The 72089-nt window shown below is 38.0% G+C and overlaps 4 protein-coding genes across 5 annotated transcripts in view; 2 read left to right on the top strand and 2 right to left on the bottom strand.

Annotated features, from left to right (window-relative positions):
• The window catches only part of LOC135712878 (integrator complex subunit 5-like protein), a 16274-nt gene extending 1144 nt beyond the window's left edge, over positions 1-15130 (top strand). Inside the window, exons 2-4 of one of the 2 annotated variants that reach the window (XR_010518684.1) lie at positions 1-215; positions 5954-6207; positions 15120-15130. The exon at positions 1-215 is cut by the window's left edge and continues 182 nt beyond it. Coding sequence is in view for 1 of the 2 variants with exons in the window: in XM_065235965.1 (XP_065092037.1) it covers positions 1-215; positions 5954-6004 (266 nt within the window). In the remaining variant the exon portion in view is untranslated. Of the gene's footprint in view, positions 216-5953; positions 10495-15119 lie in introns of those variants that run through there. The other variant, XM_065235965.1, reaches the window with a different exon arrangement.
• A 7583-nt stretch (positions 15131-22713) lies between these two features.
• On the top strand, positions 22714-31880 carry LOC135712876 (SPRY domain-containing protein 7). The gene is made up of 2 exons (XM_065235963.1): positions 22714-22955; positions 30346-31880. Exons 1-2 carry the CDS (start codon positions 22844-22846, stop codon positions 30915-30917), a joined length of 684 nt encoding a protein of 227 aa, XP_065092035.1. The 5' UTR covers positions 22714-22843; the 3' UTR covers positions 30918-31880.
• A 4376-nt stretch (positions 31881-36256) lies between these two features.
• LOC135712885 (uncharacterized) lies at positions 36257-36673 on the bottom strand. The gene has a single exon (XM_065235972.1). The coding sequence runs from the start codon at positions 36671-36673 to the stop codon at positions 36257-36259; it is 417 nt and encodes a 138-aa protein (XP_065092044.1).
• Positions 36674-59833: 23160 nt separating this feature from the next.
• Positions 59834-72089, bottom strand: part of Hs6st (heparan sulfate 6-O-sulfotransferase) — a 61754-nt gene continuing 49498 nt past the window's right edge. The window contains exons 4-5 of the mRNA XM_065235956.1: positions 63496-63895; positions 59834-60595 (exon numbers count right to left, since the gene is read on the bottom strand). Of these exons, the coding sequence (XP_065092028.1) occupies positions 60457-60595; positions 63496-63895 (539 nt within the window). The 3' untranslated portion in view covers positions 59834-60456. The remainder of the gene's footprint in view (positions 60596-63495; positions 63896-72089) is intronic.

Here is a 72089-nt window from a genome sequence, read left to right as displayed (position 1 = left end):
ACAACAACAACAGCGCCATCACCAATCCCAACGTTCCGGTTGCGTTCGTTGAGTTCAAGGATGTGGCCAGTGCTGCCGCCGCCATGTGCGCCCTGCAGGGCAAGTACCTCCTTTCGTCGGATCGCGGTGCCATGCGCATCGAGTTCGCCAAATCCAAGATGGCTGCCGACGTTCCATCGCACCACTTTTACCATCTGCACATGCAACAGCGAGAAGTATGTAGCACTTGTTTTTTGAATGACCTTCTTTTGTTTTCATTTTCGTTGTTGTGATTTTGCTTTGGCATGATTATTGAACCTTTAGACTGAATTTTAATATTGTTCTGATAGCATCCCGGAAAAAATAACCATACAATTACCATAAAATAAAATACAATCTATTGTCACCAATCAATCTTATCGTACGTATATTGTACAATAAAGTTTAACATGTTGGTATTACAATAGATATACAATACGTCCCAAATAGTAATAATTTTCAGCAATAGAACAACAATACAATTAATGGTAAGTGGCTCAATTTTGTTTGGGAAAACGTGTTTTTTCTATGGTTAAGATACATAACAACCCCTCTGTTCTATTGTAAATTTCCCCCTCTAACCATAGATTCTCTTGTGGATACCATAAATTCTATTGTTATTTTATCTTTGTGGACAATACGATTTATTGTTAATACAATCAACTCTATTTTATGGTTACAATTCATTTCATTGTACTTCTATGGTTCTTTTTTTACGGGATAGATGAAAACAATAATTTCTACTTTACTCAAATTAGCTGAAAATCAGGGAAACATCAAAAGATAAACCAACTATCATGAATTTGAATGTTGACCTGACATAGATCAAAGAACCCGCTGAGTTTTGAAATCAACATTTTAAGCTGAATATTGCATTAGGTCCTAAGTAACATTGACAGATTCTCTTCGTCGACTTTCTCTTTGTATCCCCACGGCCATGTAAAGACATTCCCAGGTATTTTCAGCAAACAGATCGATAAAAGAAGCTTTTATCTAGCATCAAATACGACAACCACGACAAGAAACGATTCTGTACCCAAGTTATTAACGAAAGAGAAAGTCGACGAAGAGAATCGATTAATGTTTTTAGGACCTAATGCAATACTCAGCTTGATTTCAATGGATTTGATAGTCTTTCGGTAATGGCGAATTATATGCTATATAATAGTTTCTTTCAACGAACTGTGTGTTTGAAATAGCTGGAAATGTCTTTACATGGCCGTGGAGATGTAAAGATAAAATCGATTCAGATGAGAGTCTGTCAATGTTACTTAGGACCTAATACAATGTTCGGCTTTATTTGTTTTTGTTCATCTGTATTGTTGTCAATATCAATATTCGGGTGGCGACCCCGGCGTAGTGGTTAACATCCATACCTCTCACGCCAATGCCACGAGTTCAAATCTCACCCCGGACAAGTCACGAATGACCCGAGAGTGTTAAAGTGACTATATAACACACACCTTGTTCCTCAATAGACCTTGATCCACTCGGTCACAAAACGACTAAAGGGTCTCAAACTTCAATAGTTTAAGTTCTCTGTAGATATTGTATTGGGGCCTATGCTTGTCACAAATTCTTATACACCCCCTCCCCCCCCCCCCCCCGCTAGAGCGTGACATAATATATGTATCAACCCTTGGTTGTATTTGAACCTTTCATCTGTTACGAAACACATTGAGCAATACAGTTTCTGAACCTAACCCATAAGGTCTCTATGGTTTATCCATGAAGCCTCCATCATTACACCACAGACAAACAGACGTAACTCTTTGAAAAACTTGTTCTTGAAAACATAGTATCTTAAAACATATAACCTCAGTAGCGACATCTATCTGGCTTCTCGCGGAAAACAAGCTTGATCGCTAACTCGTAAACAATATTGCATACAAGTTCTATAGAATATATAGAAACGTCAAAGTGATCCGATGCCAGCGCTGCGGCGAGTAGTTCGCGGAACTGATAATATTCAAATCAACCGTTAAATGCATGAACGAAGATACACAATGAAGAGTTACGTCTGTTTGTCTGTGATTACACCGTTTAAATAATGCATGGGTTACTGGTTTGATCGCAGCTGATATCATAATTCAATGATTTTAAATTTTGGAAGGATAATCAAGATTAGATTGATTTGGATCCATTTAAATGAAACCTGTCACGTAGGAAAATTATTACATCGCTGGAACTACTCGTTTGTTGCAATGCAGCATACAGAGAGTTTCAATTTCATAAGCAATTTTGCTACCGATTCTGAAAGTTGTGCTCTAGAAAACTATAGGGCACATCCGCCATCATAGCTGCCATTTTTTAACTGTTTAAGGAATCACCTAATGTCAAGGTTGTCAAGGTACCCCTGAAATACTTCGCAGCTGTAGTGACATCTTGACAAATCTAGCCAAACCATCACCATCATATTCAGGCTAAGGACAGGGTGCCGTGTGCTCCACGCCATCTCCATCCTTCCACCTAGTCGATCCATCTTCCCGGCGCGTGTCTCATCGTCTTGTTCCAGCCGGGTCGCTATCAAGATTTTTTCAACATTCCCAGCCCACCATAGTCGCCCGAGTTTTGCAATATGGACGATGGGTAGTTCGTCTCGTAAACTGGTCGAGGTTTCAAGCCACTTCCATTGTTCGCGGGTCAAAGGCGACGCCAGCCAAACTTTTCCGCGATCCACACCAGCGACTGTCCACTTTAAAAATCGTTAACAGAATCGCGAGCTAGTCTGAACGGGCTCGATTGCCTAATCGTGTCGCACTCTTCCAACCCAAAGGCTTATTTTAATTCTTTATTTCATCTCCCTCACTTCGCATCTTATGCATTCGTCGTTTCGAAGCCGATCTTCGATTGTCACTACACAGGCACGGATCATATTCGTGTATTCGGAGCTTTCCGAAGCTCAAGTTAAATCCAATCTCAGTGCGTATCTGTCAATAAGCTATTCGTGTACGTCGACGCTCAGTGCTGCCAAATGCAATTAGCTGACTTCACACCAAATGAAGGTTAATTGATTTTTCTTTAATTACTACCATGTCACATATACTACAGTTCGCACAGCAGCTAATGCAATTCGTGGTTTATTCGCCTCCTCCACGTTCCGGCTTCCATCTGCCTTTTACCATGGGTAGTACACAACAGCTTCCTTTCGAAAACATCAATGCACCTTAAATTTGGTCTTTCATCAGCAAATTCCAGAGGTCTCATTGAGGAAGTCGAAACGAAGCTTTTTTTTCGTATGAACGCTGCTATGAAAACAATAGTATCGACTTGGTTCCATAATGTGGCCCTAGGAAAGAGTTGGTTGAATGACGACTTCATCAAAAGGGATACCCTATTTTAAGCAGGGAATTATTTATATAATTCATCATTCAGCCTTTACAACAATAGACACCACTTATAGCAAGTGAGTGGAAGTAACCCTGCCTGGCAACACTCAGCCATTAGATGTACAGGAAATCGTTAGAATTTTATTTGCGATCCACAGTATTTCCTGCCCAGTCTTTATCTGCAAAACCAATCAGCTCTTCGTTGTATCCTTCCAAATACAGCTTCAGGTCACTGATACTGCAAAGATAGCGTAAGGTCCTTTTCGCCTCTGTCCAATCACTTGCAGTGGGATGACTAACTTTTCTGCAAAGAATGGAAGCTCAGATTGGAATGTCCGGTCGAGTGTTGACTGCGAGATACTGTAGATCTCCAACCAGACTTTGGAAGTTTTCCTTGGATGGCAGTTCTTCACTCTCCTCCTTCTGATGTAGAAATCCAGGCACTTTTGATGGTCGGACATCCTCCATTTTGAAACGAATTGCAAGTTTTTTGATGTTCGTCCGCTGATTCAATGTGTAGCCGTGTCTGGTTGCATACCAAGAAAATGCTTCACATCACCCAGGATTGTTAACGTGAAATTATTCTCAAGATGCGAACAAATGTTCTCATATTCCTTCTGACTTGACGCAGAAACGAGCATGTCTTTGACATAAATGAGGAAGAAACAGGATTCTCCCTTCTCGTAACGCATATAGAGGCAGGGGTGAGCGTCTGAGGACTTAAATCCGGTCTATTTGAAAAATGAATCAATCTTCCAGTTCCACATCCTGGTCGAGCTTGAGTCCGTAAAGAATTTTCTTAAAGCAACACACTTTTTCATAGTTGGTCTCAAAACCAGGAGGCTCTTTCATAAAAAATTGTCGCCGTAAAGGTAGACTGTCTTCACTTATTCACGAAAAAGGGGTTAAACGGTCAGATTTCGCATCCCAGCAACCGTTAAGAGAGTTTTTAGTGTCGCTTGCTTGGTCACTGAAGTGAATACCTCGTCACAATCACTTCCATACTTCTGTGTAAAACCTTGTGCGGGACTTGAAACGCACAACTTCACATCTTTCATTATCCATCCGACAGCGCGTTCGTCGGCAAGCAGACTCATCAGCACTCATGGTCTCGCAGTGACTTCATATCCTCCTCCATTGCAGCTTTCCATTCGTTTCAGTACGGGCTCTTGATTACATCCGCAACCAGAGGTTGAAACTGTTGACGTTTTTTACGACACTCGCTTCGTTGTCATGCGCGACAGTCTGTTTTTATTCGTACTCTCATGCTCTACCGTCGTCTCTCTCACACAACACAACCGGTAGAATAACATTCGAGCAAAAAGAAAATGATCAAATAACTATCATATGATATGAGTGATTTTGTTCTAATTCCTCAGTTTGGTGTAAATTAAACCATTTCTGATCAGAAATGTTATTCCTAGGACATCATTGCTTGATTTTTTCAGAATTCACACAAGCACAACATCAGCAGCTCTTATAATGAGAGAAACTAAAATACATACATTCGTGACGGTCTTCGGCGACAGTGTCGTATGACAGAGCCTGTCAAATGACATTTGAGTTTGGTACTGTACTATGATAGCTTGTTTTGCAAGTGTCGGAGGCAAAGGCAGTCGATTATCACAGAAAATGTGTCGACTACCGTGACCGCTTACAAGACTGTCCGCAACACTCCGTGGATCACTCTTCAGCGTAGCTACGGCAGCATTCACTCCATAACGCAAAGGTAGAAAACCTTTATTCTCGCGCACCAACTGATACGGTCTCCTTCAACTGCAACCACCTCCTCCTCCTGGACATTGTATTATTCGGCGATAATAGTGTCATCAACATCCGACATCAAGCTGCTACTTGTAGCATCGAAAAAAAAATCATCATCCATCTCGTTGACTTTGTCCTTGTTTGTCGGCACACTTTTCTCCTGGATCGTAACTAGGATCTTTCGCAAAGGGTATTCGATCAAGTTTTTGTCTTTTTTGGCACAGATGATGTTGACCAGGAACGAACCTCACGTCTCGGCTCAGCACCAGTTTGTGCGTCATCGGGTCAATCATTCGATAATCTTTACGATTTGCAGAACAGTCAACGAACAACATCTTCACGACCTTGGGCTTCATCTTTGTCCGTTTCTCCTTTGGAACGTACACAATCGCAGGCTTCCAAAATATGTACTCGTCGTTCGAAAAAAAAAAAACTAAAGAAAGGAGGGCGGGAGGGATGTTTGAATTACCCTAAATTTCGCATGACCTATTTAATGTATGCTCCCTAAACTTATTGATGCTCAAAATCAGTTAATTTTTACAAAAGTGACTAACCATCTTCAAGCAAATTAATCACATTCAAAATGTTTTATAACTGCATGACTAAAATCGACACTTCAATAGCACCCGATCAAGCCTCTAAAACGCTTTTATCGAGCATCCATTGTATTTAGATGTATACTAAAGTTAGTTTTTGTAAATAAAACCAGTGACGTCCTGATTCAATCAACTATTCCGAAGTATGTAGAAGAGTAGTTCATGGAATCCGGTCAATTTTTTCAGACCCTGTATAAACGAGCTTTAGAATGACACTGACCGTCAAATCTTACCTCTGTCTTTTAGGGGAGCGGGTATGGAGCCAAGAATGGAACACCATTTGGGGAAGAAGAGTGAACGAACCGATCTCAATACTTACTTGATGGCAACAACTTGACCCCATCAACAACCGCAACAGCAACCGTATCAACAGCAAAATCATCATCAGCAACAGCAAACAGCTGTCATCAACAACTCCTACATCAACGGAACTAGCGGAAACGGACTCGGATACGACATAGGTAACGGCATCGCGGCTGGGCGTTACAACACCAGCAACAGTTTCAACTATATCAATAACAACAACAACAACAACAACAACAACAATGGACTCTACGCGATAGCCGTTCCGCAGCCTAGGGCGTGAACTGATGTACCGTCTCAATGTAACCGAAGCTGTGAACAATTTCACACCGTTTGTTTCAACCATTCACCCTAGTAGAAAATGAAATCCAAAATCGTTAAGTTGATATGTGTAAATGTGATAAACCAGAGCCCATGTTTGGCCCCCCAATTGAACCGTAATGTGCCCTAGAACGATTTTTATACGAAAACTATGTTGACATTTCAATTTCTCTTTCGTTACCTGTTATCAGCTATTGCTTTTTCGTTGAACCGTACTAATATACCATTCGAGTAGGAAACGATGATGAATCTCCCTTTGGACAAGCGTGCACATGCACAATGGTGCAAAAAAACATGTGATTAGGGTTTCAAAACGTTACAGTTATTTTTACACGAACGAGTAAATACACAATGAAAGGGAAAACAAACAAACGGTAGTTTATAGGAAACGGTAAACAAGCAATAACAAACTAAAGTGTAAATGAAAATATCCATGCATATCAAAGATTTTTAAATCAACCAAGATGGGAACGATAGTTTGTAAAACTACACATAGTTGCATAAGAACACACTTTATGTAGATGGTAACTGTAGGGGCAATGTTCAGGGCATGCTAACCCAAGATCCGTTTCCGACAGACCACGATGGGTAGGAGTTTTGGTTTTTAGTTGGTTAACATTTTAATCAATAACAACAAAGCGGCATTATCATCAGATCAGCTATCATCACAATTAGTACGTAAAGTGTACTCTAAGCAAGCATCAGTAGCTTGCAAATAGCGAACATAAGAAATATGTTTTAGACAAAACTATTTCTCTTCATCAAAAGTAAACTTTATCCAAAAAAAAAACAAAAATGATTGAAACATAAATTTCAAATTATCATCAATTTAAGCTAGGGTTAAACAAGCATAGTTAAATAACAAAATCATTACAAATCTAAGATGCAGGCTCGGTGGATGGAGATAGACAGAACTGGAGGGGTCCATAGTGAGCAAAAAATGCAAAGTTACCGTCAATTAAATAAAATAGGACACCAAAGAGATGCATCAGTTCCCATCGGAAGAAACGAGCGGAAAGTCAATCAAATTAAAACATGAAATTTCGTGACACAGAAGCTATAAGTACCAAAGTAAACCTACTGGAAAACTGAACCAAACATAAAAATGTGGACCTCTGGCAGGATAATGAGTTGCCTATCTCCGTCCGCTGAATTTTGCTTCCAGGCAGGAAGAGAAACATCATCTGCAAAACGATATCTCGTAAGTGTAAAAATTGAACCGAAAAAAGCGGTCAAAACATAGCAATAAGTAGTGGAACTATTTTCGGTGTTTGATTTAGTGAGTGAATTAGCTTCTGACAAAAAAAAGAAAAACTATCCAAGCAAACACGTAACAAAGTGTGCGGTGCGTTTTCGCCACGAGTATTTCCGAATCACCACGGAAACGCTCGATGAGCATCAGGAAAGCAACAAGATAGGCAGAGAATAGGTTAGCGAAAAGGGAGTGAACAATTCCAGCAAGAAAAGCAAGAAAATGAAGGAAAGGTTAAGGCGTAAGAAGTGAATAATCATTCCGTCCAATACAGTGTGTAGTTAAATCGGATGAGTATGGATCTGTTTTCAAGACGACAATCTGTATCTTGATCCGGCCCCGCGAAGGTCAAGTGCTGCGGAGTGTCCACGGGATGTTTGATGCCTGGCGGTTTACGACCGGGCGGACCCCTGCGAGGCTGTCTCCAAGGCCTGCTTTTGCGTGGGAGCTAAATGAATACATATCAGCTTTTGGGTTAAATCTTTAAATCGTAAGGAAAGTGACATGGTTTAGAAGGTAAACTTTAGTGAGTAAGTAACTTTTATCGTCTAACCGCTCTAAAGACATCCCGCATGTCATGTTTTAACAGCTCTGGCAAACATAAAAGCATAAACTAAAATATTACAAATGGATTAAGAAACAAATACCGAAAAAGGAAGCTTACGTTGACGCTCGATAATTTCTCATTATTTACCTTGAACAAAAGGGTTATACACTGTCCTGGAATAGACGATAGGGTATGTAGCTTGAATGAATGTAATTGTAATAAAAATATGTGATAAATGATTTAGCGAAACAATGTTGGGCAGTGAAATGCCACCAGGAGAAAATTAAACTTGACTAACCTTGCAGCACATTTGCAAGGATTCATGTTTGAAAAAAAAAAGAATGATCACGAGTTTTATCAGCTAGTAAGTGAGGTCGATTTTATCAACATATGCAAAAATGGACATATTTTTTTCACTTGTTTATATGTACACGGCGCCGTAAGTGTAGTTGTAACATTGAGTAACCAAAAGATATCGTTTCATAAGACCTAGGAGCGTGAACCAAGCATAACAAGAATGGATTAATTTTAAGAATCACCCATACAGGAGAGTTTTTTCGAGCGATCTTTTTAAGAATTTAGTAAATACCGTATTACTAATCAAACTTCAAATGCCTTCTAGCTTTATTTTTAATACTTGTTGACTGTATGCCGACCTTCGTAAGGCTAAGTTGTATCTGTCCGGTTCTTGGGTTTGATTTATCAGTTCTGAAAAAATGAATGAGACGAGGAATGATTCACAAAATGCATGCAAGTTAGACTAATTAACGATATAAAAGATTATTCAATGGAAGAAAAAAAAGTGTTACGATAAATCAACAATTCAAACATATCAATTTCGTGCCCGATCATATTGAAGATAAATTTATTGATGAAATGTAAGCATATATTAAACAGTAGCTGACGAGAAATATAATATATTAACTATACATTTATTACTAAAATGAACAAAATGAAAGTATCGCTAAACAATTAAAAATACGCTGAAAATGTCAACATGTGAAGCAAAACAACTAATATTGATGTATCTGTTCAAAAACAATATGATAGGATCTACCAAAAACAAAAGGTTTTTCGAAAACAAAAACTCGTACTACTTTTTTTCGGCTGTCACTTCTTTTATTTTATCATCCCAGGATCGCTGGCTGAAGCCACATTAATCACTCGAAGCACGGTTTTTGGCTCTCACTCTCTTTCTCTCACCTACACCTATACTACATTAAACAACAAACGTCACATTGAAATTCAAAACAATGAGCTTCTCTAGATTGATACTGAAATTCGTGATTTTGACAATCAAAGCAACCATCTTTTACTCTCTCTCTAACCCAAACGACACGGTGCTGTCAACGGAACTGTTCGACACCGAGTGAAAACGTGATTTTTAACGGAATTTTACTAAGAAAAGATGGAGAGAGCGAGGGGAGCATTCGTTTAATCGATTTGCGCTTTGTGATCCGATCCTGGGTCGGTTTGTTGTTCTTTATCGTTTTTTCTTTATTTGTATTCTATCGAATTTGACGATGAAAAAAAAATTAACCAAAGACGAATATTGTTTTATTATTTAAATTATTTATTTATTCTAAAGCAAATGCTTATTTATTTTTATGCTTTACCTTTGATGAACCATTGTCTTTAACAGCAACGCATGATAAGTATAAATATATACAATTTTTTTTTCAAGTAAACAACTAAAATATATTACAATTAATATGCATAACAGTGAGTATATTTAGATATAGCATATGTAGTACAATGGGATGTAAAACTCTAGACAAAATCATAGAACGATGTTAATTGAACAAATTTAACTAATATCAAGCTATTTGGACAACTTTCAATAACCATATGAGTTGAGGTAATGAGAATAAAACATTCTGCGTTGAAATCAGTTCATATAAAATCCAGAATGCAGTGTAGACACCGGAAATCGAAATGAAGAAAACTTACATCAACTTGCCACACCCTTCTGAATACCCATTCCTATACCGACTCGTCGAATTCACGAGATCATTGATACTGAAAGCCTGCGCGGAAATAAGCTAACTACCAACAAATACAAGCAATTAAACTACGCTATCTCACTTGTTTTGTTTGTACACATAACAGATTCGATATAACTTACAAGAAAACATAAAGAAAAGTAGTGCAACATCGCAAACAAAAAACATTGAACAAAATACCTTAGTATGAGAAACTGTTATCGATTTATAAGAGAACAAAGAAAGAAAGAAATAAAGAAAAAAAAACATGAAAACAAAACAAAAGAAGACAATTCTACCAAAAACGCCTTCAGCGACATCTACAAACTCGTAGCTGAGACTTTTACCTAGTCAAAATATTATTTTTTATAAACTTAACAAAGAAAAGAAGAAAAAACAATAAGAATCCAACTACTACTACGACTATGGTCACCCGCATGGACGGGTTCGACCCTAAGCGGTTTTGAGCACAGTTTTCATCGCTTCTCAGCTTTCCGTTTTTGACTGGTTTCTATACGTCCTCTAGCGAAACTGAATTCCCCTTCACGCAAATGCATTCGACCCCAGAGCGCGAATCACGCTTTTTATCCTGGCAACACTTCTCCGTTTCCTGCACAAACACACACGCGCGCGCGCATTGTTCAGCCTCATAACGGCGTCACACCAACACACCAAAGCAAGCGTCGTCATGTTTCAGCGAATGCAATTAAAAAGAAAAAAAAACAACAACATACAAGCTACAGAGTTAACCGTTTTTGTTTTCTTGTGATTATCGAATATGCACACAGACATACACACATGCAAAAGTGAGCACACAAACATACACACACACACATTCATATAACACTCTCACGAACATATGATTAAAGAGAAGAGCACATAATTAGTAACGCGGCAATGGAATCATTTCAGTTGGAAGCAACTGCAGTTCCACCACGCCCCAAAACAAAGATATCTCGGTTTGTCATTTAATGGTGCACAATGTTCTACCTTCATTTTCCTCGAAATTTCACCCAGTTGTCACTGATTTACACTTGAATCTGGTTTACTCTCATTTCTGTTTGGTTTGTTTTTCGTTTATCCACTTTCAATTAACAAAGATACATTCTTGTTGAAAAATTGAAATGATTTCGATAATAATTTTAACTGTACGATATATAAACAAGAGGAAATTTTTGACAAATATTTTTATCTATTCTTAAAAAGTGATAAAATATATTAAAGAAAAAAAGAAGGAAAAGGAAATAATATTGAAACTTTTTATGGGAATCTTATATATAATTGTACTAGAACTAGAGCAAAAAGTGGTTAAACAGCCGACGAAGAAGCAAGTAATAAATTAAATTAATGTAAATCATAAAAGCGGACAAACAGAAAATAACGCGCCGAAGAGAATCTCAATCTGCAGCCGAATGCGCGCCTAGGGCGAAAGAGAATCTTTCAAGATGAATGTGATTAACGTTTTTCCTTTTAAGCTAGAATTCGTTCCAAAGATTTTTTTCCCTTTACGTTTAGAATTTTAAAATACACGTGTTTTTTTCCTTTGATTTTTTGAGATAAGTTTTATGACGTTCCTTCGTGCTGCCCAGCAACCAGCACAGGCTGAGTCGAATGGTTTCAGTGAACATTTACCTACGATCTATACTTTCGAATGCCTTCAAAATGGTATACTATTAAGACTAAACTTGACACACCTCGGTGTGATCTTTTCTGAACCTTTTTCCAACCTTGTTGCTCTCTAACGGGCAATTCTCGCTCGTCGCTGGCGATCTCTGGCAACACTGGAACGTCGCATCACTTAATTATTGTGCACTGTTATAATTTTAATAGAAGAAAACTCCTAATCGAAACTACTGTTCTGAATTGTTAGCTTTCAGTTTGTGGCTTAACTCTCACTGTCTAAACACGAAGAATTTTATATTTCGTCAAAAATAGTTTTCTGGAGCACTCTTTTCTACTTTCTGTTCGTATAACTTTTCAGCTTTATCTACATAAAATCAATCAATAATATCAAACGAAAGTTTCAGTTCCATTCGTCAGGTTATGTTTACATTAACTTTCCTTTACAAGTGTTTCTTTCCAAGAAGACATACAATTCAGAACAGGAATGGCCTTAAATACAATTTTTAAAGAAGAAATATAAGAATAATAAGTAATAACAAAAGTAAAAGGAAACGATATTTAAATTGATTTTTTAAAGTTTTTAACAAAAACGGCAAGAAAATTCAATTAAAATACAAGTACATAAAATATTACTTCGAAACATAAAATACCAAACAATACACAAAGAGAAATAACTCATCAAGAACAGCAACAACAAAAAACAAACCAGTCTACGAATATGGATCAACGCAAACAGTTTAGCAATTAACCATTAACAAAGGCAGATGCAAAACCAAAACAATGAATTACATACAGACATAATGTTTTTTGGAAAAACAAAAAACCACAGTTAAGCAGTCCCCCTTATCCCAGACCTAAATGTTTAATTTTTCGAAAACGTGGAAAAAGCAGACGAGAGAAACTGAGAAAATTTATGACAGCGAAATCCATTCCAGCTTCAGTAAAAAGCAGAATTGCAACACTGCAATGTGTGTGACATCCGTGATACAAAGGAAAACAGAAAAAAAAACTGATTGATTCAATATTACGAAAGGATGATCAAGATAACACATTCATGCATTCAAATCATTTTATGGAAACACCTCGGAATGTGGACTACCTGAATGTCATGACACAAAACAAAATCCAGGAGCGGATGGTATCCATTACTGAAAACATCAACATGTGTTTAAATATCAGTCCCTGGTACCGAATGAAAACGCAAGTTAATAACAAACCAAACAAAAAACCGGTTGCAAGACATGGCAAAATAAGGAAACAAATGATGATAAACTGTACTAACTATCAAATGCTAGATATAATTAACATTGTATAGGGTCCAAAGGTGGGGAAAAGTAATGAATTAAATTACAAGTAAATTAAATATGTAATAACATTAACCGTCACCCTTGCATGGCTTTTTTGAATATCCGAATTTCAACATCACATCTGCAAACTGATTTTCAGCTAATATCAACGACTATGTTTAACATTCGATTTCGAGTTCCAGATTCTACCAACACATTGAGATCGAAAAAAGTAGTGTGAAAAATTATACTCCAATACTCTTTCTTCATTTTGTAACTAATGAACTTCCCACCGTATTTGGCACGGACGTCTTCACTAGCCAGCCGAGCTAACTTACCTCATTAATAATTCTCAGGGCCAAGCTGAAATCAATTTTCGGTGCACACAAGAAAGAATTTAAAGCAAAAATTTACAGAAAGCAAACTAAGTAACGGTTTATTCAAATATTTAACTCCAAAATTTATTGGAATTTTACTTCGAGAATAAAAAAAAACGGACTCACTGTACTCGTTGCTGCTCCTGCTGCTGGTCGTGATACCGTCACTACAGTACCGTCGGAGGCTGCACCGCACCGGTTCTCTACCGGTCGACGTCTGCTGTGCTGAGCTTCACCGGGTCCCAACCAGCCTGGGGGAGCTTCTGCTACTACTGCTTCCGGTTCCGACTTCTGTCGGAGGTGGATGGCCGTATGTTGACGGACGACCTTTGGCAAACCTGGATAGCGTTCGTGTTCACACTTTCTTCAAGAGGAATTATTTTCGGTTTAGTTCACACTCGCGACACCTTGCAATTCCGGTCGGCTAGCTTCACGGATAGTCTATGTGCCGACTTCTAGCGTCTCGACCGGTTTGCGACCTCTCACTCCACTACTGGCCTCAACGTTGGCGATAAGGAGGACCAAGGCCACGTGGTGGCCTTACAATTTACGCCGAAATCACTTTCCGCGAACCGTATTAACTTTTCGTGAACCAAACCACTATTTACTAAAGCAAATCTTATTATCTTTAAACACGTGAATTTGAAAACGAAGTTTTGACTTTGCCAGCACAATTTCACTCAATTCATGCTTGCCAAACATTCACCGACTTGATCTTCTCGCTATTCCAGGGACAAGAGATCGTCTCTGTGGGCCGGACGATCATATATAGCTTTCCTGGTCCCATGCTTACAAAAGGGATCGTACGATCGATTGTACGATATATCACCAGGTCACATATACCGGCTCACGTTCAGGATGAATTGCGCCTTTTGTAATAGAATAGCCGCTGTAATAGCATTGGTCTTCGCTACCTAGACCAATTTCGTATAGATGCAAGCAGTGAAATCCCCCTACAATCCCTACGCTAGCTATGTTCGAATTTCGAACTCTACCTACGCTACTCTAGCTCCGGATTGGCCAACCGGTTTGAGAGGGGTTTCATTTGACGACACATCGGCTCTTTTTGCCATACTGCAAGTTTTGCGATTTATATTTTTTTCGGAAATTTGCGTGACAACCCAACTCAACACCGGCTGCCAGAAAATGAATATTTTTAAATTCAAATGGCAAAATTTGATTTAAATTCATTTGAATAATTATAATATATATAATTCAATCATTCTCTTGTGTTAAAATTTATATTTACTCACAATATTTCAGGTGTAATTTATTATTAATTTCAAACTATCACCAAGCATTAAACTTCAACTTGTAAACTTTGGAAAAGGTTACAATCTGAAGCTCCGGGTGATCAAAAAAGATTATTTTTTTTCAGCTTCTGCTTCATACCTCTATAGTATCCCCTAATAGATCCGACCAATTTGTGGCCGGATTAGCGGGGTAAATCCGACAATCTGACTGTCAAATCCATACATAAAAATGTTACCAACCTTACAATGTAAAAAAAAAAACTCCATAAGAGACCGTGATTAATTAATTAATTTATCTTTATTAGGGAGGCTTTCAGCCTGGGGCTGGTTCGCCTCCAAGTAAAGTCAGATTGACGAGAGCCGGATTAGCGAGGGATATCGTATTTAATGTCGGTATGTGGTCTGCAATCTAGTGCCAATCAAAGACGGACGTCGATTGCTATCCACTGTAATTGAATGGCCAAGTAGGTGGCTTCAACACTTGATGATATATCGCACCCATCAGCACATAGACCGGGTCCAACAGTCCTCGCAAGGATGACAAGACTACCGATTTTTTTCACCGCATAAAATCCCACTGACCTGTGCTACATTTGGCGCCCAACTAACGGTCGATTGAATTAAATAAAAAGTTTTGAATTTTTTTAATTTTTTGGTTTAACATTTTGAAAGTTAGATTTTATTTATTTATTTCCATTTCGTCAAGCCAGTGTAGACTACATACAATGATTATTACTATGTTTACTTACATAGGGGAATTTACGTATTCTCGTCAATCTAAGCAGCGTCCGCACTTCTATTAGCATTTTTTCAGCGTCACGCACATATATGACGTGTCTGTTTGTTAAAATTCATCTGCTGCTTGCTTCTCTATCCATTCCAATCGACAGAATTTTTCAAAACGGGTTGAAAGCGTTTTTACAACGCTCCAAACTTCTCAGGTGAGTGTGACTATTGTCGGCAGCCTCTTTTTCTTCGGCAACCTTCCCATTAGAACTGCATGTTAACCAGCTGTTCTATTATCGGCAACTCGAAATCAGCCCCTTTTTGCAGTGCGTATGCTTCATTTGAAGATAAATCTGGCATAATAGGATTGCTCGGTCGTACAAATATAATGAGATTGAGGCTGAAAGACTAAAGAATCGTTTGGATACATTCAGGGAAGTGTGTTGATGGGAAATCATAGTGAAATTATCGTTTAAATTGTGGTTGCCGAAAACAGTCAATGGGTGCCGAAGCCGACATTTACCCTACTATGCATTAATTCTATTCTGTTTTAGCTTAGTTTTTATTTGCTGCTTGGACATAGTGATGTCAATAGTTCCGCAATGCAAATTATATAGGCGCATCATTCGATTGATTGGGCTATTTTTTGCATAGTTTGTTCTGTACGATGTTTCTGAAAATAAATTCCGTGTTCTAAGATATCGACAAGGTGTGTAAAAATTTAATTGTGCGAGAATTTCTGCCGAATCTATGCGCATTGAAATAATGTCGTTGATGAAGAAAAGCATTGCAAATTGGCGGCGCTCCTTAAGTGTTTGTATATTGATGAGCATGCAGCGCGCTTCATAAGATGGTAATGGAAATGCAGTCCAATTCAATTTACGTAAAGCATATAAAAGGAATTGTTTTTGGACAGATTCTATGCGTTCTTCGTGTATGGAAATGTATGGATTCCATACTAGGTGGCAGTATTCCAGAATTGGCTTTACATATGTGGTATATAAAAGCTTAATAGTGTATGGGTCTTCGAAATTATGACTGAACCTTTTGATGAAGCCTAGCATTCTGTTTGCTTTACTAATGATAGTATTATAATGTTCTATAAAAGTTAGTTTGAAGTCTAGGATTACACATAGATCTCTTACAATTTTGTTTTTTTCTACTATTTGGTTGCCTAATGATATTTCAATATGCGGTGTTTAAATTTTTCTGCTAAATGCTATGGCAGTACATTTTTTTACGTTCAGTTGAAGTAGACTTTTACTACACCAGGTGTGGAATATATTGATTTCATTCTGGAATTCTTCTGCATCGCTAGAATTACTTATTTCCATAAAGAGCTTCATGTCGTCTGCATATACAAGCAATTTTATTTTTTAAGTATGTAGGAAATGTCGTTTATGTACAAAATAAAAAGAAGTGGGCCTAAATGAGAACCCTGGGGTACCCCAGAGGTGACTGAAATTGGTTCTGAAAGTTTATTTTGGAAGCGAACTATTTGTTTACGATGTGTTAGGTATGATTGAAGCCAATTCAAAAGTCCAGGCTCCATTCCTATTTTCTGCAATTTGAGGATTAATAATGGTATGTCGATGCGGTCAAATGCTTTACTGAAGTCGGTGTATAGTGCTTCAACGTGCTTGCCACTGTCCAACGCTTTAATAATGAAAGATACATATTCTAGAAGATTAGAGGTAGTTGAGCGACCTTTAAAAAAGCCGTGCTGTTTACTTGTAATTAGATTTTTCACCTGCTGATTCAAAAAGTTTTGGAATGCAAGAAATAATAGCAATTCCACGATAATTTCGAATGTCTGATTTTGCACCTGATTTGAAAATAGGTACCAAATAAGATGATTTCCAAATTTCAGGGAATTTTCCATTTTTCAGAGACATGTTGAAAAGACGCTCTAGAGGAAATGCGAGTTCTTCAGAAAGGTTTTTCAAAAATATGGGTGCGATGCCGTCAGGTCCAGACCCTTTCGACGCGTTTAAGTTTTTTAGTGCATTGAGGACTTCATGTTGAGAAAGTTGGTTGACAGAGATGTTTTTAGAAATTTCAGGAATGAATGCAAAGAAATCGCGGTCACGATCTTCTTCGGAAAATGTGGTGTATACTTCTTGGAAGAAATTTGCAAAGAGATTGCAAATTTCAGAAGAATTCTCACCTACATTTGCATCCAAATTCATTCGCGAAGGAAAATTGCTGCTTTTTAATTTCGTGTTTACATAATTAAAAAAGTTCTTAGGACATGATTTGACTTCATTTTCGACTTTGCGGTTATAGCATAGAGGTAACTCTAAGACCACTGGGTCCCGAAGAAAATCATTATTATTTTTGGCTCACTCAGTACCAGAACAACGGTCCCAAGCAGTCCCAAGCTATTTCACTCACCCCTGCATGTTCTGCATGAATCCACACACCCCTGATGTTATCTGTCAAACTTTCATAGCGAATCAAAACAAACATAGTGTAGTAATAGAATTTCAACTAGAATAGGGTACGTTAATCGTTTGCTTGGGACCAATAGGCTACTAAAGTGGTGAGCCAATTTAAAATCGTTAGTTTCGTATTGATTGTTGGTTATAGTCCTCATATGCAGAGTTGATGGCTGTAGAATTTTGTACGAAGATTGAGTATTCAATTGCTGTGTGAAACACTTCATTTTTCCATAAAGGTGCTAATGATGTATCCACACAGAAGTCTTCAGTACAATTTGTAAATAAAAGGTCTAAATATGAGTTTTGTTGATTTTTTACATGGTTTATTTGATTAAGACCAAAATAAGATATTTTGTCGAATAATAATTGTAATGTTTCGTCTTCACCTACGACCGGGAGTAAAAATGATTCATTTTCAATGTCTGTAATAAAGTCTGCGTTTCGTTGATTGAAGTCGCCATAAATATGCAGTTTTACTTCTGGTTCCATATTTGACATTATAGTTTCAACAATTTGAAAAAAATAGTTCAAAAGACTGCTTGTGGGCATGTTTAGGTGGAAAATACACAGAAGAAAAAATGTGTATTTCACCGGCAATAAGTGCTTTGACCCAGACATTTTCAAATTCCTTGTGCTTATTTGTTATGATTTCTTCAGAAGTAAAGTCAGCATTGATGGCAATGAGCACTCCACCACCAGACTTTTTATTACAGAGTTGAAAATTCCTGTCGTGCCGGAATACATTAAAATTGTTTTCAAAAATTTCTTCGCTTCTGACGCTTTCGTCCCAGCTTGTTTCAGTTCCAAGAATTATTTGAAAAGAAGAAGATAGAATGTTCTGGTGGATTTCTTTCATTTTAGCTGGGCTTTTCATGCGATTGAAATTTTGGTAATACACCAAAATTTCAGTCGCATTCTGTTGAGGAAGTGAAGAGATTTTTGGAGGGTCAGTATTACTTACATTAGTAGGGTCTACCTCATGTAGAGTGTCGTCATTCAATAATAATAATTCCCTTGCATGGGAATAGTCGTCGTTACTTCCTTTAGTAGAGTGCGTCAGTGCCGTTGAAAATTTGGAGGACTGTAAAATTGGCGAGCGGCCTCCCTAGTTTTCTGCAGTCGTTGTAAAGTCTTCAATGCTGATTGTTGAATTGTTGTGACCATCCACGACTGTAAATCAGATAAGAGACGCAAGTTGGCGTAGGTATCATCCTCCGACTCCAGATAATTATATATTTCCTCTTCATGAGTCATTTTTGGTGTAGCAATGTGTCCATTCGAAGTTAAGATGGTTCAGAATTGTGAGGAGGTACACTCTTTACAGCTTCCTTTGTGACATCCACAGAAAATGCAGCGGCATTTTTTCTTGGTTGGAGTTTTTTTGTTTCCTCTGTTCGGGACATAAAACTACTGCGACCAGTAATTTGATCTATTGTAGTATATCCCGTGTCCTTAGTTTAATGCATGTCGTATTACTTCATCACTATTGAGAAATGATGAAATATTCGGTTTTGATACAGTTGTCATTCTTGCCTTCATCGCAAGGAATCGATTCTAATTGAAAGATCCCGCTATTTATACCCTTCGGAGTGTTAGAACACCCTCCAAAGGCGCGCCCCTTTGTCAGTCAAAATTGGATTCCTTAGCAACAAAATTAAAGAATGACACCGATAGTGACCATGCATCAGAACCCTTAACCACTTCAAACTAGGGAACAACGAATAGAAGATTAGGAATCACATAGATGAAGACTAACTAACACATTTTTTCCTTGTTTCAAGATCATCCTCGGTCCAGGCAACCCGAGGACTTATCACTATCAACAAGGCATAAAAAGTAACAAGGACTAAGATGTGTTCCTTTGATTACTGAAAAATCCTGTTCCCCTAGTTTGAAGTAGTCAAGACTAGGAATCGGTGGTAGATCGTACATCCCGTAACGTACCACGAAAAGGTGATCTACCCACGTTACGGTGTTGGAGTTAGTCACGAAGGTTTGCGGCTGACTGTAGCAAATAAACGGGCTCATGCTAACAATTTTGTTGATTTCCCGGAAAGTTTTGATTCTGTTCTATGTTGTAAAAATAAACCGCTCATCTACACTTCTGACAAGTTGCAACTGAATGCTTATATTTTTTTTTAAATAACTGTTTCATGGCCAACTAGCTTTATTGCGCTTACTTATAAAGTAATATAAGGATTTATTTTTGGGTTTATAAGGGCAATTGATATTGTTTTTTTTTTATACTTTAAGGCAATCATAAAACCTTTCATAAGTGAAAATAGCATAAGCATAAGTTGGTTTTTTATAAGCTTTATATGGGTTTTGTAGATAGCTATAAGAATGCTCCATGACTTGCATTGTATATGACCTTCATAAAGCTGTAGGTAATGGTTGCAGCTGCAATAAAACCTTTATAAATATTGAATATAGCCAAGCAGCTCTAGTTTTGTTACTTGGGAATTCTTTGCAAAAATGGGAAAACAACTTGGAGCATAAAAATACGACTATTGCCGTTTTTTATCTGAAACGCGCTTTTGAAACAATTTTAAGGCCCTTATTATTAGATTTTTCTTTTGGAATTACAATTACTGCATATAAATTGTTTGAAAGGAATTTGTGTGACAGGACTCAACGGACTTTTTTTAATGCTTCTGTTTCCAGTCTCGTGGGGAATAACCTTGGAGTGCCACATGGAAGTGTATTAGGGCCCTTTTTATTTATTATGTATATTAACGACTTGCGACGTGTTTTATGATTCTGCGACATTTTGCAGATGATACTGTGTTATTCATTGCAGCTAAGGATTTAGAAGTTGCCGTCTCATACTTGAATGAAGATTTGCGATCTCTAAGTAGATGGTTGAAGTGCTTACAAAAAAGCACTTATGTAATTATTGCAAGTCCCCTAAGTTTTGTTGTTTTGATTATTGAATCAACTCAGTGAAATCTACAACTAACAACATATCATACCATCATTGGGTACTCTAGAAGAGGTCGGAGACGAGCCAGCCAACGGCTCCTTAATAAAGATATAAAAAAAAATACTCTAGAAGCATTACGGAGCATTTTGAGATATCGGAAAATATGTTATTTTAAAGTTTGAATTTGATTCTTAGATGAGGGAATCAGTTATACCAGCTGTTTGGATGATGTAGTCAATATCAAAGTGGGAGGATATTTTAGATATTGCTTTTATTGGTTCCCAAACAATATTTTTATGTTTACACCAAACAAAGAAAACACAAGAAACCTAGCTAATTTTATCGACATTCAGAGGACACTTTGTATTCTAGTGCATACTTGGACCCATTGACATTCAGGGAGTTAGCGAAATGGAGGATGTAGGGAAACGCATTTTGATTCTTGCTGATAGGTATTTTTCATTATCAACAGCTTGAAATTATTTTTGGCTAAACATTCGACATCACTATTCTCATCCTTCAGTCAGAAATCATGCTAGTCGAAAGCACATCGCGCTTATTCGTGTTTAGTACACCTTTTTTTCTCCCTTGCTTTGTTCTTACAGCAGAAAAATGTAATGCTTGAAATGAAAATGGAAAAACGCTGCCGGAAAAGTCGGAAAATTATTCCTCTCATATTATATAATTATCTGGTATTAAGAATAAAAACCACGAGCCATCAGACGGGAGAATTTGGGTGGGATTTTCCCAAACATTTTCCAACTATTGTGTTGCCAGTTATGCTGCAACTAAATGTGATACGGTTTTTCGATTAGCTTATTTTTCCAGCCCATTTAGGTGCGTTTTGCCAGATGTACTAAAAATACCAGCAAGGGAATAATATCAAAAATACTTCAAGGCGAGGGTCAAATGACTCATTCAAACCGTCAATAGTTATTTGTGCAACAAGTAGAAAAAATAATATTTTTTCAACATGAGTGGTACATTCATCCAACTCACTATATTTGCACTCAAAAGAGTGTCGAAAAGTAGACCTTTACGGCACTGATTTTTTAATCAGGGAAAGTATGCTGTATGTTATTTAAAAGAGTGTCGAAGAGTAGGACATTTCAGGACTGAGTGCCAAAATAGCTATTGCAACACAAAATGAAGATTAATCATCACGAATCGTAGTTTACCCAACGAGCCAAATTTCGCTTGCATACAACATTGAGCATTGGCGCTGGGTGCTGAAAAGTAGCACTTCTCGACAGTATATTTTAACTTGGAAAAGTAGGCCCTTATGTTATGCAAAAGAGTGTCGAAATGTAGCACTTTTCTGTGCTGAGTGTCAAGAAAATTCTATTTATTAAGTACTCGTCGTAATTGGCAAATCAAAGTTGACACTCGTGGAGAATAGAAGAACTATGAAAGTGATGATGGTTTCAAAATTTTCCACGGGAAGGTATACGAATGAAATCTTAAAATGCTTTTATTTTTCAAATGGAGCATTTTATTTAAATCTGGTTTCTGCTATAGTGGTAGAAAAGCTGAAATCTATGTATACATTTAAAAATCAGGAAAGAAATTATTTTTTCTATATTATATGTTTATTGAGTAGTCCTTATGTTTTCTACTAACGTAGCATTAACCAGATTTAAATAAAATGCTCCATTTGCAAAATAGAAGCATTTTAAGATTGTACTCGTATACCTCACCGTGTAAAATTTTGAAACCATCATCACTTTCATAGTTCTTCTATTCTCCACGAGTGCCAACTTTGATTTGCCAATTATCCAACTCTGCATAACTCGTTGCATAAATGCACGACTCGTACTGAAACAATCTTCTTTATGCAACTTGTTGCATAAATAACTATTCTATTGCATACAAGATGTCACTGCAGAATGCGTTACTGGCCGTTATAAACGAAGCAAGTACCGTTACTGACCGTTTTCTGACAGGCCATGTCATAAACTGACATATACATCCAGTAAACAGACCAGTCGTATCACAGAAGAATATTAAATGCAGTGAAGATTTACATCTTAACAGTATGAATTTTCATATCTTGATTTAATTGATAAACTTGTAATTAAAATAATAAAAACTACCGGCAACTGATGAAAACCATGTTTTGCTGCCTGAAGAACTGCCTGAATGGAGTTCTGCCACCCCAGACGGTACAGATTCGACGGGAACATGACCCGATACAGTTAGATACGTCACATATGGGTGAGTAGTATGCAGTGTTGCATTTTTGATTTGCAGACCGGAATTTTTGCATCAGCTATATATATTTACGTCTCTGGTGAAAGCGCACTATTCCTGGGTCAGAATTTGTTTGTGGGTCGGTATACTAATCGTTAACGTAATAATCGATTAAACAATCCTATGGCGTTAATTAGGTATTCGGCTTGTTTGATTTATTGTTCATGAACACGCATAAGCTAGAATTATGAATTTATTAGATCAAGCTTTATTATTTTAGAAAAATTGAATTGAAATAGCGCTACTATATGCATTACTGAAATGAACTCAAGCAGAGAACAAAACATTTCTAGAATAGTTCAAACTTCACTGATACCTTACTACACACTAAAATTATTTTACCAAAATCTCAACAGCTGAACTTTCGGTAAACAGTTCGGTGATTTTTCACTGTTTTCCTGTAATTTTTCAACGAATATCTGTGAAAAATCACAGAAAATCTGTGAAAAATCACCGAACTGTTAAACGAACGTTCAGCTGTTGAGATTTCGGTAAAATTTCACAGATATCGGTAAAATAATCTTAGTGCGTTGCTTTATACAAAATAGTTTTGCTATGGTTTATGGAATGTAATAAACATAAAAGAAACACTACTTTCTACTGTTACAGTTTCTGGCATGTTCCAGCTACATTTTGTTACGGTTGATCAACTATTCTAGACTATATTTAACTATAACAAAACATTACGAATAAAAGTTTTAAACAACTTGTACAATACTTATGTGTTTCGTTTATGGTTGCTTGATGTTTTTACAATTGACACAAATAGAAGAAAACACTTTTTTTTTGAGCGGTGGCCGTGATTTCATTATGTTGTTGTTTTTTTCTGAGTTATTTTATTTTTAAACCCTTACTTCAAATGGAAACCTGTTTTAACGTCGAGAAAAACAAAGCACATATATTTACCACAAACATATTTAGGGCCTTTGAAAATCCCAGCCAACACGGCTAACAACGGTCTACATGCGAGAGAGATTTTGATTCTTCTGGCTCGGTCAAGCAAAAAGAAAATCGAAACAGGTTCATTTTACCGGTACATATTTCCAGAACCTGAAATGAACTGGAGGTTAGTTTTTCAGGGTGTATACATTAGTGTATTTCATTTATCTCAACACCAATAAAATGTTCAAAGAGGTATCCACAAAATGAAGTCATGTAAATCACATTAAAATTAAAGAATAATTTTTAAATTTTTACCAGTTAACAATGTTTGGTTCTAAACCGCACTACCTTATTGGAACGGTAATGAAAATATGTTTCCAACTAGAACCTTTTCTGATGTGGTTAGGCTATAGTGCCAAACATGTATGGGAAAAAGTTTGATTTCGAATGGTGAACGTTCTTAACACCCCATTATTGTTCGTATGGTTGGGTCTTCAAAAACCTTAATTAACATGGTCAAAACTTTATCTAGGCATTGTTCGATTAAAGTTGGCTGAACCATTCTCATTATGGTTTTCATAGGAAGATAAACCATATCCAATGTGGTTATCGTATTGTTGGGATTTATGCGGGTTATTGTCTATATTGATTTAGATTCAGTTGAAAACCCAAATGACGATGATAGTTTGTACACACTAAATTTTTTTTGGAAAAATCTCAGCAAAACAATTGCCGTGATGGGCACCACTGACTGCTCGATAACCATCTTGACAAACAGCAAATTTACCAAGGATCCCGGTTATCATAAAATTCAAGGTTTTCAATTTTTAACCGAAAATCTCAGTAAAAAATAACTTATTGATCGGCAAAATCATCCCTACGGTAAAATAAAATACTGAATCCCGGCATTTTTTAAATTTTGTTAACTTGCGTTTAAAAAAAAGAAAGGAACAAAGAATAAAGAAATCATTCTTTACATTTATAAAAATCCATAAAAAATACATAACAGAAAATTGATAAAGTTGTTGCCAGTATTGCTCATATGGAAAATTTTAAAACAATCAGCATAAAAAAGCCAAAAAAATAGGTTGCTACTCTGTGCCCTATAGAGAAGCACGAACGCCTGCAGTACATCTAGTCCTGGTTCGACGACCACGTTATCCCAAATAACGTGGCACTCCCCTTCCTCCAAATCCTCCCCAACAATTGTTATTCGGGAAAATTGCTGACATCGGCATACTCTTGTTAGACTGAAAGTTTAAACCAAACAGGAATTATTTTCACTGAAACAAAACAGAACAATCTTGATCTTACATTAATCCATTGGGTTCATCTTTCGCAGGTTCGGATCCTGCTTCCTCGAGCGTTTTAGTCTACGTGTTGGGGTTTTTGCCGCACGACTGCCAGAGCCCTCAGAAAATAATTTTTGATGAAACGGAATGCATCACGATAATGATCCAATATTTTTGTTTGAATTTCATTCCATGATTACGTCCTCCTTTTGCACTTGAACCAGAAATTGATGCATTATTCAGCAATTTAGAGCTAATTTTAAAGCAAACGACGCAGACAACGATTCACTTCTGATCTTCTGAAAAATGGCAGATGGAAAAAAAGTGACAGCTGTATTACCGAAATTCGGCAATGGATGAGGTCTATACCGAAATCTCAGTAAGCATGATTGCTGATTTCAGCAATAGTTCTATTTACTGATGTGCTCAGCGAATTACTTTGCCGAATTTCGGTACAATTTAATTAATTTCTGATATTTCAGCAAATTTTTTGGTCATTCTCGGAAAACATTATTTTGGTTGCCAAAATATCAGTAAAATTATGAATTACCGTGTCAGCTCAGTATTTTTTGCCGACCTCGCGAATCTGTTTTAAGTGTGCAGGAAAGCGATTTTAAGATTTAAAGTTGCTTTAAACTCCATATGATGTTTGTATGGTTAAAATGTTCGTAAGTGCGGTTGACAGTTGTTCACACCAATCTTACAAAAATTGAAACCAGCTTAGCTAAATTTGATTCTTAAATGAAATAATTCAACAACAACCAACCGCAAAGCTAAAAGTGTCAAGATATGTAGAATATAAGCGTTATTTTCTTAATACTTGACCTAAAATCGTTTCTCGTAAACCTCGAGATGGCAATCTCGTGAGCAGGCTAGTGAACCGAATGGGCTGTATTTATACATTTCTTTATTACCAGGTTTTCAATGTTTCTGTCATCATGACAACCTTTACAAACCGACGACATCCCTCAGCTTACCCAAGTGGCTGTCACGAGACATTATACACAATTGATATACGGCAGTGGAGTATGGAAGAAACCCAGAAGAATGATCCCGAACAGACATGTCGGATCAATGTAAGGTCAATTTATGATTGACGTCGGCCAAATGTCGGGTCGATGTCGAGTAAATTTTGTGTTTATGTCGGGTCAATGTCGGGCCAACATTGGGTTGGGCTTTGGTAGAAGTCACGTTTGTGTCGGGTAGGCTTATTTTTTTCGCCGGAATGTCGGAATGTCTGATCTGCTCGAGTGTACCCCATTAGGCATAAATACGTTAGGCATACGGACGTTAGGCATAATGGACGTTAGGCATAATATACGTTAGGCATAATGGACGTTAAGTATAAAATACCTTGCTGCTGTGCAACTCTAGAAACCTGTTTCGAGCATGGTAAACAATTCTTAAATTAGGCTAAGCGTTGAATAAAAGATGATACAAGTTAAACAAACATAGTTTATTTAATAAGCATAGTATGGAATCCATTATTTATCATATCATAAGTGACGTAGCTACATATTTATTTAGATCCAAGATCAAAACTAGCGGAACCGTCTGCTGATGTGAGGGAGCTATACTTCCATGAACAGTGATGAGTTGCCGAAACAAACAAGGAACTGTGGCAAACGTACCATCTGAAACCCAATACTTTGCCTGTCCACGACGTCGCAAGTTTTCATGAGTTCCAAAAATGAAGGCTCTTTCATTATTGTCACCGAAGTCAGCAATCAATAGACGGTCCCCATTATCATCCTTCTGGAATTCATCGGGTAGATTATGCCTAATGTCCATTATGCCTAATGTCCTTTATGCCTAACGTCCATTATGCCTATCGTCCTTTATGCCCAACGTCCATTATACCTATCGTACATTATGCCTAACGTCCGTATGCCTAACGTTCGTATGCCTAACGACCGTATGCCTAACGTCGTGTACCCGATCTGCTCAAGACCGCGCGTTTTCAAAAAAATATCGGATGCAAATTTTGCGATGGACAGCACGAACGTTTAGCAACCGAACGAGCTTCGGCGTCACACTGGTAGTATAGTAGCAGTCTTACAACATACAAACAAAATTTCAAAGACAGCAACGAATCGGCAGTTTGATGGACTGCTTGTTGTGTGTACGAGGAACGTTACGAAAAACCATCCGAGGCTGTCATAGCCGAACGAACAAAATATATGACTAAGAACGAGCTGTCATGTACTGCACAAGACGTTGCATGTCGTATAACAGCCTCACTGTGGGCTGTCGCTTATAGCTCAATCTCAAGGCTGTCATACACCCAACCGGGGGATGTAAGATTCGCTTACAATTATGTGAGATTCATCATCAGAGGATGTTAGTGGAGACCGCATGAACCGAGGATGCGATATACCTAGCTGCGGTCCAATGCAAGAAAATTGGAGACCAAAAATGTGGAGTGTATTAGTAAGTGAAATGAATTACGTCCAAAAAAAAATTGGAAAAAGGTTGCCGACTCGACTCGAACCATGATCGTTGCGATCATCAGACGTGTGCTTTCTCCAATGCTCTCTCCATGCTTCTTAATACGGACAGTCTAAAAGCAAACACGAAGCGCTTATTTCCTCTCATACTCGGTTTGGTATGCTTTTTCTGCTGGAGAGATTCGAGGCAAGTGTGTGCGTCGTTCTACAATGTTATACATAAAAAGCGTACTGGTATAGTCGAAAGCGTAGATAGAACACGAAATGAAAAAGACAAAAAACCATTACATCGCCTGTAAGGTCAACTTCTAACATTCGATGCGATGTTCATGAACAGAGGATGATAGGAAGTGGATCTAACATTCATTGTAATAAATTTTTGGTTTGCGTGTAGGAAAAAGAAAGCGACAACCGTTGGAATACTGTCATGAAGCGGTACTTTTGGTATGCCTGGTCGTGAGACTATAAATTAAGATTTCTATACAGCCGGACATAAGTCAAAAGTATTCGGGTAGAAAACAGCAATATTTATGATTATCGAACAAAAATATAATCTTTAAATACTTGAAACCAAAAAAAGTGTTTATTCTGCACCCAACCAGCGGATTCGCTTACAATTATGTGGGATTCATCATCAAAGGATGTTAATGAAGACCGCATGAACCGAGAATGCGATATACCGAGCTGCGGTCCAATGCAAGAAAATGGAGAAAGAAAAATGTGGAGAGTATTAGCAACAATCAATACGAAACTAACGATTTTAAATTGGCTCACTACTTGACTAGCCTATTGGTCCCAAGCAAATCGATTACGTACCCCATTCTAGTCAAAATTCTAGTATTACACTATGTTTGTTTTGATTCGCTATGAAAATTTGACAGATAAAATGAGGGGTTAGTGGATTTTCCTATGTTTCGAGGGGTGAATCGATTAGCTTGGGACCGAAGATAGTACCAGAGCTGAGACAAAAAGTTGAGCACGTTTCTTCGGGACCTTCTGGGTCTTAGAGTTATCTCTATGGTATTAGTTAATGGAATTAATCATGTCGAAAATAAAATGCCGACTGGGGGACTCGAACCACGAACGTTGCAATTAACAGGCCTATGCTTTCTCCACTGCTCTCTCCATGCTTCGAAATATGGTTAGGCTAAAAGCAAACAAGAAGCGCTCATTTCCACGCATACTCGACTTCGTTTTCTTTTTCTACTGGAGAGAATCGAGGCAAGTGGGTGCGTCGTTCAACCATGTTATACATAACAATCAAGGCAAATGCTTGCTTGTGTAGGTGAAAGCATATACAGAACACGGAATAAAAAAAGAATAAAAATATTGGCATCGTCTGCAAATTCAACATCTAACAATCGCTGTGATGTTCATGAACAGAGGATGATAGGAAATGGAACTAACATTCATTGTAATAAATTTTTGCTTTGCGTGTGGCTATTCAGTTTCCACAAAGTTTCGTCTAGACCGAATGTAAAGTTATGGTCACATTTGCGTCAGATTGTGGAACGTATATATTTTTGAGAGCAGTTCTTATTGCAGTTCTGAACAGACAGTTCAGTTCACTTCCTTAGAATGTTTTGTTGTTGCATGCATGAAAATTGTTAATGACTTTTAGAACATTCAACCAAACCGTATCTCATTTTCACGGCTAAAAGCTGTGAATAAGTAGTATCAATTATAATCATTAAATTGGTGCTGTTTTGTATATTTTGTTTAGTTTGATTTGAAGTTGAACTCAGCTAAGGAAGACTTGATGCCTCAAGGATTAGACACACTTAATCCTGAGATATAAGTGTGGTAAAAATAAAGAATGATCTCCCACAAATTCGATCACGGGATGTGATTAATATTTAAATGCATATCATAAAAAAGGGATCAAGTCTCCCCTAATTCTTAAGACTGCGTTTTTTGACAAATTTTAGAAAAAAATATTTACAGTGTATTTCAAAATTGAGCGTACACCCTAGTGGAAGATTTTTTGAAACTTTCTGAATAGATATATTTTTTAAATCTTGGCTGGTGGTTGCACAGATGTTTATTGATTTATCGTTTTAGTTTTGGACTTTATTGGAATAACCTGTATGAAGTTACATTTATTTTAGTAAAACGCATGACAAAATAATCCTCACGTCAATGCTGAGTGAAAACAATCGTAGATTTTTCTATCGTACTTTTCACGAATCTCATGCTGAAGCAAACATTTCAGTGAGCTTAACGATCTTGAAGGGTAAAGCAAAGTATTAAATGAAATTTAATAAATTTACTTAATACTTAAGGGAATACAGCTGTACAAAAGTTAAAAATTGATTTTTCTTCGGCTAAAATCATCCCAATGTGGTGCTTATTATAATGAATCAATAACTAAAAAATTGAATTCCAAAATCTCCACGATTTAAAAGAAAACGCTTTTTTCTGCATACTTCTACACTAAATTTCATCGGAAATCTTGAACATGGCATCGATATTTTTCATGCAATAGGATTGAACGAAAAGTGGTCTATAGCAAAAATCGCTAAAATCGATTTTCTCATTCTGTGCATATGAAAAAGTGTAAAACTTGACCCACATTTTGTAAAAAATTTTATAATTATATATTTACCTCAAGGTTCTCTGACGATTGACGCACAAAAATAATATTTTAATTTTATTTAATTTTCGATTCACCTGTTTCTCCATAAAATTGCATAATATGTAAATGTAAATAATTGTTTTTTTTTATCATTTCAGGGCACGAGGTAGTCGTGATAAAAGGCGGTCAACGAGCGTGCGGGTCGGGTGGAGTCATAGCAAACACACCGCTGCTACAGTCCAAATCATATTTCGAGGTAAAATTGCAGCAAGGTGGCCAGTGGTCGGTGGGACTCGCCACCCAGCAGGCTGATCTGAATGAATCCAAAGGTGGTTTCGACAAGGAAACGTGGTGTCTCACTTCGGACAATGTCGTATATCACAACGCTAAACCCCTGCATAAGCTTGAGAAGAAGCCAGAAGTGAATGAAACGATCGAAATCGATCCAGCTGCCCTGGGAAAACTTGAAACGGCCGTTTCATCCACGCTTGTGAACAATAGTGGTATTCCTCAAGAAGGGGACACTATTGGAGTAGCATATGATCACGTTGAGCTGAACTTTTATCTAAATGGAACAAACCTAAATGTTCCGATACTCAACGTCCGTGGAACAGTTTTCCCCTGCCTGTTTGTAGACGATGGCGCTATCTTGGACATCGTGCTAGATAACTTCAGTTACAGTCTGCCTCCAGGGTTCGAGCGGATTCTTATCGAACAGTCACTGCTCTGATTTGTCAATATCTTAAATATTTTGTCATCACTTTCGTCTCTTACCCATGCTATCTTTTAAGATCAAACATAACGGGAAGCTTACCGCTCCAAATCATGAACACGTTTTGATTTTTCTAAAAATATTCAAAAAAAAATATAAAAAAATCTAAGAAAATTATTTTATTCTCCAATTCTGAAGAATCATCATCATCAAATGTGGGACTCAAAAAACTGAACAAAATCGATCATTCGGTTTTGTTAAGAGTCCAACTTTTTTTCATGATAAGATATTAAAAAGTTTTCCTTTCTCAAGAATCTTAGTAAAAAAAAATATTTTCCAACTTTTTTGTATCTTTTTCTAATATTAAAAAAAAAAATCAAAACAGCGTAAGCTTTCCGCTAACAATAACCGTAGGTTTGCAATTACTCCAAAACGTTTGGTTCGTTGTTGAATTCTAATTACAATTTCTATTCTAAGAACTAAGCTATTTTCAATGATGTTAAATTCTTAGCCGCACTGATTTCTTCCCTACCAAACGATTTACTACTTTTTTAACCTTGTAAGATATGAACAATGAATGTATTACAAATTCGATGTAGCATGACATAAGCTGTAATACAAATTTAGGCGAACACCTGTAGACCATGTCGTTAGGTTTTATTTTTCACTTCTCACTAATGATTTTAAGACAATCTGTTATGATTATTTATAAACAAAATGATGTTTCTAATGCCTCAATTAGATTAGACAAAACAAAACAAATAAGGAAATATATTTTGCTAATGCTAAATATTGACGATTTGCTACAATACAGAATGCAAATTTTGACCATCTTTTTTCCTAGGATTTTATTGCGCGCCATACAGCTCTCGATCTGGTCTAGGAAAATAGACATTAAAGATAGGAAAACTGAGCAGATTAAGGATGTTAACGATGTACTGATTGTGAATAAATCTATTTATATTGGACGGAATAATTGAAGCCTATGTTTCTTTACATAAAATATTTAAAAAAATCCCTAATAGCTCAACTTTGAAGTGTTTGTCCCTTTGTGCCGTCTGTACACGTAAGAGCCACTTTCCGTAATCCATAAACAAATAGCTGATGCTAACCACTTTGCCACGCCTAAAAAAAGGGCCTGAAATCAGGCCGACAAAAGTCTCCGAGTTGGATTCGAAACGTTCTCACCGGAGGTTGCAGGCTTTCCCATTAGTGATTCCAGACACTCCCGATTTAGCTCTCAGACGATCATGACTTGGATATAAGACGTTCCAGATGCAGGTTTCCGACGTTCCTGAGGGACTCCAGACATTTCTGACTTAGATATCAGATTTTGTTTTTGTTTTTTGCTTCATTTTATTGAGCTTCCATTGAAGAAATGGACGCAAATCGTGGTCTTTGCTAATAAACTCATCACGAAATGTTTGCTTCCAAGGTCGACAACAAAATAACGGACTTGGCAAACTGCCCAAGTAACCAGCAAGCCCGCTAGTTCGCCTTTTTTTGCAATGTAAGGCTGATACACGGCTAACATAGGGCATGTTAAGCTTTATATTAGCCGCATATTAGCCTTACATTGCAAAAAGGCGAATTAGCGGGCTTGTTAGTTACTTGGGTGCAGATGATGAACAATAAACATCGCACAATAGCTGACGTTCCAAAAGTGTTTCCGAATATTTTCGCCGAGGATTCCAGTAGACCCCAATGGAGATTCCAGGCGTTCCCAAGGGGTGTTTCAGATATTTCAAAACTGGATTACAGACGATTCCAATGGGGATTCTCGACATTTCCGACGGAGATTCGAGGTGTTCTTGCCTTTGATTCAAGACGTTCCTAACAAGCATTTCAGGCATTTTCAATGGAGACCATTGAAGGTTCAAGACGTACCCAGCGGAGATTGCAGATGATCCCAACTGATACTTAAGACGTTCCCGAAGTGTTTGCGGATAATCTCGATGGAAATCCCGACGTTCCCAGGAGGGATTTCACACGTTCTCAACTTGGATTACCTACGTTCCCAAAGGAGGTTTCAGAAGTTCTTTACTAAGGTTTCAGACGTTTTCGATTTGGATTTCAGACGATACTAAGGGGGATTCCAGATATTCCCGACCGAGATTCCAGACGATCCCAGCGGGGATTCCAGATGTTTCTAACGGAGTTTACAGACGTTCCTGATGGAGATTCTTGGATTCCGAACCATCCCAAACGGGTGCCCCAGATGATAGGAGACTACCAAGCCAAGTTTACTATATTTTGACTATATATCTGAAAACCTGTAGCAATTAACACGTCATTCGGTCTGTGAGGCAATAGTCAGCTACACAAACATTTTCAAATATTCACAATCGTTCAGTCTTGATCCACGCTAACTTGACAGCTTGATTACAACCTCGTAGAAAGAAATTTAATATGAGAAATCAACTCGGCAAGACGAATTTGTTACACTTCTGTAAGCTCGCGATACAACGATTTCCCCGTTTTACATTTGTTACACTATCATGCAATGGCTCACACAGCAAAAAATAAGTTTTAATATTTTATCCAAGAGGATGCACTTCAATTATGTCGAAAACCTCAAATTATTTTTATGGCCACAAAAATAAACAAATGCTGTAAAAGCAGCGTAATGTCAGTTCATCCACTGTATTAATGATAATTTTGTAAATTTGTCGAACCTCTTAACGGAATCCCTTTATGAAGAGCTTTGAGTGTGTTGATTTATTTCCTTTTAATTCAGTTATAATTGCTTATCTTTCGCCATGTACACATATTTCGTCTACTACTTGCAGACTTCATCAGTACCCACACCACCCTCAACACCACTGAAGAATCTGTGGTGTACAGACACGGACGGATATGGAAAACCGAATAAACGAACGCAAAATCTAACGTGACCGTTAGATGGTGGTAGAGGGCCAACTAAATCGATGTGGATGTGGTTGAAACGACACTTTGGTAAGCCAAACGAAGCCAGCGTGCGGTGATATGACGGTAAACCTTTGATTTTTGTCAAGCCACACAATTTCTCACGAACTCGGCGATGTCTTTGTTCATTTTTGGCCAAACGAATCTACTGTACAAAAACCTACGAGTTGCTCGTATGCCAGGATAAGCAATGTTGTGGAAGTGCTCCATAATCATGCGGCTCTGGTATGTACGGACGAGTGCAACCATTTACGGAGACGTCACAATAAAGTGGTTTTGAACACAGCTGCAGGGTAACTTGTTTCAGATTCAACCAAGAAGTCGTCGAGCTGAGTAATTTATGGAGTTCTCGGTCATTGTTCTGGTCCAATGTAATGATTTTGTAATCGATTGGAGATGGAGAACTAATCGTGTCTACTCTGGAGAGCGTGTCTGCAGTAATATTAAGCTTTCCACTGATGTGTTTGATGTCCGTGGTAAATTGTGAAATGTACTGTAACGCTCTCTCTTCTTGGGGCAGACGACAAGCAGAATTCGAAGTCATAGCATGCGTTAGAGTGTTATGATCGGTAAAAATCGTAAATCGGTGGCCCTCTAACAGATGTCTGAAGTACCTTACGGCCATTTTCATAGCTATTAGCTCCCGTCCAAAAGTGGAATAGCTTCGTTGGCCCGGGGTAAATTTCTCCGAATAAAAACCTAACGGCTGCCAAGTCCCGTTGACACATTGCTGCAGAACGGCTCCGGCCGCGGTGTTAGAAGCATCTACTAGAAGCCCCAAAGGTTTATCTGGATCTGGGTAATATAGTAACGCTGCTTCTGCTAGTGCTTTCTTACTGTTCTCAAACGCTTCTATGGCAAGTTCGGTCCATTCGATTTTCCTGGAATCGTTTTTCTTGTTACCTGTGATGAGACACCTTAATTCTGCCTGCATATCGGTCGCTTGGCGTACGAAACGTTTGTACCCGTTAACAAGTGCAAGGAATCGCCGAAGGTCTTTGATTGTCGTTGAGCGAGGAAAATTTAAAACCACTGACACTCGACTAGGTAACGGTTTTACGCCGTCTCTTCCGATGAGGTAACCGATGAATTCGACTTCTTGTTGGGCGAATTTACATTTAGGTAAGTTTATTACAAGGCCATTTGATCGAAGTCTGTCGAACACTATTCCCCGAGTAGCACACTTTCATCACAATAAGTTACAGCAACTTGTTTATGACTGAAATAAGTCGTATATAAGTTTCTACAATTGATTTGTGACAAGCGTGCTACTAGGGTCGCATGTGCTGATGGTGCTCTTCAATTGAAGACGAAGCAACGCATATATCGTCGATAAAGACGACAACAAAATCGAGGTCTTTAAAAAGCCTATGCATGAATCTTTGGAACGTTTGACCTGCATTACACAGGCCAAACTGCATCCTAGTAAATTCGAATAGACCAAATGGAGTTATAACGGCTGTTTTTGGTACGTCTTCTTCCTCCACTGGTATCTGATGGTAAGCTAGTTCAAGGTCGATAGTACTGAATATTGACTTACCGTGGAGGGCGTTTAGCAAGTCGTGGATGTGCGGGACCGGATACCTATCCGGAACAGTGACATGGTTTAGCTTGCGATAATCTCCAACAAAGCGCAGTTGTCCAGACTTTTTCGGTACGCAATGTGACGGGCTGGCCCAACTGCTGCTAGAACGACGACAAATGCTAAGATCCATCATCGTTTGAAATTCTTGCTTAGCGAGCGACAGCTTGTCAGGCGACATCCGGCGCGCTTTACAAGCGGTAGGAGGTCGTTTGGTCACTATGTGATTAGTAATACCATGACGAACTTCTGCACGCAGCGTCGACGGACGTGTTGTAGTCTGGAACTTCTCAAGCAACTGCCGGAACGGATGATCATAACTGATTGTTGTGACGTCGTGAAGAAGCGAATTTACCATCCCACCTGTAGACTTGAGTTTTGTTGTCCCATCGATGATACTACGGTGTCTGAGATCCACCATCAATCCTAAATAAGAAAGGAAGTCTGCTCCGATAATAGCTGTACTAACGTCTGCGACGAGGAAATTACAGGAAAATCTCCTGCGGAGTCCGAGATCCACGTACAGGAAACGTGTGTCGAAAGTTTTGATGTTCGAGCTATTTGCTGCATGCAACAGGAACGGAATCGGTGGCTTGCCCAACAAACAATTTTAGCTGCAGCTTAGCTTATACAGGCAAAAAATAGCTGCATAAGGCAAATTTTGGCTGTATAAGCTAATCTGCAGCTAAAATTGTTTGTTGGGTGGTTTTGTCTCTTCTGGTAGCTGGTAGGATAGAAACATCCGATCCAGTATCGATTAAGAAGCGAATGTTGTTGGTTCTGTCAAAAACGGATAAGCGGCGGCTTTCCTTGTTCATACCCACCCCCGCCGTGAAAGATGGGCTGCTGTCTAGTTTTTTGGCGAATTTTTGAAGACACACGGCTCGCGGCACTGGTAAGCGTTTACACCGTACTTTTTGTGGTACCAGCAAATTGGCTCATTAACACTCTGTCGTACGCGGGACGACGATCGACTTAGGTTCTTGCCTCTGCTGATTCCCTTGAGCTTCCGGATTTCCGCCGTGAGATAGGCGATTTGTTCGACGAGATCCTCCTGGGTAGGGAATGCTGGTTGCGAAGTAGTTGCTGCTACAGACGGGTGCGTGTAAGAAGACTCCAATTTGGTCAGTGTGTCGTCGTGGATCATCAACACCGTTTTGACATTTGCAGGAAGCCGCTGCAAAAACAACATTTTCATCAATCCATCATCAACATTAAGCCCAGCCGCCAGATCCTGCATCCGGGCCAGTAGGTGCGTCGGCTTCATGTCGCCTAAATCGCAGGAGTTAAGCAATTTCTAAATTTTTGCTTGCGCTGACATTTCGAAACGGCTTAGCAGTCTGGTCTTGATTGACAGATACTTGTCGTTTTCTGGTGGATTTGCAACCAAATCCGAGATGTGACACAACACGCTCTGGTCCACTTTGGCGATTATGTGGTAAAATTTGGTTGCATCACGCGTTACTCCTGCCAGGATGAACTGGGCTTCGGCTTGAGCGAACCACATAGCCGGATCGCTCTTCCAAAACTCAGGCAGCTTGATAGCTACGGAAGCTGTAGCCACCGGATTTTCCTCTTGCTGTCCAGTCGCCATTTTCACGGTTCGGTTCGAATTAGAAAAACAAGATGGTGAGGATATTTTCGCGAAAATTTCGTACGTACGAAACACGGTATAATCGACCGTTTTTTACGCGATTTTATCACGTTGGCGTCACCAATGTGGTGTACAGACACGGACGGATATGGAAAACCGAATAAACGAACGCAAAATCAACGATTTAACTTGTATTTATTTCCGCTTCAATGCTTCGCGTCGTGACACGTTCGCGATTCTCTTTTTTTGCCTCTCCCTCCGGAAGTCGACTCTCTCTCTCTCTGAATGTCAGTGGCAACCAGGGGTGTGCCAATCTCCACAAATCCATCTTTTATCTACGAGTTATATACTAATCAATAGGTACTACAAATCAGCAGGTATCCACTGCCATGTCACAATTTACCTAACCAGGTACCTAAATAAATCTCCAACAGGTAGATACTGATGGAACTGACTCCAATGATGGAACCGATGGTACCGTATCGGAAGGAAAGAAGAAGAAAAAATAATTAATAAGTGCAATTCAAGAGCAAATTTTCATTATGTCGTAAGTAACATCCGAACCAATCCGAGAAAAATAAAGTTTTGTTTTGATGACCGAAAAGTTATTCCTATTTTCAAGTAAACACATATAATCTCATAGTGATAGCAATGTTTAACCTCTCCGACGAACGTACACTTTTCACGGGTTTCTCAGCGCTGTTACTTAAGTCAAACGGCATCTCCATAGAAATTGGGTGACTTAAGTAACATCGAAAACTATTTTGATCGGAAGGTGATTACGTCAAAAAGCAATTTGACTGGTAAATAAATTTAAAAATGGGATTTGATCCTATATTCGGACAGTATATAGTGTAATAGCAGGAGAATCGGTTGACACTGATAGCTCGACTTTGTTTACCTTTGTTACATTCGACGTAATGAAAATTTGCTCTTGAATTAGGAGGTTGCAGTTAAAAGTTGATAGAATCATCAGGATGACTGTTCTTACCTAGCTCATCTACGAATTGATGGCCACTCATTGATGGACCTGGATCATCACTATGCTGCTGCCCGGTAGTTAACGGTAGGATATTTACTTCATTTCCAAACGATCGGCGTTTTTTCATAACTGGACTTGTATTTTTTTTTCCTTTGGTTTGTTTTTTCCGTCTATCTTGTTTTCCGTGCTGAGCACCAATGCTACCGACGTGCCAGGAAGGCAGCTCCCACACCTGGACCCTACCTATCGACCCATCAACTCATGAACCGGGGACCAACGGCTTTACTTCCCATCCGAAGGAAGGCGTGATCAGAGATGTTATGCCTCAGAACATCCCGGCGGCGCCGACTGGGATTGAACCCAGGCCTGCTGGGGTGAGAGGTAATCACGCTTACCACTACACCACCGGCGCCGTTGAGGACTTCTATTATGAGATATCACGCTACGGCATGACTCATAAATGCTCATCGTTTCATCCATTTTGTGGTTATATCCCATAGAATGTATTTTTTCTACCATCGTTGACGATATGGCCCGTAACTTATTTCGGTTGCATCTCGGATTATTTATATTTGCACAACATTTCAATCCTTTGAGCCTTAATTTACTACTTTGGTCCATGATAATAATTTTACTAAGACTTGTCTTCACAACTTTCGTTATCAGATTGACTGCTGCTTGTATGAAATCAACCATAGTTTTATCATAGAGGTAACTCTAAGACCACTGGGTCCCGAAGAAAATCATTATTATTTTTGGCTCACTCAGTACCAGAACAACGGTCCCAAGCAGTCCCAAGCTATTTCACTCACCCCTGCATGTTCTGCATGAATCCACACACCCCTGATGTTATCTGTCAAACTTTCATAGCGAATCAAAACAAACATAGTGTAGTAATAGAATTTCAACTAGAATAGGGTACGTTAATCGTTTGCTTGGGACCAATAGGCTACTAAAGTGGTGAGCCAATTTAAAATCGTTAGTTTCGTATTGATTGTTGGTTTTATAGTGCTCACAGATAGAATGAAGTGGTAGGTATATAATTTTAATGGTTTAGGTATAAATAACAGAACAGCATATAGAATTATGATGCAACGGCGCCGGTGGTGTAGTGGTAAGCGTGATTACCTCTCACCCCAGCAGGCCTGAGTTCAATACCAGTCGGCGCCGCTGGGATGTTCTGAGGCATAACATCTCTGATCACGCCTTCCTTCGGATGGGAAGTAAAGCCGTTGGTCCCCGGTTCATGAGTTGATGGGTCGATAGGTAAGGTCCAGGTGTGGGAGCTGCCTTCCTGGCACGTCGGTAGCATTGGTGCTCAGCACGGAAAACAAGATCGACGGAAAAAAACAAACCAAAGGAAAAAAAAAAGAATTATGATGCGATAGGTTAACTTCGTTGTTGATACGAGAGAAGATCTCAATTTAAATTTTATTCATATCTAATTCTTTACGGATAAATTTAGTTAAGAATGCTAAGTTGCTGTACAGAAGTATCGGATTTTGCCTCAGTAGTAGACAGTATAATAAATTATATTATTATCTAATGATATCCCAACAAACATTGCAAGCTGAGTAACAGCCTATTAAGGCAAAAATATGCTTCTTAAGCTAAAAAAATAGCTTATTCAGCTCAAATTGTTTGTTGGGATAAGCCCTTTTTATATGGAATTCTCAATTAATCCAAGTGATTAGTTGCTGATTAGGCAAAATTGAATCACAAATTGAGCTTCATGGGTTCTGAGATGATGTTGAGCTTCACTGGTTTAGTATTGTGTGAAAATGGTACGTTAAAAAAAATCAGTTCAGACATCAAAAAGTTTTTGTAAGGAAAACGCCCATCTCGCAATGTATGGACGGATGGTAGTAAACATAATTACAATCTAATATTGAACCAAATTTTCATCCAAATCAATCATGGCCACTTTAAATTTTAAAAATCGATTTTTTTAGTGTAGGTCTCAAATAATTTTTTTTTAAGTATTTTTTTTTTTGAAAATTTGGACAATTTTCTAAAAGTCATCCATGCAACACAGTTTTGTAGGAGTTGTCATTTTACCATGATATTTTTTTTGAAAAAAGGCACGAACAGTTTGGCCCTTCTCAAATGTTAGTCAAGATAAATTTTGGAAAAACTGAGTATGCAAAAGTGCTTATTTAGTTGAAGTCTACACATCCAGAAAATTTCATTGAAATCTGAGAGGGTGTTGCCAGCTTCGATTCGATTTGGCGCGAAATGATAACAACAATTGTTATAAATTAGATACAAAAATTGCCATATTTCTAGCAATAGTTATGCCATTTCTTTTTACCCGGTGTAAAAAAAGTGAGCAGTTCAAGAAAACTGAGGTTCACAAATATCCAGAGGAAAAGATGCTGAGTTGCAGAGTTAAAATGTGTTAATTTATGTTAGTAAAAAGCACCGCAGAAAAAGAAAAGCAAATTCTAACAAATTTGCAAAGCAAAGTCATGCATGTAGTAAAGATTGGAAGCTTCAGAATCTGTCCGAATTTACAAACAAAAGTAAGGATCATGTTGTTTTCAAAAGTTTTATTTGTATCGTAAATAGTCCCTATATACCTTCATAAACGGCTATTTAAACTTCAAAACACTTGTTCAAAAAAAAAACTCAAAATAAAATTTGTTAAAACCTTCATAGATTTGATTGTTAGGATCACTTCGTGTAAAGAAAAAACTGAGGTACATAAAAGTTGCAAAAAAAGTGTCTTCAGACATAGCGTGTACCGTTGTGTAATAAATATTCAAATTAATGCAGGATTGGTTGGCAAAGAAAGCTCTCAATCATATTTTCAAAGTGCTTCAAAGAACACTAAGTTGTGAGCAGGCAAAACTTTAGCGTAAGAAACCAAATTGATCTCTACAATCAAAAGATGAAGTCATCCAGCGGGAAAACCCGAGCAAAGCAAAATTACAACCTGACATCATCTTTAAAACAAGTCTTGTTATTCTAGATATCATTTTGTTTTCAGTTATTATCGCATAACTAATTTAGTTATCAGCATCGACTAATTTTGTTATCAGTTGTCATCATGAAAGAACATGAAATGATGCAAGATTACTTTAAAACTTCAAATATTATCCGCATGGTAAGAAAAAAATCACACTGCCAATCATGTTTCAATTGACTACTTTGTCAAGCAGTTTTGGCGTGACTTTCTACAAACGATTTCACAAAACTGGACCAACTAATTTATATTTATTTATGAAACGCACAAATGTTGTCTACTTTTCTCGTGGTTCTAGAAGAAAAAATCTCAAAATAATGTTTTATTTCAAAGTTCGAGTGGTAGTAAACGTCATTTTAACTGCTCGAATGAAGTGGTTAATTATCTACAATCGATAAAATAATTTTAAATTAGTTGAAAATATTTGAATGGATCACAGGATTTCAATGATAAGTAAATCAGTAATTTTTTTTTATATGTCCACGGAGTAATGTTTTGTTATAATTTGTGTTATGTTGGCTGCCTATTCAACCAAAATGATAACATATTCAGTTATCAAATATTGATAACCGGGTATCAGAACTTGTTATCAATTTGGTATAATCCTTTGCTCGGGAAGGGGCCTCCTAATTACCTTGTCTGTTAAGTCGTGGCATAACATCCCAGAGGTGGGCATTTCGACCCCTGGGGATATTTTTGGACTCAACATTTTCTCAACTTTCCTGGGTATAACGAACCGTTGTGCTTGCCACACAAATTACATCCCTTCACCCTATGTAATGGATATGATAAACGAAGCAAAATACACTGAAGGAACTCAAAGCTACATATGAATCTATCCATCATTCCAACGGAAACATTTAAGTATTTCTAGTTCGAGACTCCAGTCTGGCGTCAAGAAACCACACCATACCAAGGCATGTTGGAAATTCACGCAGACATCGTCGTACAATATGCGGAAAGTACATAAATTTTCTCAGGAATGCAGCAAACATACCAAACGATACAAGATGCATTGATTTTAATGGATGGAAACGATGCTATGACGATACTAATACTCAAAAGTAGGGTTTGAACCACCTCAAGATTCTTGACAAACAATTTCAATTTTCACTTGTAGAAATCTATGTAGGGCTGCACTTTAAAGGAGCATTACTTTAGCAGAAATTAATACATCCAAAGCAAAAGACGACAATGAAATAGTCGATGATCAGTAGCGCACGATAAAACGACCAAGCATGATGCGACTTCAAGTGGACTGTAAGGTACATTTATGAATTCAAGCCGCGAGACGGCACGTCCTCGTGTGGCGTTGCATAAATAGTGAAGAATTTTCAGAAGGATACTTCCCCTATACATCCACAGCCTTCGGTGCTGTGAACGGGGTCGGGAATTGAATTCATTTCGCACCACATGGGCTTCCCCTTACCCGCAACTGGTCTGTCATCCGGTGAACGGTGCCAACCAGGCTTGCTTCCACTCACTTGCTATAAAAACATGATTTTCTGAATTTTGAAATCATTAGATGTTATAATCAAATTTTGTACTCGTTATATACAAGAAAAGGTTGAAAGGCAAGTGTTTGACACATGAAACCTGTCAAATTTGCTTTCAGATAGTCATAATCAGCGATTTTACGACTCGTGAGCGCTCACTCTGAGTGAACGCTCACGAATCATAAGATCGCTGATTGTAACACTCTGGTAGCGAAATTGACAGATTTTATGAGTCAAACACTTGCCCTTCAACCTCTTCTTGTATCCAACAAGCACAAATTATCATTATAACATCTAATGATTTCAAAATTCAGAAAATCATTTTTTTATAGCAAGTGAGTGGAAGCAACCCTGCCACTGCCAACATGTGCCTTGGACTTGATGGCGTTTTATCTTCCTGTCGTGAAGACGCTCGATAAGCAAGATAATGAAATGCTTTCATTTTGGTTTGGAGTTTGCAGCGTTGGAGTTGAATGATGAAAGAATGGGTGGGTGGCAAATTTAATTTGTGTAAGCCGCCAAGCGTATGCATTGGGCCATCGCCAATCGGTTCCAGTCGCCATGAACGAGGTTTACCCCGGAGTCAACACCTTCATTCGGGCTCTTTGCTGATTATTTCAGGCACTGGTCACCCTTTCGGCAACCGTGATACATGCCCAGCCCACCGTAACATGCCGTTTTTAAAATTCTCAATTTTGAGATACACTGTATTTCGCCAATGATTTAGACGGGAATGAATTCATCATACGTATGGAACAATGCATTAGTTCAAAGGCTACAATACAAAAGTCTATAAGAACTCATAATATAAAAACAGTGCTTCCCTAATTTTGGCACGATTTTGTCTAACCCACGATTTTGTCTAGCTCCGATTTTGTCAGCCTGTAGATTTCACTATCTTTTTTTTCTGTTTTTAATCATGAATTCTTAGCGGCGCCGATGGTATAGTGGTAAGCATGATTGCCTCTCACCCCAGAAGGCCAGGGTTAAATCCCAGTCGGCACATAAAATCTCTGATCACGTATTCCTTCGGAAGGGAAGTACAGCCGTTGGTCCCCGGTCCATGAGTTGATGGGTCGATAGGTAGGGTCCAGGTGTGGGAGCTGCCTCCCTGGCGTTGGTAGCATCAACGGAAAACAAGATCGATGGAAAATAAACCAAAAGAAAAAAAATATATATAGGCCCAAGAATGCTACCCTGAGGAACTCCTGCTCCAAGAGTTTTTTTTTTCCCTTGATTTGTTTTACGTCGATCTTGTTTTCCGTGCTGAGCACCAATGCTACCGACGCCAGGGAGGCAGCTCCCACTCTTGGACCCTATCTATCGACCTATCAACTCATGAACCGGGGACCAACGGCTTTACTTCCCATCCGAAGGAAGGCGTGATCAGAGATGTTATGCCTCAGAACATCCCGGTGGCGCCGACTGGGATTGAACCCAGGCCTGCTTGGGTGAGAAATTAGCACGCTTGCCACTACACCACCGGCACCGCTGTCCAAGAGTTCTGTCAGTTAAATAATTTTGAACTTATTTCATAATATAGAGTTGAAAATAAAACTTTTTTAATTTAGCAATCACACCTTCATGCCAAACACTATCGAATGCTTTTTCTATGTCTATAAGAGCAAATCCAGTAGAACAGCCTTTAGATTTGTTTGAACGAACTAAATTGGTAGCTCTTAAGAGTAGTTGAATGCTTATTTCAAAATTCAAACTGTTCATAACATAGCATAGCATAGCATATGCGATTGTACAAATCGTCACACTTAGAAATTTTTACAGAACTCTGTAAAATTTTACCGAAATCTGAACAGCTGAAGTTCGGTAAACAGTTTCGCAGATTTCCTGTAATTTTTCACAAATTTCACAGATATCTGTCAATAATTACAGGAAAACTGTAAAATTGTTTACCGAACGTTCAGCTGTTGAGATTTCGGTAAAATTGTACAGAAATCTGTGAAATAATCTTAGTGTGGTGGGTGGCTATATAATGGTCAACTAATACGTTTTGCAGAAAATATTGTGTGTTGACTAGCAATGGGCGATCTTGGATCGAAACACAAAAGATCGATTATTTTGGTTCGATTAATCGATTTTTTTAATCGATCTTGAACACGACAAAAATCGGCTGGATCGATCCTTTTCATTCGATTTTTGTTTCGATCCAACAAAACAAATTTCAGTGCATTTGCATTTGCAATCTAATATTGACCTGTACCTGAAGTCTTCAGCTCACGCTCGGGCAGTTAAAATTGTGTCTGAGCAGATCTATAGTACCGAAAGAGTACACGATGATTGCACACATCTGTCCCCCCACCAAAACCAACCGGAGGCCTGTGGAATATTCATGACAAAATGTTAAAGAAAGTTATTAATCTACATATGTTAACACATTCACTTCTTATGACATATTTCACGTTCATCAGTCCTCTACTGTGTCAATATTGGATCACCATGGGGGCATATCGGCAGAATTACAAAATGTATTGCATCAGCCTGTTTTTCCATGTTCTGACGATCTTTTTCGATGATGGGAAAAAAATCCGTAGTGTATATCCCCATGTAAACCCCATTGCTAGAGACTATTCATCAATAATGGTAACAAGTGTTCCGTCAGAAAGGATATTCTTCAAAACTGGTGAAACCACACATAATCGATAAAGGCTCAATGCAAAACGCATGGCTCAATTAGCTTTCTTGGGATCCCTCGAGGATGAGTTTTGGGATACCTGAATTAAGAACTTTTCGTACTTACCTGCTTTTGCACTTCAACCATCTAATCGTTTTGGTTGCATATGTTAATCTTTCGTTTTTTAAATCGTTTATTTAATACCAATAAAACGAATATTATAATCTGATAAATCACTTACCTAATCAAGAATCCTGATCAAAAACTTCCACGTTTCAAATGAAATCAAAATAGTCGTTTACTATATTCTCACGTAGACCATCCGGTAAAGAGTTCGATCCGCGGTACACGGTAACGATCGTAAAGTATCATGGTTTGGGGCTGTTTTTCTTGGTATGGAGAAGGTCCAATTTTCCGTATTAATTCCATCATAACCAGATTTGAATACAAAGAAATCATGGAGGAGGTTATGCTCCCGTATGCAGAAGAGAACATGCCATTTTCAGCAAGACAACGATCCGAAACACACTTCTAAGTATGTAAAGGAATGGTTTCGTGCAAACAAAGTGTCGGTCATTTCATGGCCTAGCCAATCTCTTGACATCAACCCCATCGAAACTTAATGGAACGAGCTTAAAGAAAGTTATCTGGTCAAGCATTTTCAAATAAGGATCAACTATGGACTACAGTTCAAAAAGAGTGGTATGCTATACCCACAGGCAACTTTTTAGTGCTTGGTTGAGTCAATGCCAAGAAGTTTGAACAAGGTTCTACTTAACAATAGAAGGCAGTGAGTCATTTAATGGTTTAATTTTGAGTTTTCTCGTGCAATTACTTAATTTATATTACACTATCAAATGCTTAACTTTAAAGTCGAATAAAATGAAGTTGAATGAACAAATCCTAAAATTTCGCATTTATTTTGCTTACACCTATTTTAATGACCAGCAGTGATGTATATTACACTCACATCATTTACTGCATACGTACTACACAATTTATTTCTAAATGATATCAATATCATAACAAGATAGCTTATGTAACGTAATATCAACGCCAGACTGAACTTGGCTTAATTTGCACCAACTTTCTTATGATCCGTTATATTTGAAACATTGTTATGTTATTTTGATAAATGAATCGATTAAAAAGGATTGATTAAATCGGTGAATCGATTATTTTCAAATAAATGGATCGATTCACTAAGATCGATTCTTGCCTCAAGATCGCCCAATGCTAGTGTTGACGCAGAAAATAACACTTGCAATTCGACACTGAGCATTCATAAGGGCGAATACGCGATGATCGATTCTCTTCATCGATTTTCTCTTTGCATTGCTACAGCTAGGCGAAACAATTTTCTAGAATTTGTTTAATGCAGAGTAGTAACAGGTTGTATTGGCTATCAAAAGCAACAGCAAACGCACCGAGAAACGTTAAATCTAGCGAGTTATTAACAAAAGAGAAAATCGACGAAGAGAATCGATCATCGCGTATAGGCCCTTATGCATGCTCACTGTCGAATTAGTGATTTTCCCCACACAAAATTAAAATCTACATTACAAGCATCGCAATAGACAACTGGCCACATCCTTACAATCGCAGGGGAAGGAAGAGAAAGTTAATCCAACATCTACTAAAGAAGGAGCAGGGAACCCATACTACCTTGATATATGTCACAGGAAGCGAAGAGTTGTACTAGTGGGAGGGTGAATGATTAGGAAACTCTAGTCGTCAATTTAGAGCATTTGATAAATCAGTAATAAAAATGGAATATAATTAGATAAATTGAAAAGATCTCACCCGAATGGCCTAGTGACTTTGCAGCGTCATGTTTTCGGAAATGCTTTATATAATTTTCCTTGAACCACCGCAATCACTGATAATGCTCTTCTAGCTTATCGTACTCGTACGCACAGAAGATCTCACTCCACGCATAATCAAGGTCATGTGTTTTCGAACTTTCTTCTTTTACACCACACAAAGACGTTGCTCATCGCAGCAACAGAAAAATAGATCAGGGCTCCAGAGTCATATTGGGCAATAAAGAAAACGCGAGAGCACACCTAGCACCATTGCATCAGCAACACGAGAAAGTATCATTTACAAAATCCTATTTAATCAAATCAAATTATCGCACACGGGATTCAAAACTTATAAAATGCGATCACTGGTCCAAAATAACACAGCCGAAGAACCCCACTCACTCGAGAACAAAACGCTTGCGAAAAGTTTTTCAGCAGCAAAAAAATTGCACAGAAGAAACAAAACACATCCGTTTCGCTCACCGGTTCAATCAGCACCTGTCGAAATTCAAACTGTTCATCTGCAAAAATTGAGATCAGATTGATTTTCCGTCGATCTTGTTTTCTGTGCTGAGCACCAATGCCAACGACGCCAGGGAGGCAGCTCCCACACCATATCATACCGACCCATAAACTCATGGACCGGGGACCAACGGCTTTACATTACAGGTTTGATCAGAGATGTTATGCCTCAGAACATCCCTCAGAACATCCCGGCGGCGCCGACTGGGATTGAACCCAGGCCTGCTGGGGTGAGAGGAAGTTCATGTTGATGTGAATCATTTTATTCAATTTTTTTTTAAGTTTACTTATTGAAGAAAGAAAATTTATTGGACGGTAGCTAGAAGCTTCAAAATTGGTACATTTTTAGCATTTTTCCATTTATCAGGAAAGTATGCCAAATGGAAAAAATCAGTTAAATAATTTTTCCAAGAAAGACCAGGGACTCTCTGGGAGTTTTTTGATGAGGATATAGAAAATTCCATCATCACCTGGAGCTTTCATATTTTGAAACTTTTTAGTTATAGATCTTACTTCGTCCAAATCAGTCCCCCAGGAATCATCAAAAAGATTTTCTCGAATGAAAATATTTAGATAATCCCGAGCAAACTGATTCTCAATAGGACTAGTAAGACCCAAACTGAAATTATGGGAACTCTCAAATTGCTGCGCAAGTTTCTGAGCTTTATCCAAATACGTGATCAGAATTTTACCACCTTCTTTAAGCACTGAAATAGGCTTTCTAGGTTTTTTCAAAAATTTTATGAGCTTGCAAAAGTGTTTGGAGCTTGGGTCTTAATTTGAAACATTATTTTCAAAAGTTTTGTTGCGGAGGGCAGATAATACCTTTTTAATTGTTTTGCAAATCTCGCCCGATAAATTTCAAACGCTGAAGATCGTCGTCTATCATAATTGAATCGAATTTAACCTCGCATTCTGGTACTGAGGCAGGCTCTTGCTTCAACTATAGAAGTAGTCAGAGGTTCAAGAGCATAATTAACATCATCATGGTTTCCAAAGGAATATTTGTATCAAAGTGGAATATTTCCATAAATGTGCAATATTGTTGCCAATTCAGCTCTATGGTAATTGGAAAAGCTGTTGGGATTGGACATTATTTCTTGGGATATTTCTTAAGTTGCTGGAAATAAATCAGAACCAAAGTCAGCATGGGTAACCAATTGACTACAAACTTGACATGAATCAGTTAAGATCAAATAAATAGTTAAGGGATTTTTTGCTTAAGAAAAGTATGTTGGGCTGTTTGGATATTGAATAGCGTATTAACCTGCAAAACAATCATTAAACAGAATATTACAATTGGAATTGCTTTGAGAATTATTCCATGAGCGGTGTTTTGCATTAAAATCACCAATAATGAAGAATTTTGACCTATGACGGGTAAGTTTCTGAAGGTCACCATTGAGAAAATTCTTTTGCTGGCCTACGCATTGGAATGGCAATTAGGCAGATATAAACGTAAGTTGATCAAATTTTGTTTTGGCAGAAACTCCCAAAGTTTTAAAAACTTTTGTTTCTAACGAAGGGAGAATTTGTTTGATACGCCTTTGAACAATGATGGCAACTCCATCACCGGCTCCATCAAGACGATCATTTCGATAAATGAAATAATTTGCATCCCTTTTAACCTTGTGGTCAAGTTTAAGGAAAGTTCTACTTATAACGAGCTCGCAGCAAGTTAAATACCTTCATTATCTTTAAGAGATCGAGCATTCCTATTCAAAATATTTAATGATTTAAATTCATTACTGAATTTCAAAATCATGACGATATTTTTACTCCAGTTTGAACAGCATCAACCATGGAGTTAGCTTTTTTAGCATATCACTTATCATGCCGATTAATGATTTCTGTAAAAAATATAATTTTGCAGCACTAATGCTACCCAAGTTATTAATTATTAAAAATATCCGTTAGAATTATGTTGGCTTGAATTTTGATTTCGATTTCTACCAGCTGCAATGCAGCATAGGTAGCTCCATTTAGATAGATAAAGAATTTGCAGCAGGGGAGCTATTTGTAGGGTAGGATGGTGCAAAACGCACCGTTTAAGCAAAATCGTCAATTGCTGGCGTATGGAAGGTAACATCAAGAAGAAATTAATAATATATGGTTCATTACCATGTTTTCTATGAAGATCGAGTGATTTAGAACTACAAAACGATGATTTTTCATGATTTTCAAGGTATTTAATAAATTGGTTCCAAAATGATAGCGAAGTAAAATGCCTGATTCATGGAGCAATATGCACCACGACATTGGAGCAAAACGCACGACAGCAATGGCCAAAACGAACCACAACATTGGGGTAAAATGCACCGCATGATAGACAAACCATAAGCCCTGCAAGTAGATAATGAAAAGGGATGAGGTATTTCAAATGATTATTCCTTTATGTTACATCAGAAAAAAATTCTCATTAGAAATAAGTGTTAAACTGTGATTCATAAAGTAAAACATCTAAAAAAAAGCTTAATTTGCAGTGTCATGTTTTGCACAAAATAGGTCAATATATGATTTTATGATCGAGAATTACTTGTGAAAACTCCAGTTGAAAACAAGCACAATCCGTTACCCAGGAAATGCATCTGAGGAAAAGTTATCGCTGTTTTTTTCTATATGTGGGTATTTTATCCCAGGGGTGCATTATGGGCTGTTCTCCCTTACATATTTGTACGGGTGCGAATGTAGAATGTGTTCGTCGCTTGTTCAAGACAAGCTTGAATAGACCTTTAGTTTTCGTGTCGTAAGTGAAAAAAAGTATATATTATTTTATATTTACATTTTAAATATTTTTTCTTTGGTGTCCATACTATAGAGAAAAACCCGAATTTATCCACCTATGGTGTGATCAGACCCTTCTTACTTATTCAAGTTTATTTATTTTATTGTCATTATCAGTGACCAAGCCCCCCACCCCCGTGTCATCCAGTGTCGCTACGCCACTGCCTGGGGGTACCCGGAATATATCCGGGTGTAGTCTATTTGGTGAGGCTACCAATCACCTTATCATCGTATTTTAATGTGATTTAATGGGTTTTAATTCAATTCATATTCAAGCAACTTCCCCGGGGTACCCGGAACATGTCCAAGTGTGTCCAATGTGGTCTGGAACACTTAACACGACTTGCATTGATCTTATTTTTGAATTCTGTAGTAATTTGATCATGACATGATGGTTTTGATACGTTTTCCGTTAAATCCAGCGTGAAGGCCCATATTCACCGGATCTTATTCCGGCCATATCTCCGGAACCGGTTCACCGATTCCAAAACCGTTCAATAGCGTTCAATGGGACCCTAAGACCTATCATTTGGCGCCGAGTTTGTCCAAATCGGTTGAGCGGTTGCTGAGAAACGTGAGCGCATTCATTTCGTTACATACACACACATACACACATACACACGTACACACACACACACAGACATGTTCCGATCTCGTCGAACTGAGTCGAATGGTATATGAAACTCGGCCCTCCGGGCCTCGGATCGTTAGTCGGTTTTTCAAGTGATATCTATACCCTTCTTTGTAAGAAGGGTAAAAATGTTCAAGGCCTTTTTGATGCGAAATTTTCTCATTATTTTTTTTTTAATTTTCAGAAATGAGTTTTAGGAGCACAACGGCATTCAATCACCAAAAGGTATAAATGTAATTTCTATGGTCGGTGTAATACAATTCAAGCATAGGACATTTTTTTATATAAAATTTTGCCAAAGAGCATATTGTTGATCACTATTAAGTTTTACATTTCTGGTTTTTTATTGTTTCTTTATATATTTGCTTTGTCATACAACAGAGAATAAATAAGATTTGTTTGGGAAAATTGCTAATAAAATAAATGAAATTAGAGCTTTTCTAAAAGTTATTCAAATTATAGATGCTCATCAACATAAGGTTTAGATCAATCAGATTCTAGCTAAGCTAAAGTATATTAGAGATGCCCAAAAAAAAAATAAGAACTTAGTGTGTTTTTGCATGTATACCAAAATTTTATACGTAAATACATTGGCGTAACTTAAGAAAAATCCTAGGGGTGGCTGAATTTATTTTTCGAACTTCTAAATTAGGCAATTATCGAACGATGTTTATGTGTATGGAAAATAAGTTATTGTAGTAACAATTCTAGAGGAGCTACATTAATCCTACGGGAAGCTACAGCTCCTCCGTAGCTACTTAAATGCGTAAATAGATGATCTAATATTAATGATTTTGTGGTACAATAAAGTTTCAGTTTTCTCAAACAATATTTTTTGCGTGATTTATTTAAAACGTGATGTATTTGAAACCCATCGAATTTAACATTGAAATAACTGTCATTCAATGCCCAAGCACGATTCTAAGGCCAAATTTGTTTTTGAGGCAGGTTTTTATTCATTTAATGTTCATAAAGCAAATAACAACATATTGCCAGAGGTAATTTATCATGATAATTCAACATAATTTATGATAAATTGAAGAGATGATATCACGATACCTGGAAACTATGCCAGTATTTGAGAGACAAGTAAAATATGGCTATAATAACACATGAAAAACACATTTTCGATCAACGGTACGAAGAGTTGACTCAACTCTTCGTGTCATATACTAATCTACTCTTCTCGGAAAGATCGTAAAATGTCTGCCCGTGTGGGTATGATGTATGTGTATGTGGACTGGATAACCGATTTTATACTCCATTTTGTTTGTATGTCTTCTAAAGAATCCTATTACATTTCATCGCAGATTTGGCTAAAATAGCGAAATATTGTAATCAAGCGGCAGGGTTGCTTCCACTCACTTGCTATAAAAAGTATTATTCGGAATTATGCAATCATTAGATGTAATAATTCTATGTTGTACTTGTAAGTAACAAGAAGAAGTAGTAAAGTATGTGTTTTACTCATAAAACCTGTCAATTTCGCTTTGAGAGCGTCACAATTAGCGATCTTATGATTCGTGAGCGTTCACTCAGAGTGAGCGCTCACGAGTCGTAAAATCGCTGATTGTGACGTGACGCACTGAATGCAATTTTGACAGATTTTATGTGTCTTACATATACTTCATGACCTCTTCTTGTAACTTACAAGTACTAATTAGTATTACACTGTATCATGATTTCATAATTCCGAAAATCATTTTTTTATAGCAAGTGAGTGGAAGTAACCCTGACAAGCTTGATAAGCTTGACAAGCTTGACAAGCGGTAATCTATTTTCAACCCAGTCGAACATTTGGTTCCAACCCTGATAAAAAAACAAACTCGCTATAAGATAATTCAATAAATTACCAGGCCTAAGCAAGGACAAACTGCTGTCACCTACCGATATAATTTTATTGACAATTTCTTGCACACGGATATCAAATAGGGTAGCACTTGACGTTTGAAATTAAATTGCAATGAAAATATGCCATTTCAAAATGCGTGTGTGCAGTGTTCACTCGGCTGTCGACAAAAGCAGGCCACTCTCGATGCGTGCATCGCGATCGTCTGTTTTCTCGGCAGCAACCATTGTGTGGTCCTACTCATTGTTCTTCATCAGCAGTTCTTTCGGTCGATGCGTCGTCGACTTTGGAAAGCAACTGTTTAGTGATGAGTGTGTGAGTGCTCACCCCGTTTTGCGTCCATTGCTGCAATGGAAGCACTCTGACCCCTGTTGGCATAACTGCCATACAATGAAACCACTCCAGTTCTGATGGAGGATGCTTTTTGGATAGCGGATGATAAAGGTTTTATTGTGTTGTACCTTTTGACTATAGTTTTAAAATGTATTGTATAGTGACCAAGAATCATCGGCTCTGTTAAGTTAATTTGTTTGAGCCTTATCAAATAAATCAACACAAAAAAAAAATGCGTGTGCGTCACAATGTTGCTACACGGCAGAATACACTAAATTACATGTTCTGAATTTCTAGCTATCATTGCAAAATGCTTCGCATATGCATAATAAATAAACGAAGCCCAACAAAGCTTCCATGAGGCATTCCAGGGTTAATCCCCATGGGACTATGATGAAAATGTATAACAACAGTCCTTTGAGTTCTGTCACACAAATAGCTTCTTTCACACAAAAAGCTGACAAAAACTCAAATCGCTTCCTTGTGTTTAATAACAATTAACCATCATACACATTCGCTAACGATGTTTTGCAATACATTGACGAAATATTATGGTTTTAATCATACATCTACTCCAATAAATAAATGACAAATGTAAGTTTTCAAGTTATGCATTCATATCTGAAATAAGTGATATATGATAATGGGTTTCTTTCCATTCCAGTTCTTTAAAAAAACACTTCTCATCACTGGTTCTCCAAGTTTTTAATTGATTACACTTAATTCAAAATACAAAATATCACTTCACAAGACTTATGTCTTTTCACTCTGTCTACCTCAACTGAACTAACTGATTAATTTAGTAAAGTGAATGGTGCCTACCGATCGATGGTCGATTAGCTGCTGCGTCAAGAGTCCACCTCCGTTCCTATTCGTTCTGCGTCGTCGTCGACAGCGGTGCAGTTGTCACGCTGGGTCAGAAGAACTGCGTCCGGCCTGGTGTCTTGTTGTGCCAAGAGAACTGCGTCCAGTGTATTGACTTGTTGAGTTAGGATCAGGGACGTAGTGAGGGTTGGCAGCGCCCCTGGCAAAGCAAGAAAATTACGCCCCACTCTAATAAAAATAACCATAAGAAAGAGCTTAATAGCGTGTTCATCCAAATCATTTGTGGGATGGTTCTACCATAGACAAACAGACATAACATTTGTTCTTGAATTACTGCTATAATGGTTCTTTGTGTGCTGCACTCACATTTGCTGGTTGCCATGCAGAGCCGGGTTCCGTGCACGTGGGGAATGTTTCGAACCCATCAGCTTTATGCAGAATGAATACATTTTATATGAGTTGGAGGTGGTGCAATTTGCATGCATAGTGTGTCCTCAACATTGGACATTGATCATGGATTAATGTGGTAAGTTCGTTCCTGTTTAACAATATTTTAATAAACTTATTATAACTGCAATAGATTCCCTTTTGCTACCTGTTGGGATAAGGGTTGATGTAGATATTATGTCACGCTCTATTGGGGGGGGGGGGGGTCTAAGATGTTGTGACAAGCAATGAATTAGGTATAGGAAAAACGTCACGATAGGGGGGGGGGAGGTAAATTGCTCCTCGATTTAGCATGACATAATTAATGCAACTAACCGGGAAAGATGCTACAGTGTTCAGTTGGTGCGGTTCAGTATGTGTGATAAGCAAAGTTTTTCATGAGACATGATTCATTTTAAGGGAGAAAATAGATGCCACGATCGCGATCGAACATTCATCCTTAGAATTTGGCCAATTAGATTTGGTTTAGTTTGGAAAAGTTGACTAATCCTAATGCTTTTTCGTAGCGTCATTTCTCCGAGATAGATCGTCGGTAGTGATTTATTGTGAGGTAAGGGGCTCGGTTGTCTAAGCCAACCATTTTTACTTACTGAGCAGAAGATCACATATTATATCCCAGGCCCTTTACATTACTGAGTTGATAGGGTCGCATCCTCCCATCATTTGCTTACCATAAAGATTTCATTACTTTACAAAGTGAATTCATAAATAATTCATACTTCCCACCAGGCATGGGAAAATTCATTCACTCGCGCGAGCACCACAGAGTCAAAATAGCCATCCTCACCTACAAACAGATTTCCGAACGAGTGTAAATTCTTTCAACCAAATGACTCTGAAGAGGTTGACTCAGAACTGACAGCAGTAGAAGGGTAGAAGGATAAACTGAAAGGCAGCCGAACAATTTTCTCTACCGAGTGAGAACCAGATTGAATGCGTGAAATCCGAATGCTAACGATTTAAATAGCCGAGTCAGATAGTTTTTGCCTTGCTGATTTAAATCAGTTGAATTGACCGCAACAGTTTTATGATATTTGCATGACGCTTATGTTTATGTGTTACAGTATAACAATTTTCTCGATATTAATAGCAATTTAAATGTGTCAATGTATGTTTAAAACTAGAAAATAAAAAGTGATTCTATCTACAAAATTCTCATTCAAATAGTATGGAATCATCCACACTACTACACTCAGAATCATTCATGCTACGCCCAGCTGTCTGTTTTGCTCAATTCTGCGTTCATCGAAGAAAATAGAAGCAATGCGAATACGAACAAAATCAGTGCGGCTCGCACAAGCTGCTGTTCGTTTCTGATATTGTATGCGTGTGAATGAGCAGTAAATGCAAAATAAAACGATTTTTCCCATGCTTGCTTCCCACCAGGCATGAAGAATTATTTACATTCATTTCGGGCATTCATTTACCTTTTTTTAAATGATGTATGTAGATTTTGTAGGCTTTGATATTAGCTACAACTCAAATCTGTATCTCTTATGCATGAAGAACTAGAGCGGCCAGGACTTGTTATTGTTTTTCAGTGCATGTAATTTACATTCACTGAAAAATGATGAAGGGTTCTGTTCGCACTGGTTCATCATGTATAGGTGATACAGATTTAAGTAAGTGACTAAAGTTGTAGCTTATATCAAAACCTACAAATGCTTCCCACATCATTTTACGGAATTCTTTTGATGAAAAAAGTTAGAGGCAAATTAATGTAATTGAACGCACGAAATGAATGTAAATAATACACCATGCCTACTTCCTACCAGTGCCACTGATGGCATATTCATCAATCAAATGATATTTTTTCGTTCTCTTACGCCCTCAAATATGTCTCGTGATATTGGAACATTTTTAATATTCATTTTACAAGCTACTACAACATGTAAAATTGTAGCTGAAAGTTGACTCGACACTAAAATAATTCCGATGCACATCGTTTTCTTTGAAAGAGAAAGTATAGTTTGCTATCACTCTTTTCTCTTCACCGTTGGCAGACACGAAGCTAATGCTGCCAGCAGTGTTAGAAGTTTCGGGTCATGACCAGGTGTACAGCAAAAATCTTAAAACACACCACAGTTTGATGAGAATTGTTGCTGGTCGGTTTTGTTAGCACGATATTTGGAACAACGATATCACAGGTTGTAATAACAGCTACTGTTGTTTGCTTGTTGATTTTTGTCAACGAAAATCAAGCGTGATCATGGTCATTGGTGATGCATAATATTTTGATATTTTCCCAACACTGCTTCCCACTATCAAAAACATCCTTCGTGTGACAAACATGAGGATGCAGAGGTACATTCGATCTCTTGTAAGAACTGGAATCAAACTAATAATCCCCTTCCGGTTGACCTAAGGACTTTGCCGGATCTGTTAATAATATTGAATGTACTGGTTCACCGGAGTCAGTTATCAGTGCTCACATTGTATGCTTGTCATATTTTACGAGGCAGTTGCCGTTGTCGGGTTTGAATAGTTATAGCATCAACTCGATCATAAGTTATGTGTTGTCATATGAGTGACTTGGCTACCTCTCGAGCTACCTTAGACAGCCGGTTTTGCCCCATTATATTAAGGAGCTAAATAATTACATTGCTTGCTCATCGTGTGTTTGTCAAACTTATCGTCGTCGCTGCCATTGGCAACAACAACTCGATCATAAGTTGTTGGCATGTGATATCAGGGGCTCGGTGGCCTTAGAGCGACCATTTTTGCTTACTGAGCAGAACATCGTGAGTTGAATAACAGGTCCTTTTACATGCAAGATTTGTTAGTCACTTTCTTTAACTTGAACCCATAACTTTAATTCAGCCCGATTTCCAGCAGCAGCAGGGTGCAAATCCGACCCATTTGTTCTTTTGTCGTGGAAATGTAGAGGATTTTGTGGCTTTCAACAAAGCGAGTATCACGTCAACACATTCCTAACCATTACTTAATTGACCTGCATTTGGACTTGGCGGGCACTGGTATTGCCTATTATAAAGTTTGAGATCACCAGTTTTACATATTGGAGATGTATATTAGTCATCTGTTGGTTCTCTGTATTATTTACTGTGTGATCTGGCAATAATACAGTAGCAATCACGGGTGGTCAATCATGCTCATGCTCAAAAAACATAATTTGATATTATTATGATATTTTGATAACTTTTAATTAGGTTGATGCAAATATTAGTTTAATTTTATTATTATTATTATTTATCTTTATTAGGGAGGCTTCGTTTAATTTTATGTCCGACATCACTCAAGGCAGGTTAAGGCATAAAAAATCGCCAGGGTACTCACCTCTCCCTAACACCTCAGAGTGCGCACATGACTACGAATTTTATCGATATCATCCTTTAAAAAAAAAACAAATATAGAACACTCCCCGCCCCCTGCTCACTTAGTTAAACAAAAGTGGCAGTGAAGATATGTGATTTTTTCGCTCTTTTGAAGACTTTTTCTAATATCTTCTGGTATTATGAAACTTCCGATCACCTTCAACTATAAATGCTAGATGCGTCGTCGGAGTGTTTTCTGAAACGTCATCGTTGTGAAATGTAAATATTAGCCAGTACAGTACCTATTATTGAAGTTAAATTAATTTGAAAAATTTAACCTAAAATTAAAAGAAATTATGTTGAACCTAAGTTAAAGGACATTTTTTTTTTTTTTTTTTTTTATAGTCATTTTAACACTCTTGGGTCATTCGTGACTTGTCCGGGGGTGAGATTTAAACTCGTGACTTTGGCGTGAGAGGTATGGATGTTAACCACTACGCCGGGGTCGCCCCCAGTTAAAGGACATGTTGTGGTTACACAGATAAAAATTCTGAATTTTAATAGTGATGTAAACATTCATTCACGTAAACTTGTATTTCATTTCATGCAACCGAGCAACTTGAAAACAATGTTGTTTACAACAATGGCCTTTTGTATACAATATTTGCTACATTGCATGAAATGTCTCAGAGCTTTACATGATATATAATGTAAACTTATATGATATGTGACGCTCCATTTATGTGCATCATACTAAACAGAAAATTACACTACTTTTTCAAACTGTGTACATGAAAATAGAAGCAGAAGTGAAATTATTGAACTAATATGCTATTGGAACCGCCACCTGAAAGGAAATCGTAGTGATCATACCTGCGCCGTAGTTCAATTTCTTCGTTTTTGCTGCTCATCTTTGTGCTACCGACAATAACAATAATAAGAACAATTCCTTTTAACCGAAATTGAAACGACTACGAAATAAGAAAGATATGACAAATTCAAGACTGATAATGTATGGGAGTATTGTCTATGCAGTCTGGCGAGGTCTCACCATTTAAGGTTGGTTTTCCTTTAAAAAAATACAAAAAAAAAAATCTTTCTATTGCCACAATGAGACAAAATCGGCCAAAGTTAATTTCCTCGAAAAACAAAATGTTCCAGAGGATGAAACAACTCTAACCCTATGATAAAATGATCTGGGAATACAAACTAAATCGGTTGAAAACTAAATGTTGGCAGGACGTGCGCAATAGACTGATGCAAAATTTGAAATTTTCGCTCCACAGTGCTCAAACGGTTTCAAATCAGGTCCTGATTAGCCACCCAAAATTTAAACTCATTTGGTAAGAAACTGACTTGGCACAAACTATTCGAAGTTTATATGGAAATTACTATGGGAAAACCAAACTTTTTGTTCATTGTCTACTACCCATTTTCCATATTGCTTTTTCGAAAAGTTCTATAACTACTCTTATGGGAATTTTTCTAAGCTACAACTTTGTGGAACATCGTTTTTCAGCCAAATGTCAAATTAAATTGTTATTAATTGTTTAACAGGTTGATAATCTTATGGTATGATCAAGCAGTTGTTCTGTGGGCAACACTGTCAACATGTTACTACTATGTGTGACATAGTAGCCATGATAGTTATGCTCTATTCTTCTCACCAGAAACACCAATGTTGCCTGCTGAACAGTTGAATGAGCATAATCATAAGATATCAGTGAATTGAATCATTAATAACTTTTGTTCCTTACATTTGATTGAAAAGTGGGTTTCAACAAAGTTGTAGCTGGGAAAATTTTCTACAATCACTGCTATCATTTTCAAAAGCATAGTGATGTGGTGAATTGTTAGATACATATGAACAAAAACATAAGTTTTCCCATAGTAATTCCCATATCAACTTGAAATGGTTTGTGCGAAGTCAGTTTCTTACTAAAGTAGTTCAAATTTTGGGAAGTTAAGCAGGACCCAATTTGCAGCGATTTGTGGAGCGAAAATTTCAAATTTTGTATCAGTCTAGTGCACAATCTTTAATTTCCTTGCAAAAAGGATTTCCTGAAATGTCGCGAAAGGCTTTACAACTTACAGCAAGCGATCTCATAGTGAGTTTAAATTCAAACGTCCCCCGCATACACAATCGCATATGGTGATAATTTCTTCCTGTAGCTCGTCTGATTGTTTGATTAATTTTCTCGCTCCTACATTTAATTGACCGAGACATCCAATTAGCAAGCATTAGACGCAGCATAGGCAATTTCTTTCTCAACAGCAATAAAACAATCGAGCGTCGTTTTTATACACTTTCGACTGGGTGTATTATTAGGTTTATCCTTACTTGTTAAGACTACTATGAAACAATTGTTGTTTGTTTTTGTGTTATTAGATAAAATATTCACATTCTGCGTCAGTACTAAAAATGCTAAAATCAGTATGCAAACAACACTCTCGGAGCAGGAGCTGCCTCTAAATGACTATTCAGCATCACTGGTTGCTGCTGCCGTCAGAGTCGGTGCTGCCGTTCATCTTCCGTTTCCTCTGCGGGGGGCTATCACGCAGCGTTTGCATTGTAATCTGTTGCTTGGTGAGTTTGAATGGCCGTCCCCCGTGATCCTGCGGCCGTCGGTGAAGCTTCCGTTCAATCGGACTAGTGGAAGCGAATAGTTGTTTGGTGTTGTTGTAGGATAATGAGGTTGCGCCCACGGATGCCGGCAGGCGACTTTCGGCGGGTACATCGATGACGCGGGGAGAAGTGTTCCTATTAATAGTAAATGACGACGATGGCGATGACGGCGATGCGGGACGTCTCGGGGGACGTCGAGATGGCAACGATTTCGGAATCATCATCAGGTTTTTGTTGTACGAAGGATTGTGCGGGACTGTCGCTTCGGAACGAGTCCTGACCCCTGTGTATCAGTGATGTTCACTGCTGGGTGCCTCATCAATGTTGCTGTCCCAGTTGAACTCGGTAACGCCGTTCTTTATTCCTAGGTTACCTAAATGCGCGAATCTTACATTAAAATCATTATCTTTGGCTTTAAGTCTTTCGAATCTGGAAGAGAAGAGATTTACATAAAGGATAAAGAATTATTTAGAAATATGTATGCAAATATGGCTTAAGAAGATAGAGATGTCGCTATAATTGGATTAGCAAAAGACATTGGAGTTTTTGTTATTGTAAAGTCAACATGCATCTGAAAATGTGTGCAAATTGGTTCTTATAACGGTATCTACACTTTATCATTTTCACTGCATTGCCTTATGCCTGAACGATGCCCAATGATTTTATGACCGCAACCGCAACCTAATGCTTCCATGTGCTCAAATTTCAATCAGGACTAACTTTTAATGCTGCCTAGAACCTCAAAATGATTTTGTGTAGCATAAATTACGTAAATACGTAAAAATGCGTATCAACGAAAAAATCAAAAAAATTATATAAAGTTTTTATTCTACGATTTTTGGCAGTTGGCAATTGTGCATTGTTTTGAAGTTTTTTTTTATAGTTTACATATTTTAAACCTTTTTCTGAATTTTTTTTGATAAAAAAAATCCAGCAAGCCTATCTTATGTGAAAAAATCAGAGAATCGATTTGTGATGGTCCAGTTTAGGATTGACTTCAGGAAGTGGTCCGTTTTGCCCTATTTACCCCTAATTTTGGAATAAAAATATAATTATCTTCCAGAAACTGAACTTGGTCCGCTTACATTGAGCCAACGTGAACTTTATCCTTGTAAAAAGAGCTGGGGAGTTGAATGAAGCTAGTTTACTTTGATCAGACTTCAATAAGTGGTCCAATTTCCCCGATTTCCCCTTGGCCTATAAAAACAAGATTAAATACTCGGAAAGCGGAATTTGATGGACAAAATATTGAACTTTATGCACTTAAATATTGTACAGATAACCAAGGATTCGAATGCTGTAAATTTCGCCACGTGGCAACCACTGTAAAACTTCATTTCACCCTATTTTCTCCTCAAACTTGAACAAAATCATATATCATGTGTTTTGATAGATTGGCGTCATTAATAACACGCACTTGCACTATACTTATGATAAAATGTCCCGTTGGCTCAATGTGAAACCCAGCGAAAATGGTTCACGAAAGCGACTCAACACGAACAAGAAGAAGAGTCGCACAGCGGGCAAGGTGGATCGACCAAGTAGTAAGCGACCTGCGGACCCTTCCTATACTACGAGGCTAGTGACGTGTAGCCATGGATCGAGTAGAGTGGAGACGGCTTCTTCGGACAGCAGAGGACATCAAGGTCTTAGCCTGATTGGTAAGGTAAGTATATCACCCCTGTAAAGAAAAACCTGAGCGAACCTCACAATTCAAAAACAAGCTCTATTACAGCCTAAACGAGTGCCCTTAACCACATTGGTTGCATTTGGCCATGTTTCGGGTACCCTCGAAGAAGAATCGCCGCTCTTTAGTAGGATAATAACCCATCATGTAACATATCAAAATTAAAAAAGAACTCCTTATAAAAATAAGAGCAGTTCCAGGCCAAATAGCTAAAAAATAACCAAATTTAAGATTTGACCTCACAGAATTTTATAAAACTTCACATAATTTAATACATTTAATACTCTGAATAAAAGTTTGGCATGTTGGCAAAATGTTGGGAAATTATATTAAATTTTCAACAAGTTTAGTTTCGCTCCTTTTTTAAGCCTTTGAAGCATCCAAGTTTTCAGAATACATTAGCTGCTCCGTGTTGTCAGTAAGATTTATCTCCGATAAATCGAAAGAGTGGACCGCTGATATAATATATTTGATTACTACCCATTTGGTATCCAGACCATGTCAAGGTGTTTTGTCAATATGGTCCGGGTATTAATGTGACTGACAATAAGCTTGTCTTAGAGTTCAAATGTATTTGTATGTGTGGGTTTGGGGTCTAGTTTGAAACTGGAAACTCCTTCGGGGATACCTCTGTGATATAGATATGTCCAATTTCGACCAGGATCTTGATTTCGAATTGTATGTCGCATGTTGGTCTATGAGAGAAACTGCCGCTTCTTCGGGGATACCCGGAATGTGGACGAATGTGATCAATGGACATTTAGTTTGGCTGAATTTGCCTTTGTTTTTTTATTTCATATTTAATATTGAAAACATGATTCCGGAAGATCCAAAACATTCGTAAAAATAACTTCTTGACTGTGACTTGCTAGGATGCCAAATTCTATCAAAAACTGGCCAAGTATCTACTCAACAACTTTTCCAAAGACACCAGGAAGCTATATTTTCATATAATCTTAAAATCAAAATTAGGCTCCAATTATCTCAAATCCACCAAACGTCTAAACCTAAAATCTAAAGCATTAGACTTTTGTCTTGCTAAATTCCATTCCTAGTCCACTGTGCATTGGTGTTTGTCCAGGATTAGTCTTTGTACATGTGACCTTGAATGTGATAGACATGATAGCCAAACCAACGCAAGGTCTAATTTATTCAAATTTGATCACAGCTTGCATCTTCCGCTGTCCAAAATTAGATGTGATAGGAGCGTGAGAGCAAAACTCTTCGCAACGATAAGCAGTATTCGTCACCATCGTGCTAAGCACATGTTTCGTTTCAAACTCAAGATGTGAACAAGCCTCTGTTTATTGTCCATCTCGCGCTGCAGAAGAAATCGATCTTTAACCAACGCGCCGACAGGGACTGGCAGTTGTATAACATCTAGTTACAAATCGCTTGCATGTCAGCTCAACATTAGGCTAGTTTTTTGTTTTACTTTATTTTCGCTCCTCCCCACAATTTCAATTAATGGCACTTTTCCCATCAAGATAACCGATAGGGTGCAGAAAGCGTGGAATATAAACTACCACGATACTTCCCATATGGTGCCCAGAACTCATCCAGAGTATAGTCTATCTAATGTGGGAAACAAGCGTCTGAGAGTGGGGACTAAGGGACGTCTAAACTAGATAAATTGCCTTACCTTTGGAACATTAATTTCTTCGCGAATGCATACAGCTCGATGTCGAGTGCATTTAGCTTATCAATGTTGGCCCGCTGGTCGGACGTTAAACTGTTCATGGTGCTCGTCGACACTGTGTTGTTGTGCTGCTCGAACGGTATCGCGAAGCGCAAATTGAAAGTTTCCTCAAAGATGTACTGGGAGATTTTTTGGTGCTCGGTTAGACCGAAGTAGGACATGGCAGCGAGATTGCGCTTGGCACTGGCCAGCATGATGCGGTCGCGCTCCGCCGATGGCATGTAGGTTTTGTTGTAGCAGCCAACCAGCGCCAGATCGGCCAGCATCCGGGTCTGGCGGTTGGCTGCGAGATTGCTCTCACAGCCGGCGAATTCGTCCAGCAGCACTCCGTTCCAGTTTTCACCTGTTTTGAGATAGAGAGAGACAAAATTGAAGCGATAAAAAAGGGAATCTATGTGTCCTGTCGTCGTAGACTAAAATATTCCTGTGTAGCAAAAAATGTATACATATGTGAAGGTATAAAAATTTTTAATTATGAAAGGGTTTCACATCTTTTTCAATAGCTTTAGAAGGTTCCAATATCTAAAAATGAAAAAGCTCTATCATGCAACATGAACAGATGAATGGGCCAACAACTGATCCAAATTTGAGGTTATTATCTGGATTTGCGGGAGATTTTAAAATTTTGTGCGGAAAACGGAATAAACCTATACATTTGCTAGCTAAAAATTATATCAAACCAACAACGCCATCTGGTAGGGAAACTTCCTATCTTCTCGATAGTGTTCTTGGTTTGCGTAGGCTAGCTTCGGGGTGTTACAATTTTTATTTACAAAAGATGATAGGCCCTTTTAAAATGTTACGCGATAATTGCTAAATTTTGACCAAACCTCGAATTCAGATTGGGAATACCACACTGAAAACATTCTTTCGTTTATTCTCTTTCACTAATTTCTTAGAAATAAGTTTAGTAAATAAAACAATATATTTGATAATTTTGCGAAACATTCGTATTCTATGTCGTCAGTTATAATGCCAACCAGGGCTCTATATTTTCGAAGCTCTAAAATGAGCTCGTGTTTTGTTTCTCTCATACATACGTGTTCGACGCTTTATTTCTATAACGCCTAGCTAGACTATCAGCAAGAAACGAAAATAAAAAAGCAGGACGCTTAGAAGGAAAGGCTGGCTGTGGATCTTCTCGTCGTTGCTTTGCTCATCGCTTTCAATGTAACTAACGTCGATTTTCTAGTTAAACGAAACCTCATTATGACTTTCAATCCCCTTTCACGAACACTCTATCACCGCACTTTCAATTTGTTTAAAATGCGTTATGTCCCGTTTTCGATCATTTTTTTTAGATAAATATATGGATGGAAGCTAAATTAAAAATATTACGTGTATCTACGTAAGAAATGCTTTAAATATATATTTTCTTTTTCCATCATATACGTCATGAAACCTCTATTGATGTGTTTCATGAAAGAGAAAACTATCAAAGTCGAGCGCTCTTTCACTCATCCGTTTTACAGAAGCTTGAAGACCAATGGAGCGACGGGAGAAAGAGAGACAAGCGATTGAACATTTGTTTGTGCACGCCGACCAGGTTCTAGAATGCTGCGAAGCTGTTCGACTTTAACAGAAAAAGAAAGCCAGAAGTCTCTTCGTCGCATCGATTTGGTCGATTGAAGCTGATATTGTGACGCCCTGATGCCAACATTACGAATAATACGTGATAATTGGCATTGAATTCAATATGAAAATCAATAGTGATTTTCCCGATCATTTTTGTCACTGAGTCGTAAAAAGACGAAATTAAATGGTAACCGAGGTTCACTTTTCCCTTCCGAAGAATCGCCTAGTAGCAACTACTGTACAGAAAAGCCACCCTGTCGTTCGATGTGTCGAGAGATATTCTCGGAGCACATATCGAATCCTTAACGACGAATCCCTCTAGCGTGACTGTTCTGCACGAGGGGTTTATTGGGTAACGACCGAAGCCACTGGCCAAGGAGACCAAGGACCAGAGGCGCTCAGCTGCTTTTCGTAGCTGTTGGTTGACCTCACTTCACAGGATGTATTGCACAAGGAGTGCGATTGGAGCTACATGCCGGATTACATTTTAAACCCCTCCGATTTAATTAGTTATCCAGACTTCCGGAGTACAAACTCCTTGATGGACACGACGCAGAGAATGTTGCCCAAAGTAATTGGTCAGCTGTACCATTAGTTGTTTGTAAAGGGCGAACACGAAATTATTGCAACACATTCAACAGGGCATAACTTTTTTACCATTGGGTAAAAATCAACCAAATTTTGCACACTTTCTCATTGATGTGTATTGTGTACATGCTGTCAAACTCGAAGTCGTGTTTTTCGATTCAACGAAAATGGAGGTGAACCAACACGATTTGAGAGAACAAATGCTTTCCAAACACCTGGAATTTCCTGACCTGTCGCACCGGCAGTTGGAAAAATGTTGAACATTCACCATTCAACCGTCTCCAGAGTGTTGAAGCGGTTCCAGGAGCGGTTGACGTTGGACCACGGCAAAGGAGCTGGAAGAAAACCGGGACCGGAGAACAAAAAGACGGAGGGAAAGGTGAAGCGGATGATTAAAGCAAATCCCAACGTCTCAAGCCGTGATTTGGCTAAAAAGATCGGCATGTCGCAGAGCTACGTCCAGAATGCAAAGAAGAGAGCTGGACTACATACATACAAGGTACAGAACTTCCCAAACCGCGATGAGCGGCAACAATCGACGGCTAAAACTCGGGCACGGAAGCTCTACGAGAAGATGCTGACAAAATATGGCTGCTATGTGATGGACACGAAACGTATAAAAAACCGATTTTAAGCAAATTCCGGGGTTGGAGTTTTTCACCGGCAAGAGCAAGTTCGATGTGGACGACAAATTTAAGAAGAAGAAAATGTCGAAGTTCGCCTCCAAATATCTCATTTGGCAGGCCATCTGCTCTTGCGGACTGAGGAGTGAGCCTTTCGTGACAAAGGGCACAGTAAATGGCGTGATCTACAAATCTGAGTGCCTCGAGAAGTGCCTTTTACCGTTCTTGCAGCAGCACGACGAAGCTCCACTATTTTGGCCAGATTTGGCATATTTAATGCAACTATTCTAAAAGTGTCCTGGAGTGGTATGAGGCCAATTCTGTCCATTTTGTTCCAAAGGACATGAATCGCCCTTTAGAACGCTAATTTTTCTAATCTAATCTAATCTAATCTAACACCAACACAGCCAGTTCATGAAAGCATACTGGAAAATGATAAATATACCTCCACATTTCCAGAGAAGTGCAAAATATATCAAAACGGCCAGGCCTACTGTGCAACATTTAAGGGGCAAGATGATTCAGACACATCGGGCCTGTTTAAATCAAACATTTAAACACAACGCTTCATAATCCAATTAATGGATGAAACGTGGACATTTCGTACCGTACTTTCCGTTGTATTGTTATTTATAAATGATTGGTTGTTGGGAGCATCTAGTCTAAAAATGTTAAGGGATGCTCCATCTTTATTTAGTGGTCCGGACATGAGCGTTGGTTATAGCGCCATTGCTCGCTTTTTGAAAAACGATGAAGGAAATGAAAAAAAAAGTGATTTGAGGTGTTGCTTGACGTGTTAGGGTTTAGACCAAATCTTTTAACATCCCCGGAGAATCCGGAAAATATATGGGTGTCGCCAATATGGTTCTAGGCTCTCAATGAGGCTGCAAGTGATCTTTTTACGACTTCACATGTGATGTCATGGTTTACTGCCGGTGGACGCATAATTGTTCCATGTGCTATGGACTTTCATATACACATGGGACAATTAAGTTTTCAGCTAATATCGTAATTTGGTCACATCCTTTGGGGTACCCGGAAGATTTACGATTATGGCTATTATGGTCCTGAATACTTTGAATTATTGCAATATACAAGGGTTGTAACGGATGAGATTTTTTGGGACATCTGCAGATGCGGATGTGGATGTGGATGATCAAATTCAGATAAAAAATAAATATGGGAAATGTCTCTAATGTTGGCCTATGGATCTAATATTGGGCCCATCGCTAAAAATTTGCTATTTATCAATTTTATCTAGATGGACGCGTTATTGGGACGTTACTAAAGGATATTTTTGGTTGCTATTGAAAATTTAGTCGATTGCTAAATTTATGTATGGGCCTAAATTAGTGACACTTAGGCCGACAATAGTTGCATTTCCCCTATTGTTGTACAAATATATGTTAACCTACGAGAGTTTAGGCGATGTTAACTGGAGATTTTAAATAACTTTTTGGCAATTCAGAAACTACCATTTGAACTCGTCAAACTCACTGCATAGTTGAAACTCTCGCCGATCAATAATCAATAGTTGGAAAATCAAAACATTATCTATAGATATATTTAACGGGCTTAAACCCAGATATTTCTTAGAAAATTCGATTGCATTAGTGGAGCAGTGATAAGAAAAGTGAAACAGATTTTATTCATACGGCAAATAATGTATATAAAAGTCTCGGAGTGCAAACCATTGGAAACAAATTTGAAATCACGACGATAAACAGTACCATCTCTTCACACACAGATTCACATTTGCTTGAGACGGAGTGAAAAGATAAGCAACAGCCTACCATGGCACACCAATGGAAATTAATCAGCAAAACAAATAACTTTCTTTAGCAGTTTTCCGATAAACTATCTGAGATATTCTAACCGATCTAAACTACAACATTCTTCAAAAATCTGGCTGGCGCAAAGTGGATGCGAATGCGAATGCGGATGTACATTTCGCATTTCCAGATGCGGACATCCGCAACAACCCTGGAATATACAGACATGCGTCGATACAACGTAACAGTCACTTTTGACTTCTACAGCTAATTGGCATGATTTGCTCTGTTTCTTGCAAGACTCTGACAAGTTTCCAAAAATCGATTCTATGGGAATGTAACCATGTTATGCTTTTTGTGTCCAATTTCGTACAAGTCTTTCTATATTTAAAAGCGCAAATTTACATCGTTTTCGAACACTGAAATCAAAAATATAGACCTTGCAGACAATGTAATGATTTTTTTTTTATTTCGTGCTCTGTCCACGCTTTTGGCTATACCAGCAATCATTTTATTCATAAGATTGTAGAAGCATACAATATCGAGTACACAGCAAAAAAATAATTTTGATATCACATCAAAGTGGATGCACTTCAATCGTGTCAACAATATGGAGTAATATTACTTGCCAAAATGAATAAAATTATCATTAATACAGTGCATGAACTAACATTACGCTGCTTTTGCTGCATTTGTTTATTTTTGTGGCCATAAAGATTGCATGAGATTTTCGACATGACTGGAAGTGCATCCTCTTGGATGTAATATTAAAATTTATTTTTTGCTGTGTATGAGAAGACGTGAGCAGGTGGAGGCGAACCAGCCCCAATGACATTTATATAAGGTCTGGGCCACCAGGCAGTTTGCTGGTGTTAGAAGAAAAAATGCTGTAAACATTGCTGAGCATCTGCGAACAGATAGAAATACGTCTCTGCCAACATACTGAGAACAGATAGAATTACGTCACTGCCAACAGCTGTTTCGTGTAAAAAGATAAACATTGCAATAAAATACGAACACCACTAAGAATTTGCACATTTCACTAACACCAATAAGCCCTTTGGCCCAGACCTTATATAAACGTCATTGAACCAGCCCAAGGCTGAAAGCCTCCCTAATAAAGTTAAATAATAATAATAAGACGTGAGCACTTCTCATTCTCTTTTATCCTTTCCATATTTCGAAGTATGGAGAAAGTGGAGAAAGCACAGGTCTCACAACCACAACGTTCTCGTGGTTCGAGTCCAAGCGGCATCCTTGTTTTCTTTTTTCTTTTTTTCGACATGATTTATTCCACTCGATAATACACTCCACACTTTTCTTTCCCCAGTTTTTGCTTTGGTAGCTCGGTATATCTTATCCTCCAGTCGTGCGGTCTTCTCTAACTTCCTGCGATGATGGTTCCCTCATTATTGTAAGCATATCTTACATCCCCTGGTTGGGTGTATTAAAAATACTCGACTCAAATTCGTTAGCTTTTATTAAGGAGATTTTTTTGGAAAATCGTTAGCGGCAGTGGCGTGTGAAAAGGTGCCGGTAGATACCCATATTGTAGGGTCTCCGACGCGTTTCCATAAACCGTCATCTTGGGTTTTGGTCCGCCATATTGAATCTAAAAATTTCCCTGCCCTTTGGTTCAATGAGGGATAGGGCGCGTTCTACCAGGTTGGTTGAAGCAGATTTAATGTGTGCGTAAGTGATGAACATTGTTATGTGCAATTCACTTTTAATCTTTTAAATGCGTTTCATATTTCATCACATGTAGTTCCAAAGAGCCTGGTCGAAATGTGGCGCTTGCGAAGATCACTTGAAGATACGATATTGTATAAAACACAAGTTGATTCTTCCAGAAATTAGTAAATATTGAAAAAAAAAAAATGTATTAATTGTTAGTGAATAAATGTAATGTTGCATTGAAATACTTTAATCGTGTTAAATTTAAATGTTCCCTCATTTCACATCCCGTTGTGGTTATATTACATCATTGCAAATAATGCATATATCTATATCTTTTCCGGTACCATGGAGACAAAAGTGAAAGAAGAGCTGCAAAATGGAGCACATGCGATACGACAATGGAGTGATGCTCGTTATGAAAATATTAGGAGACACTGTCCATTTTCCGCATTAGTGTTACGGTTTTATAAGACGCAAATAGGAACTCAAGATCATCATACAAAGATAATGGACGTCGAAATATCGTAGAACACATCATAAATAACATGAAAGACTTTCGGAAGACTAGTGGCGACTAGCAGTGATGCAGAGAAGGACAAGGAGTTCACAAATAGGCACGAAAATTGAACAGAAGGGTTAAGAAACAGCGAAAGGTGGTTAGATTGTTTTATTTTTTTCTTAATTCTTAGATACTTTTCAGTATCTTCTAACTTTCTCATAAATAATAAAAATCAGACTTTAAGTCACTAACCGTGATTTAATTTTTATTATTTCTCATACATACAAAACAATGCTGGGATTGGGAGAGACCATCAGGGCACTCGATTGAAGCAATTTGGATGGGGTGAGTGAAATTGTCAACTCCCTGTTGTTAACAACTCGTGGAAAAAGGGCAATGGAATGAAAAAGTGTGACTGGAATGAGATTCTCTACCATCCCGTGGAGGCGTATAGGTGAATTTACCTATGGATCCACCAAACCCGTTTTTGGCAGACAATTCTCATACATATCATACATATTGAATCTAAAAATTTCACCGGATATCGACTTTTGACGTTTAATCGTCAAGACCGTTCCGTAGATATTCATATTTTAGAGTCTTCCAGGCATTTCACAAATCTAAAGTCGCCATCTTGGATTTAGGTCCACCATCCTGGAGCTCAAATCTGCACTGGATATCGATTTTTTACATCTCCATATCTCCATACATTTTACAGTCCATAGATACCCAAATTGTATAGTCTTCAAGGCATTTTCATAAACCGGAAGTTGCCATCTTGGATTTTGTTCCGCCATATCAAGCCTCAAAATTGCACGTCATATCGACTTTTAACATCTACTCGGCAAGCCCGTTCCGTAGATACCCACATTGTAAAGACTCTTAGGCTTTTTCATAAACCGAAAGTCCCCATCTTGGATTCCGGTCCACCATTTTGGATCGCAATATTGCACCGGGTATAGATTGTTTACATCTGCTCGTGAACCCCGTTTAGTAGATACCCATATTGTAGGGTCTTCGGGGCATTTTCACAAATCGGAAATTACCATCTTGAATGACGGTCTGCCACATTGAGTCCCGAAATTGCACCAGATATCGATTTTTGACATCTACATCGTTAACGTTGATTCAACCTTAACGATACAGCGTTGATGCAACGACCCTGTTTCGGACTACGGTCTAATTTCCAGCACAACAAAATTAAATGCAATCCTCTGGAAATCCTTCCAGATATCGCAAAAATACGCTCTGCTAGACTTATTCAATACCTTGCTAAATATAAACATTGTACCGGAAATTGGGATTAGAATCTTTGTTTACAAGAGCAGATACGGCTATTTGAAAATTCACTCTCACTTATAATTGACAACTTAGATGAAATTCTTGGGCTGAAAACACAATCTCAATTCCTGAGAATTTACGACCAGGGTTGCTTCCACTCACTCCCTATAATAATTGTTTTTCGGGATTATGAAATCATTAGATGCTATAATATTTTGAATTTGTAAGCCCCAATAAGTTGTTCTAAAATATGTGTTTGAATCATAAAACCTTTTAGTTTCGCTTTCAGAGCGACACAATCAGAGATTTTTGTTATTTGTGAACGTTCACTCAGAGTGAGCGGTCACGAATCGTAAAATCGTAATATTACAAAACCGAATCATTGGCTCCGTAAAGCTAACGCAATTGAGCTTTTCAAACAAATGAACTAGATAAAATCTTTAAATTGACGTCCACAAAGTCCAAAATTTTAACAAACCTCACATTCATTAAATATTTGTGTACGTTTGTTTGAAAGTTTGT

The sequence above is a fragment of the Ochlerotatus camptorhynchus genome, unplaced genomic scaffold (genome assembly GCF_037179485.1).
Source record: "Ochlerotatus camptorhynchus isolate MF236.1 unplaced genomic scaffold, CSIRO-AGI_Acam_v1.1 ptg000510l, whole genome shotgun sequence".
NCBI lineage: Eukaryota > Metazoa > Arthropoda > Insecta > Diptera > Culicidae > Ochlerotatus > Ochlerotatus camptorhynchus.
This window is presented reverse-complemented; position numbering and strand designations above follow the sequence as displayed.

What these genes read in the sequence shown, in the direction of transcription:
- LOC135712876 (XM_065235963.1), top strand. Translation starts at nt 22,844, where the DNA reads ATGAAAACCATGTTTTGCTGCCTGAAGAACTGCCTGAATGGAGTTCTG. An exon ending in GTTAGATACGTCACATATGG is followed by an intron (nt 22,956 to 30,345) that starts GTGAGTAGTATG and finishes TTATCATTTCAG; the next exon opens with GGCACGAGGTAGTCGTGATA.
- LOC135712885 (XM_065235972.1), bottom strand. Translation starts at nt 36,673, where the DNA reads ATGAAGCCGACGCACCTACTGGCCCGGATGCAGGATCTGGCGGCTGGG.